The sequence below is a fragment of the Helianthus annuus genome, chromosome 12 (assembly GCF_002127325.2).
Source record: "Helianthus annuus cultivar XRQ/B chromosome 12, HanXRQr2.0-SUNRISE, whole genome shotgun sequence".
In the NCBI taxonomy this organism is placed as follows: Eukaryota; Viridiplantae; Streptophyta; class Magnoliopsida; order Asterales; family Asteraceae; genus Helianthus; species Helianthus annuus.
The window spans coordinates 66,522,105-66,594,193 of record NC_035444.2 but is presented as its reverse complement, the minus strand read 5'-3'; the positions used below and the strand labels follow the sequence as shown (position 1 = coordinate 66,594,193).

The following is a 72,089-nucleotide window of genomic DNA, read 5'->3' as shown; positions in this document are numbered from 1 at the left end:
GGACGATACAAACACTGGAGGATATGCTTAGAGCATGTGTGATAGACTTTGGTGGTAATTGGGATTCGCATCTACCGTTGATCGATCTCTTACAACAATAGTTATCATGCTAGCATCAATATGGCATCGTTCGAAGCATTATACGGTCGAAAATGTCGTTCACATATCTGTTGGAATGAGATCGGTGAAGCTCAGCTTACTGGACCTAAACTTATTCTGGAAACAACGGACAAAGTCAAGAAAATTCACGATAATCTTCTAACAGCTAGAAGCCGTCAAAAGAGTTATGCGGATATACGACGCAAGCCCTTGGAATTTCAGGTCGGAGACCATGTCTTACTCAAGGTATCCCCTTGGAAGGGAGTGGTGAGATTTGGAAAGAAAGGAAAACTTGCACCATGATACGTTGGACCTAGGGCTGGCAATTTTACACGAATACATGACACAAACCTACAGGAAGTTAACAGGTATCGTGTATGGCCTTAATAGGAATCGTGTACCAAGCAGGTAGACACGGGATTACCTTTTAATTTTTGTGTATAAACAGGTTAAATACCTGTTTACCTGTTAATACCCGTTAGTACACGATAAGAAATTAAATTAGATAAAACTCATCCGCCATGTGCGTGTGGGTTCCTTAATTCCTTTCTATTTTCATTCCACATTCAATTAAAAAAAAATAAAACCCTAAACTCCCTCTGTAACTCTCAGATAACATGTCATATTCGTGTTAACAGGTATTAACAGGTAATTTTCATGTATAACAGTTGAATAGTCGTGTTAACAGGTATTAACAGATAATTTTCGTGTATATCGTGTCGTGTTCGTGTTTGAAAAAAGGACACGATAAGTTATCGTGTCGTGTTTGTGTATGGGTTTTCGTGTCTTATCGTGTCATGTCTTATCGTGTACGGGTATACACGATATGCCAGCCCTAGTTGGACCATTTAAGATTGTTGAAAGAATCGGAAAGGTTGCCTATCGACTAAAGCTACCTCCAGAACTTGAGAATATTCACCCAACATTCCACGTGTCCAATCTATGAAAGTGTTTAGCCGATACTGATCTTCACATTCCACTAGACGAAATCCAAGTTGATGACACAATGCACTTTGTCGAGAAACCCGTGGAGATAATGGACCGTGAAGTCAAGCGACTAAAGAACAAACGAATACCAATAGTCAAAGTTCGCTAGGAATCCAAACGTGGCCCAGTGTTTACTTGGGAACGTGAGGACCAAATGAAGGCGAAATATCCACATTTGTTTTCACAAGTTTCCTCTAGTTAAAATTTCGGGATGAAATTTCCTAAAGTAGGGGAGAATGTGACATTTTTGCTCTGTAAACATTGTACGATGTAGAACAATATCAATTATCAATGAAACAATGTGTTTTGGTCTCAATATTTGTGTATTTATGTTTAACAATTTCACGTTTTGATTCTAGTTCGATTTCAAGCTTTTAATCGCTTTCTAGAGAGTTATACGCAAACTATTACGTAAACGTAACCAGTTTAACGCGACAAACACTCCAGAATAGTGACATAAGCTTAACATACCTAAAATAACCTTTACATAACTTAGAAATAAGTTTTGAAGGGTTTGGTATGGCAAAAACAAGTTTATTCGATCGTAGGGACTATTTGCGACAAATTGCACAAGTCTGCCAATTCGTATAGAAACGTATATTCCGGAACAAGATCATAAGCTAAACATACCCTAAATACCCTTAACATAGCTTAGAAATAAGTTTTGAGGGGTTCGGTATGCGAAAATGCGCTTATTTGATCACAGGGACTAAAAGCGTCAAAAACTGTGACAGTTTGCATATGCATGCATATCTCGCATTCTGACCATATCTGGACATCCATATTCGGAGCTGCAGGGACCTGTTTTGACAATTTTGAAAAGTCTGATCTGCAGACTGGTAGGCTGGCCGCGAAAACAGACCCCGTCTAGGTCGCGGGGCGCGAGAACAGGTGCTGGGCAGATTCATTGAATTCTCAAAACAGCCTGCTGAACCTTTTTTTAACCTTAGTTATTGCATATTGTGGGCTGGTTTATGTGTTCTCCAAGTCCCCCAATCAATGCATAACAAGTGTAAGGTCAAGATCATGCTTTGATCAACTAAAAACACATGGCAATGATCCAATGGCACTTGATTTCCTATATAAACTCAAGTTCACCAACATTTCAACTTGCTTATTTGGTTCTTCTTCTTACATCTGCTCTCTTGAGGCTACCACACTTGGTTGGAGGCCTCAAATCTGAGTTTTCTTAGTCCCATTGCCAAGCTTGGACTCTTATAAGTGTTCTTTCATGCTTGGTTATTTATTTCAAGCAAGAAAGTCAGCTTTTACCATAATTTGGTCAAGACAAAGTTCGTTTGAAGTTTAGAACGTGAGCGTAATCACGATGGTTATAGTCCCTTGTGACTATACCTACTGATTACCACGTTGACTAGTCGAAGTGACGAGTGAAAGTTTCGGTCAAAATGCACGATTATGTGCATTTCGTGACGAAACTATTTTCGGGTATCAAAACACTTTGTTTTGATATCAAATCAGTTTTCCAACTTAGTTAAACATGTTTTAACATGTTTAACTCGTCACTTTTAGTTTAGTGCTTGTTTAGGGTCGTAAGTCAAGCGGTCTAAACAACAGCTTACACTTTCGAACCCGACCCGTTTGGTCGATCATTAGGATTGACCAAACACATTTTGTGACCATAGTTGTATAGGGAATAACCTTACGAGGTTATACCTTATGGTCACTTAGTTTAATTATGTCACTGCCCCCGATCCCAAATCCCCGGGAACGGGCGGCCGCGAGCCAGTTTCGGTGGTATCACGTTATTTATTCAATTTGGCAGCGGAAATTTTCATCAGGACCGTAGTTAGGAAATATGTTATCAGAGTAAACCACCATATTTAATAACATTAAACACATGGGTAAAACCCAAGTTTTCAGTACATATAATTTCATCGGGGTACACCCTATTTTATTTAAGAAAAACATCTATTTCTTTTTAGGTAACTTTATTGCCACTTTTCCAAGCCTTCAGTGCTGTACAGCTGGCTTCTATTTGGCTTTCACATTTTGTTACCTGAAACGCGTTTTAAAAACATTTTGTCAGTGGGAAATACTGGTGAGTGAATCCCAGTTTAATCAAGTTGAAATACCAATCATTTTACAGTATTGGGGGCACATCCGCAATTACATTTGTTTTCAAGAAATAACAATTAACATCAGTGGTACTGTCATACTCAACTTGTGGAATGTTACCACGCCAGTAACAAATTTTGTATACAAAACCCCAACATACCCACTATAATTGTATTCTTTACAAATACTCAATAACTGCTTTGTATATATTTAATTTAGTGAGGTTTTGTAAAAATAGTAACAAAAAGGTTTACAAAAGGTGGATCAACTCACATTGCTGGTTTAGGGTTTTCAGTAAGGATTCCCTGGTAATAATCAAAAAATTACACAAATGCACGTGTGTTACTATAATAACCCATTTTAACATTAGTAATACCCTCCACGAGACGGCATTCCAACGACTACGTCGGGCAGAACCACGACAACCGTTACGGAACCCTAGATCAATCGGGCAGAACCACGACAACCGTTACGGAACCCTAGATCAATCGGGCAGAGTATCTAATACGTCTCCAGGGGTTATAATACTTACATCGTAGCAGAACCTCGCTATTTTAGGGGTATAATACCCAACTATAATGCCTCTAATTCAGAAAGTGAGATTTGAGATTGAATTGTGAGCGAACGGAAATGAAATCTGATGCGTTCTATTTATAGGGTCTGATCTTGACTCTCTCGCGGCCCGCGTAAGATAAGGTGAAGCCTTACGCGGCCCGCGTCAATGTTGGGTCAACGTGTAGCTTAGCTGGGTCATCACATAGGTCTGCCGAGTGTTGGGCCACGTGGCCGCACCGAGCTGTGCCATCTATCTGGTCTCACGCGGCCCGTGTGAACTAATCAGGGGTCTTACGCAGCCCGCCTGAACTTAAGAAATCAATGAAATCAAGTCTGACCTTGATACCGCCCACGTACGTGTTGAGGTGGGTCTACGCGAACCGCCTTAACTTAATATTTATTGTTTTTATTTTATTTTTAATGTTATATTGCATTTTGGGCTCGGTTTTCACATACGGGGTGTAATATAAGACATATTGGGACATTTTAAGATATACTAGGGTGTCAGAACTTATTATGAGGGTGTTGGTTTTACCGAGGGTTGTTACATCCTCCCCACCTTGTTTTAGAGCTCGTCCTCGAGATTTACTGGAACAAGTGTGGATATTTTCGTTGTATTTCTGATTCAAGTTCCCATGTGTACTCAGGTCCTCTTTTGGAGTCCCACTTCACTTTGACTAGAATTAATCTTTTATCCTTAAGATTTTTAATCTTCATGTCTTCAATCTGTAGAGGCCTCTCTACAAATTTAAGTTGTTCATTTACCTCTATATCCTTAAGAGGTACTATCAGTGATTCGTCGGATAAGAATTTCTTGAGATTAGATACATGAAATACATCATGTATCCCTGCCATTTCCTCTGGCAGTTGTAGCTGATAGGCTACAGGTCCTATTTTTCTAACAATTTCAAAAGGTCCAATATACCTGGGACTTAGCTTTCCTCTTTTGATGAATCTTACCACTCCTTTCCAAGGAGAGACTTTTAACAATACTTTATCACCTACCTGGAATTCTAACGGCTTACGTCTGTTGTTAGCGTAGCTCTTTTGTCGATCACGTGCTGCTTTCAGTCGTTCCTTGACTTGAATGATCTTATCAGTTGTTTCTTGTAGTATCTCAGGTCCAGATAGTTGCTTTTCCCCAATTTCTGCCCAACAAACTGGGGTTCTGCACTTTCGTCCATAAAGTGCTTCGAATGGTGCATCATTGATACTTGTGTGATAACTGTTATTATAAGAAAATTATATTAAAGGTAAGTGATCGTCCCAATTACCTCCGAAATCAATTACACAAGCTCTAAGCATGTTCTCCATTGTCTGAATTGTCCTTTCACTTTGCCCGTCTGTTTGAGGATGATAAGTGGTGCTTAGATTCAGCTTGGTTCCCATTGCTTTTTGGAAACTTGTCCAAAAATGAGAGGTAAAACGGCTATCCCTATCAGAACTAATTGATAAAGGAATCCAATGTAATGAAACAATTTCATTTACATACAATTTGGCTAATTGTTCCATACTAAAAGTTTCCTTCATTGGTAGGAAATGAGCTGACTTAGTTAGCCTATCTACAATCACCCAGATTGTATCATTACCTTTTCTTGTTTCGGGTAACTTGGTAACAAAATCCATTGTTATCAATTCCCATTTCCACACTAGTATTTCTAATTGCTGTAACAAACCTGAGGGTTTCTGGTGTTCAGCTTTAACTTGTGAACAAGTTAAACACTTAGAAACATAAGCTGCTATATCCTTTTTCATTCCTATCCACCAGAAATTTTTCCTTAAATCCTGGTACATCTTATCACTTCCTGGGTGCATCGTATATTTAGATTTATGAGCTTCTTCTAATATACGGTGACGTAAATTTCCTAATTTAGGTATCTACATTCTCTTTTTATGGAATCTCCAAATTCCATCTGTTCCTTGTTCTAAATCCTTAATCATTCCTTTTAATTTTTCAGTATCTTCCTTGATTACTGGTTCTTGTGTTTTTCTAATCTGATCGTTTAAATCTACTTGTAGATTTAATTTAAGGGAACGTACCCTTTTTGGCTTTTCGTGATACTTTCGACTTAAAGCATCAGCCACTACATTTGCTTTCCCTGCATGATACCGGATATCACAATCATAATCACTAAGCATTTCCATCCAGCGTCTTTGTCTCATATTTAACTCTTTTTGCCCGAAAACATACCTTAAACTCTTATGGTCGGTGAATATGGTAAATTTACTACCATAAAGATAATGTCTCCAAATCTTAAGGGCAAAAATTATGGCTCCTAATTCCAAATCATGGGTTGAATAATTCTCTTCATGAGTCTTAAGCTGTCTAGAGGCATATGCTATAACCTTTTGACGTTGCACCAACACACATCCGTATCCTAGCTTAGAAGCGTCACAATAGACTACAAAGTCTTCAGTTCCTTCTGGTAACGCTAATATAGGTGTGTGGGTTAGTCTTTGCTTAAGGATTCTAAATACTTCTTCTTGTTTTGGTCCCCATTCAAACTTAACAGATTTACAGGTTAACTTGGTTAAGGGAATGGCTATTCTAGAAAAATCTCGAATAAATCTTCTATAATAACCGGCCAGTCCTAAGAAACTTCTAACCTCGGTTGGTGACTCAGGGGTTTTCCATTTGGTAATTGCCTCGATCTTTGTCAGATCCACATGGATTCCTTCATGGTTAACTAAATGTCCAAGAAATTGTACCTGTTCTAACCAAAGTACAACTTTTCTTTTCTCAATAAACTTAAAAGTAAGTGCAAATGCTTTGCATGCTCCTTTTTACTTTTCGAGTAAATTAGAATATCATCTATGAAGACAATTATGAATTTATCCAAATATGGCTTACATATTCGGTTCATCATGTCCATAAATGCGGTTGGGGCATTGGTTAAACCAAATGGCATGACAATAAATTCATAATGACCATACCTTGTTCTGAATGCGGTTTTAGGAATATCCTCTTCCTGTACCTTTAATTGATGATATCCTGATCTTAAATCGATTTTAGAGAAAAATCGAGCTCCTTGAAGTTGATCGAACAGATCATCTATTCTTGGTAATGGATACCGATTCTTAATCGTGACCTTGTTCAATTCACGGTAGTCAATACACATACGCATTGATCCGTCCTTCTTTTTAACGAATAGTATCGGCGCTCCCCATGGCAATGAACTGGGCTGTATGAATCCCTTTTCTAGCAATTCATCTAATTGTTTCTTCAGTTCCTGCATTTCGGCAGGTGCCAAACGGTAAGGTGCTTTGGCAATCGGTGCTGTCCCTGGTAGCAGATGGATTCTGAATTCGACTTCCCTGTCTGGCGGCAGTCCTTGCAATTCCTCTGGAAAGACATCTGAAAACTGGGACACTACTTGAATATCTTTTAATTCTTTTCCTTTAGTGTTAGTGATTATAGAAATCAAATACACCAAAGATCCTTTTCTTATATAACTTGCAGTTTTCATTACAAAGATGAATTTAGTGGATCTAGATGGCTTATCTCCTTTAATTGTGATCTTTTCACCCCTTGGTGATTTTACTTGAATTGACTTTTGATCACATAAAATATTGGCTTTATTGGCTATTAACCAATCCATTCCTAACACGACATCGAATCCAGCCAGATTCATTGGGTAAAGGTTTGCAATAAACTTTTGATTAAAATTTTCTATTCTTGCTCCCTGCAAGATTTCAGAAATCCTAACGGTTTCTCCATTTGATGTCTCTACTAGACATTCTTGTGGTAGTTTAGTTAATGATTGATTTAGAAGTTTGCAAAATGAAGTATTAATAAAACTTTGGTTTGCACCAGAGGCAAATAATACTTTAGCAAAAATATCATTAACTAAAAACGTACCAGCTATGACGTCCGGAATCATCCTGGCTTCATCTGCAGTTAGAATGAATGCTCTAGCATTTTTAGGATTCTTGTTGTTTGCAGCTAGAGCCAATTTGGGACAATTTGTCCTGATGTGACCTTTTTCTCCACAATTGAAACACATTCCATTACTGGATTTCTTCTTGCAATTCTCTTCCTTGTGTCCTGGGGCCTTGCAAAAATTACAGTAAGTAGAGCCTTTTCCAGAATGCTTCTTTCTGCAGGCTTTGCAGTATGGTGCCGAGGTAGAACCTACATTCCTACGGTTAAAATTCCCCAAACGGAATTCTTGGGTAAGCCTTTGGGATAGGTTTCTCCTCTGGTCTTCTTCTCTAGTTCGCACTAGTTCATCAGTCAAGGTATTGGCTAGTTCTACAGCTTCTTCTATGGTTTGAGGTCTAGCTGCCTTGACTACATGTCTAATTTATCCAATTAATCCCGAGATGTAACGGGAGATTAACACTGGTTCAGGTGATGCAAGGGTTGGTACTATTCTAGCATATTTAAAGAATGTGGTAGTATATCCCTTACTATCTACCCCGGTCATTCTAAGGTTCAGGAACTATTTGCTATCTGTTCCTTTTCATTGGGAGAGCAGAATTTCCTTTCTACCATATTTTTGAACTCCTCCCATTCCATGTTATATATCCTATCACTTCCTTTTGACTGGAGGATAGTGTTCCACCATTCTAGAGCTGCATTCTTAAATAAATTAGAAGCAAACATTATCCTATCCTCTTCAGCACACTTGCTTATTTTCAGAACAGCTTCAGTTTTCTCTATCCAGCGTAGAGCTGCAATGGGTCCTTCATTGCCCGAGAATTCTATTGGTTTGCAGGACCAGAATTCTTTGTAAGAACAACCATATGGCATGGTTCTTCTTCTTTTGGGAATGGGCGCTTGAAGTACGGGTCCATTGTTCACGCTGTGTTCCAGTTCACTTGGTCGCTTACTGCTATGCTTACTTTTATTATTCGCTTCTTGAACCGTTTGAATAATAAATGGCATTGCATCTATAATTCCTTGTGCCACTATATGTTGAACGGCACTATTATCCATTTGGTTTCCGTTGTTATTGTTGTTCGGATTCTCATTATTCAGATTATCATTATTTGAGTGGGTGTCGTTCTGAATATTATCATTCTAGTTTTCCTGATTCACTTCGTTGTCCATCTGAATTTTAAACATTTACCAAATATTAATATCACGAATAATATTTGAATATAGCCAATCACATGACACGCACTTTTGGTCAAAAGCGTCGAGCATTGCGACTTTTACTCTATTCATATAGTATGCATCTATTACACACCAGTACTGAAATTAAAATTACAATACCGACTGAAATGTAAAGCTACAACACTAGTAGTATGCATCCGTAGTTTTTTTTTTCTAACACATACACACACATATTATTATATTATTGTTATTATTATTATTACTACTACCGTTCCTGCCATCACATTCACTGGTATGGATTCATCCAAAAATCCATATTGCGCTCGTCGTATTTCCATACGAGACGCTCTCCCACCTGTCGCATTCTCTCACTGCTTTCTAAAATTTTCTCACCGAAAGTCCTAAGTTCTTGTACGTTTTCTGCACTCATTGGGGGTGCAGGTTCTAGGACCGGTTTCGGAATCTGGGGTGCGGGTTCCTGGTATAGGGGGATAGGGGCCTGGTATGGGTAGGGATTCTCTAAGATCTCCCTAATGTATGCATCACTAACGTTATAGGGATCTTGAGGATCTAACCCTGGGTAGGCTCCTAAGTTGGGTATTGACACATTTTCCTGTATCGGGTTTTGTTGCACATAGTCCCTAACATCGTCCCACCAGGGGTCGTAGTCGTTTGGGTCTAGGGGATTTGGTGCAGGTACCCTAGGTATCTCCTCCGGGTTGAAATCGTGCATTTCTACTTGATTTCCAAAGTTTTCTATCTCCATGGGTTGATCAGGAATTGGTGGTTGTGGTTGGGGTGCTAGCATTTGTTCCAGGTTTGGGTCAGCTGCAGTGGTTGCTAAAATATGGATATAGGCTATACCCCTATTAAGCATATCCTGGGCATATGCATCAGTTTCTCTTTTAGCTGCGGCTAACACTCGCTGTTCCTGCAACTTTTTCATACGTTTCCTATGCTCATGTGCTCCCCTACTGAACCATCCCCTCTTTTTCTGAGGAAATGGCTCTTTAGACTGAGCCTTAAACATAAAGATTCCTTCTTCCGTATCAGCAGAGTACCCTGAGAGGGCAGGCTGAGAAGAGGATGTGCCTTCGCTCCTAGGTGAACCAGACAATTGACGATACGCGTCAGATGGTCCTTGGTCGCTCATACTGTAAACTAACAGATAGTCAGATAACACATAACAAGAAAATACAATTATGCATGTATTCCCATAATTTATTTCCTAACACTTTGAATTTTGATGTCAGCAGAACACTTCTGTGGCTGAATCAGTGGCATAGCTCTGATACCACCTTCTGTCACAGCCCCCGATCCCAAATCCCCGGGAACGGGCGGCCGCGAGCCAGTTTCGGTGGTATCACGTTATTTATTCAATTTGGCAGCGGAAATTTTCATCAGGACCGTAGTTAGGAAATAGGTTATCAGAGTAAACCACCACATTTTATAACATTAAACACATGGGTAAAACCCAAGTTTTTAGTACATATAATTTCATCGGGGTACACCCTATTTTATTTAAGAAAAACATCTATTTCTTTTTAGGTAACTTTATTGCCACTTTTCCAAGCCTTCAGTGCTGTCCAGCTGGCTTCTATTTGGCTTTCACATTTTGTTACCTGAAACGCGTTTTAAAAACATTTTGCCAGTGGGAAATACTGGTGAGTGAATCCCAGTTTAATCAAGTTGAAATACCAATCATTTTACAGTATTGAGGGCACATCCGCAATTACATTTGTTTTCAAGAAATAACAATTAACATCAGTGGTACTGTCATACTCAACTTATGGAATGTTACCACGCCAGTAACAAATTTTGTATACAAAACCCCAACATACCCACTATAATTGTATTCTTTACAAATACTCAATAACTGCTTTGTATATATTTAATTTAGTGAGGTTTTGTAAAAATAGTAACAAAAAGGTTTACAAAAGGTGGATCAACTCACATTGCTGGTTTAGGTTTTTCAGTAAGGATTCCCTGGGAATAATCTAAAAATTACACAAATGCACGTGTGTTAGTATAATAACCCATTTAAACATTAGTAATACCCTCCCCGAGACGGCATTCCAACGACTACGTCGGGCAGAACCACGACGGCCGTTACGGAACTATAGATCAATCGGGCAGAGTATCTAATACGTCTCCAGGGGTTATAATACTTACATCGTAGCAGAACCTCGCTATTTTAGGGGTATAATACCCGACTATAATGCCTCTAATTCAGAAAGTGAGATTTGAGATTGAATTGTGAGCGAACGGAAATGAAATCTGATGCGTTCTATTTATAGGGTCTGATCTTGACTCTCTCGCGGCCCGCGTAAGATAAGGCGAAGCCTTATGCGGCCCGCGTCAATGTTGGGTCAACGTGTAGCTTAGCTGGGTCATCACATAGGTCTGCCGGGTGTTGGGCCACGTGGCCGCACCGGGCTGTGCATCTTTCTGGTCTCACGCGGCCCGTGTGAACTATTCAGGGGTCTTACGCGGCCCGCCTGAACTTAAGAAATCAACGAAATCAAGTCTGACCTTGATACCGCCCGCGTACGTGTTGAGGTGGGTCTACGCGGCCCGCCTTAACTTAATATTTATTGTTTTTATTTTCTTTTTAATGTTATATTGCATTTTGGGCTCGGTTTTCACATACGGGGTGTAATATAAGACATATTGGGACATTTTAAGATATACTAGGGTGTCGGAACTTATTATGAGGGTGTTGGTTTTACCGAGGGTTGTTACAAATTAGTTGTATGATAGGTAGTTTATATACCTTAGGAAAATGACCAAAATACCCTTTTCATGCATAATTTGAATTTAAGCATATGTAACTTAATTTTTGACACTTAAAGTGATTATGCAACATAATTAAACACGTTTAGGCATATAATACTTATCATAGGACTAGTTAAGCTATTCAAACGCGCTTTTGCGCAAATGACGCGTTAAAGTAGCATGAACTACCTTAACGGGTCATAACGGGTCATAAGCACTTAGGATAGGTTTCAATTCAGAATGTAGGCTTGTTTAAACCATATCATATGAGTTCCAACACTCATTTGGATTACGAGACCTCATTCTACCCGATCTTCCAATTTAGGTGCCGATTTATTAACATAGTGATCCGATACTAGGTGCCACTTGATTCCTTAATTTCCCGATACTTTGCAATCTCAAGTGAGTACATAGTTCCCCTATTTTACTGCTTTCAATTGTTTTGGGGTGATTCATATGTGCTAAACGATTTCAATGTTTTGAAAAACAAAACACTTTTCAAAACACGGTTTTCAATTTATCGACTCTTGTAGTCATACGAGGTATTGCAACATGTATTCAAGCCATGAATTTGACACACTCACAAAACCTATGTGCTCGCCGGCATTTTATGCTGACTTTATTTTCACATATGTTTCAAGTGCTGTTGTTTGATGATGTTGATGATGACTAGGAAGCATGCTCACATAGGAATGGACGAGGCCTTAGTGACTTAATAACAATGATAGACAATATGTTTGTGTTTTGCTTTTAATTTCAAGACAATGTAAATAACTTAATTCAATAAAATGAAACTTCAATCCATGTGTTGTGAAACAATGATTCTGTTACGACACTCCCCGACGTTTTCACTGTTTTTTTGTTGTTTTAACGCACTCGGGGTGTGACAGTAACCATTTTACAAATTTTACAAACTGTTCAAAATACTTTGTGGCTGGATCCTGGGCAGTCGCACACCTCACGTTAATACTCCGCATGTGGAATTTGAGGGTGTGACATTCCATAACCGAACGTTTACCGAACCGAGCTGAAATGAATTAAGGCATGCCTTCAAATTATATCTATATTTAAAATATATATGTTAAAGGAATCAAACTCTATATACATAAAAACATATCAGAAAGTTTTTTATGTTATATAATTAGTTTTAAAATGTTTAAAAAATAATAATTGTATAAAATTTGACTCATTTTATGCATGTGTATGCTATTTTTTTCTTTTTCTTTTTTATTTATAAAAACGGTTGTAACTGAGACAATAGTTGTCTAATGTATTCATTTAGTTTAAATTTTAGTTCAAACTTAGATCGGTTAATTAACCAAAACCGAACCATAATAGAGTCTCATAACTTATTAACTAAGTCGAACTTCAGTTATGATTAAGGAAATTCCATAACAGAAGCTAGCGATTACGGATATGGTTAAAAAATTAAAGGTAATAATCAAACCGAACCACCATTTGCACATCATTACACTGTTATTAATAGTTGTTTTTGTGTTTTTCGATTGAGGTAAAACATGTGTCAATATCCTTTTGAAGATATCACGACTATATCTTTTGGGTTTTATCTTTCACTTGTGATAACAAGTGTTGGTACCGTGCCAATACTATACCGATATCAATTGAAAACCAAAGTTTGTTAACAACATTCGTGAATAGTTGTTAGGATTAGAAATTGGACAACAATTTTTTTAATATTTTATACGTCCCAGTTCTTAGTACTTAGAGTATCCACAATAAGATATTTTTCTTGATTTTAGCCTCCATAAACACTACATCATCGGATTTTACTATTGTGGAACTTGTTTTTGGGTTGAAATTCTTGGCCAAGAACAAGAAAAAAACAAATTGGGCGGGGACCACTGTTATTTTTAATTATTAAGTGATTGTGTAGAGAGAGCAACAAGTGGTTAAAAACAAAAAGGTGATGATATGTCAATGTGAACATCAACATCTTGAAAAAAATATTAACATCTTCAAATGAACAATATGAACATCTTCAAACAATGAACATCTGCAATTGAAAATATCAACATAAGATCTTCAAAATAAAGAAAATAAATTCTGGAATAAATTCGAACTTAAACACCATCTTCAAATTCCATCTTCATAACCACCACCAACATCATCTAATCATTTGTTTCAGATTTATACAACCACCAAAAATTGAAGAACTTAAATCAACCTAAATCATCTCATCCAGCAACATCATCTCATCCAACTTCAATGTAAATCTCAGATTCAAGAACAACACCAAACATCAACTCACCTAAATCTCTGATTCAAGAACACCACCAAACACCAACTCACCTAAATCTCATATTCAAGAAAACCGCCTACATCAACTCATCCACCACCCTAACACCGTTGTTACCACCATAAACACCGCTGCCCCGCCCCTAACTCTATCGCCCCTAGCTGCGCCGCCACCCCTTTGCTCAGATTCAAGAACAACCACCACCAACATCATCTCGCGGCTTTCTCTCTCTCTCTGGAATTTTTCTCTCTCTAGAATCTAAAGGTGTAAGGGTGGCTAGGGGTTAGAGATTGGATGAAGGTTGTTGTTTGAAGATGATGATTGATGATGGTTGTTGTGAGAGAGAGAGAGAGAGAAAGAGAGAAACTGATGGTTATATAGATCTTTTAAATAATAAATCAGATTTTTATGTTTAGTAAGGATAATTTAGTAATTTCACACCAACTTAACTGACCAAACTAACTGACATTTACTCAGGGAACTATCCGAGTAACAAAATAACAAACCATAGGGAGCATAACTGCTATTTCCAAAAGACAGGGACTAAACGTGAAAAAACGCGAAACCACATAGACTATCTGGGCAATTAACTCATAAGTTTTATTATTGGGTGGGTTTTAGGTGTTTTTCAAGAATGAGTGTTTTTTTTTTTTTAATATGAGAGCTGACTTGACACTTTTTTTGAGTGCTTTTAAGTCTCCTTACTCTGGATTCTGGATGGTCTTAGAATCATGCTACCAAAGGGTCAAGTTCTATAAAACTCATCAGCCATCAGAATAATTTTTGAACAAGATGCTATTTGGTCGTGTCAGGATAGGGAGATAGATAGATGAGCTGCCAAGAAATATGCCAACAACCTCCTCCATTGTTGGCCTATCTGTAGCTTCTCTTTGAATGCACCACAACCCCATATGGATAAATCTTGCGATGGATCTTGAATCAACAGAAAGTCTGGTATCAATTATATTTGAATATGTTCCTTCCACCCAATTTCTCCATATCTACGTTAATTAGTTCAACAAACATATCAGTAGCCATAGTCCCACAATTCCACTAAAATACAATGGTATGTCTTAACAAAAAGGTCATTTTTTAAAGTTTGGCGCCTTATATTCATAAAGATAGGAACTTCTTTTTGTTAATATAATAAAAGCTAAAGAAATTAATAGATAACTTTTCTGTTAAAAAGTAAAGCCCAATAACCTCTTTGTTGAGTTTTCCAATTTAAGAAGTCAAATAATGCAAAAATGTAGTCAAAATATTTTTGTTTAAATTCAGTGAAAATCCATAGATTGAAATTAAAATCCATGTCACTTAATTATTTGTTTAGAACGTACTGGCTTCTGATTTGAAGAAGTAGGATATCATCTATTGATTGGAAGATAACTTACTCAAGCACAAGTCTATTATGATCCAATCTAATCATACTTACATACTGAGTAAAACTCTCCTTGGAATCGTCTATGTAGGAAGCTGGTTTACGCCCTGCTATAGTTTCCAAAACTAACACGCCGAAACTAAAGACATCAGCCTTAGTTGACAAATGAACATGCGTTAGAAATTCTGGTGCGATATATCCGCTGTCACATATAAAATGAAGGTTTTAAACATCACTCGTAGTTGATGGTTACTTAACTTCACTAGAGATGGTATGTGCTTACCTGGTCCCACGAATCGAGTTCATTTCAATGCAATCGGTCTCGTTGTTTGGTGCAGACACTGCATAGTAAAAACCATGTAGTTCCGGTTCCAAGCCTTCATCTAACAGAATGTTCCAAGGTTGGACATCACAATGTATGACCCTAATTGGAGCATGCTTATGAAGGTAAAGAAGTGCCCGGGCAACACCTAGTAATATTCGGTACCGCTCATCCCAGTTGAAGGGAGCACCGTTGTGATCTACAAAGAGGAATCACAGAACACTTGTTTGACTCGATTTAGTCCATCAAGTTTAATATAATCTTAAGAGAAGAATCATAGTTAGTTTAACTTAAAAATAAAATAAGGTTAACATAAAGCCATTTGCTTGTTCTTGAACAATTCTTTATTATTTCTAGGTGGTCTGGAAGGATCATAAGCGCTTCTCGGAGATTTTTGAACTATTTCTGGTTTCTTAGAAGTTCGCTAGTGAAAGAAGCAGACTCATTCGTTGAGTTTTGCCATGTCAACATATTCAAGGAGTTCGCTTGCAAATGAATATTTGGTGTCAGTTTTTTTAGAGTCAGCACACTTTCAAAAACCTCCTAGAAACACTCATCATTTTTTCTGTAACACCTAGGTGTAAAAAAATCGTTCTTGAACTCCATCATGAGTACAATTCAAATTGAAGTTTTACCAGATAAATATAACAGATGTCCCAGAGTTGTGTAATAATTTTGTGAGATATCATAGAGAAGGTAGACGTTTGTTCCTTCAATGCACCATCCAAGCAACTGAGCCAAATTCGGATGTTCAATTTTTACAAGTATAGACACTTGATTCATACAAAATTCTAATAGTCTATCAGAATAAGGCATCCCAACAGTTGCTATATCTTGGCCATTTTGCAGTTTTCCCTTAATTAAGAAAAATCAAGTTAACATTCCAGCAAAGTAAATTAAGGGCAAACCCAGATCCAATCTACTGATATATGTGATCATATGGATACCTTGTACATGGCAATTCCATAAAAGCCTTTTCAAAGCAAATTAGATCTAGAGAAGTTTTCAGTTGCAACATTGATAGTTTCAAAATCAAACCGGCGTAATATATGGTTTTCACCTCCAATAGTATAAAGGTACGACTCAATGGATGTTAAACTTATACCTACAACTAAAAGTTCAACAAATAACTTGTTAGAAGTGGATACATCAGAGAAAAGTTAAGATAATAGAATCAGACAATATTACTTGTAGGCTGTAGCTAAGCATATGTTATAGTTTGTGTTGCTTTTAGATAATATCATTCCACACGAAAAAGGCAATTACATATGTAATGTGACAAAATAAAGGAACTTCATACCTGAGTTTTCATGAATAGATGGAAAGCCAAAAGCAGGTAACCTTAAACCAAATATTTTTCTGTCCAATGGGTTGTTGGTTTTCTCGTGTATGGCTAAAATCAACTCAAGGCCCACCACAACCTCGCTCATTGTTGGTCGTTTCTTTGGGTTACTATGCAAACACCGGCTGGCTAGCTGTGCAAACTCCTTAACACATTTAAACGATATTCTCCCCCTTAAATCAGAATCCACAATTTGCTTTAGCCTACCTTCTTTAATGGAGTCTTGAGCCCATGTTGCCAAACCCATTTGCTCCTCATCAAAACTTGTATCTAATGCTTTTCTCCCACATAAGAGTTCAAATAGTATCACCCCAAAGGCATAAACATCAGATTTTCGGGTCAGCCTGCCGGTTTGAAAGTAATTTGGATCTAGATATCCAAATGTACCTTTCACCAACGTGTTGACATAAGTAGAAGGCTGATTTGTTGGAACTATTTTGGATAACCCAAAGTCTGAAACTTTTGATGACCAACTATGATCTAACAATATATTCGAGCTCTTTACATCGCGATGTACAACTCCTTGCCTAATACCCACATCAGTGTGAAGGTACTCTAGCCCACGAGCAGCCCCTATGGATATTTTGAGTCTTCACACCCATGTTAGAGGAAATCGACATTTATGGAGATGATCTGAAAAAGTTCCATTGGGCATATACTCGTAAACAAGGATCATCTCCTTCCCAAGACTGCAGTAGCCAAGTAAAGATACCAAGTTAGAGTGCCTTAACTTCGAAAGCAATTCAACTTCAGCCCAAAACTCCGCAGCTCCTTGATCAGAAGTTGACTCCAGGCGCTTTATGGCAACATCCAAAATACTTTCTCCATTAGTGATGGTTCCTCTGTAAACTTTGCCAAAACCACCATGTCCGACCACCGATGACTCATCAAAGTTATTGGTTGCTGCTAGAATTTCGAAAAGCGTAAGCTGACGACACTGTGGTAGACAGTCTAAAGATTGGGACGATTGAGCTTCTTGGCCAGTCTGAAACGACATGCTTACTGAAATGATTTACGAAGAGTGCCTAGATATATCATCTCAAAATATATGGTCACAGTTGTTGATCATCAGATGTACATACAACGGGGGTCAGGGTGAGAGGGGCACTCCCCTCTTAGGGGAGTCCCCTCTCTTACGCACACCCAATCAGGTTATGCCACGTCAACTCCCCTCTTAAACTCCCCTCACACCCTCAATTTGATGGCGGCACTCCCCTCTTAGGGGACTTGCTTTTTTTATTCAAAAAGAAAAAAAAATGTTTTGATTGGTTGAAAAGAGGGTGGCCCACCATCTCCCTCCCTCCTTCATGCGGTAACCCCTCCCCGATCCACCTCCCCGCGGTGATGGCGGCGGTGTTCACGCTCGGGGACTTGGGTCACCGCAGCCATCCCCGCATAGTGCTGCCGACACCCTCATCGGATGAAAAGCTAAAGTAGGTTATTCATTAAATGGTCCCATATTGGTAGGTAGTAGGAAAATGCAACACGCTTTCTTGGAAACTAAGATGAATGTTAGAATTATACATATTAAACTAGAGTCTTCATGAACAGTGAGTTTGATTTATTAAATAATTGTTTTAATTTTTTTTAATAATATTTTATTTATAATCTATTTTTATTATTTTTCTAATAATTTATGTTTTATGTTTGTTTTTTCAACATTACGTTATAAATTTATTCAAAACGTTTGTTGTGTCGCTATAGCACTAAACCGAACCGAAACCGATTGTATTTTTCAACATTGCAATATAAATGTTATTGAAAATGGATATTGTGCCGCTATCATACCAAATAAGAACTGAAACCGACCGAATAATATATGTATCGGTCCACTATTTATTTATAATGTTTTTCATTTTTGATAAAATGACACTATGCCGTACCGAACAACATTGGTATATGTACTCATTTCTATGGTTTTTGTTTGTTAATGAATTTTGTGTCGCTATCGTAGTCAACCAAATCGAAACCGACCGAACAACATCGGTATCTGTACCGGTACTTATCTTTACCCTTTTTGCTTTCGATAACTGACGTGTCCGACCGAACAACATTGGTACATGTACTTGTATTCATTTTTATGGTTTCTGGTTTCGATAATTTTCATTATACAACTCTATCTGCGAAGATAAACCAATATCATTACCAGTACCATGACGATCTGAACTGGTCGATACCGCTAGGACAACATCATTGTCGGTACCGATGTTCGTTTTTTTCGTTTTTGGTCGATGTAAAATATGTGTTAATTTCTATACCGAGTGCATGTATCGTACCAATACTATAGCGAACCTAACCGTAAAATATGTGTTAATTTCTATACCGAGTGCATAACCGTAAAATATGTGTTAATTTCTATACCGAGTGCATGTATCGTACCAATGCTACAACGAACCTAACCGATATTGATCGAATGCCCATGATAACGTACCGCCGCAATGTGCGGGGGAAACAACCTCGTTATAACAATTAACAACAAACCGTATACACATCCGAGTAAACCTTTCAGTTTTTTTAATTAAAAACATAATTACGAGGGTATACCTACGCTTATTAGAATCACATGTAGTTTTTCTGTTTTTCAAAATAGGTTATATAAAAAAAGAATAGATTATTTTTAAGATTCTTAAAAAAAAAGTTAGGTGAAAGACATAATACCATGATATAATCATTAGTTATTTAATATATTAGATTTATCCAATAAGATTAGGAGTGAGAAGCAAATAAATTTTTAAAAACACTATTTTGATAAATACTTTTTCAACAACACTATTTTGATAAATATTTTTTCCACTAACACCATTGGGAAAAAAACTCTTAATTCTCAAATGTGAAATTATACATGTATAGGAAGGTTAACGTACATTACGGCTTAACGTACATCACGTACGACAGGTAATTACGCACGTTCATTTTAAAATCACGCACGTTATAACTCAAAAATCCAAAATCACGCATGTTGAAACACAATAATCACGCATATTGAAAACATTAATCACGCATGTTATAGAACAAATCACGGACGTTGTTGTACGTGAAGTACGTTAAGCCGTAATGTACGATATACTTTTACTATATATATATATATATATATATATATTAAAAATAGAAGCTAATTGATAGTACTTTTAATATTATAATAATATATAGTTTTCTTAATACTTTTGTTATTTTAATTTTATAATAATAGTTATTTTCTTTACTTTTTAACATTAATCATTTTTTTAGTATCACGGGTTGGGATAAGCTTGGTGTCAATCGGTTTCTAGCCAGTACTAATATCGAAAATACTGGTACAGTTCTGTTCGGTATCGGTAAATAAAAGGTAAAACCCGACACTAATACAGAAAACACCAAAAGTTCATGTCGAATTGATATTGGAAATCTTTTGGTTCGGGAAATCCAGTGCTGCTAGCCGGTACCATTTGCTCATCCCTGATCACGGGTACCGTACGAACAACAACGGTATCGTACAACTTTTTTTTGTTGATTTTCTTCAACTTTTAATTTTTCCTTTTTATAGTTTCAGGGGCAGGGATGAGCTCGGTTCCAACCGATACAGAATCGATACTGATACTGAAAATACCGGTTACGGTACCGGTATATGAAGGTAAAAAACGGTAGTGAACCGGTACCAGGAACTCCAAAAGTCGGTACCGAATTGGTAGTTAAGATCTTTCGGTTCGGAAAATTTGGTACCGATACCCAGAACCATTTGGTCATCTCTGACCACGGGTTTCATACGAACAACATTGTTACCAAACAACTTTTTTGGTTGATTTTCTTTCGGTTATCTTTTAGTGTTTTTTTTCTACATTTTCTTTTTATTCTTGTTAGCAGTTCCATTCGCAACGTGCTCGTAATGATTTCTAAAACACATGTAAACACATACTAAATAACAAAAGAAATTCACCGCAATGCGGAGAACTTCTTTAAACCTAGTTTTGTTAAAATTAATGGTATAGTTCACCAAACGTCATGCACATATACACCATAACAAAATTGGGATGCTGGAAAGAAAACATAAGCATCTACTTATTGTTTAATGACGGATTTAGAAGAAAAATTCATAGGTATCCTAAAAAACTTTTACCTAGACTTGTCGATGATAATTCATGCCCAAAAAAAGCCTTGTGCCGCTAGTAAAAACGAACCCTTGAAATTTTCTTTCACCTAGGGTCATCCATGAGAAATCGAGAGCTCTTAGGGGCCTGTGCGGCTAGTATATGTGTGTGTCTGTGTGTGTGTGTATATATATATATATATATAGGGTGGGGTTCTAGAGTGAACACTAGTGTATTTGCGAACTGAGTGAACAAATCCTTGCCATTGATCTACACACGTGTATGGCCAGGATCTCATCATCAAATCGTAAAATACACTAGTGTATTTCAACATCAAATCCTGGCCATTGATCTACACACGTGTATGGCCAGGATTAGTTCACTCAGTTCGCAAGCTACACTAGTGTTCACTTTTGAACCTAATCCTATATAGGTATATATATATATATATATATATATATATATAGGGTAGGGTTCGAGCATGAACAACCTCCCAATAGTGAACTGCGTGAACAGATATGGACCCTTGATTTCCTATTTAGTTGTTAAGGGTAGGATTGGAATTATATAAAAATTTAGATTCAAATCATTATTTTAATAATTGAATTAAGTTACATCTTTCCTAATTTAAATTCATTATCCACATTATGCTTATTTATTAATAAGATAATTATCAAAACATACAACAAATCACCAGATTTAAATTTTAATTTTTATTTCAGATTTCATCACCAGAATTCAAATTTTGATTTTTAACATCCACATAACCTTCATATTTCAACGGTATCCACATGTGTACTTGGATATAAATAGAACAGTACACATGTGTACTCAGCATCGTACATATGTGTACAGTAATTCACAGGTGTACATCAATATTCAATACAAAAAAAAAATTCTTAGATGTCACAAAAACAGACGATATACACATGTGTGCATCACATTAAAAAGAGGGCAAAATCAGAATACACATGTGTACATCGCATTTAAACAAATAATTATTTTAATAATTAAATTAAGTTACATCTTTCCTAATCCTTGATTTGATTTGTGAGAGATTTATGTAATCAATTTAAGAGGATAATTGATTACTTGATTTGTGAGAGATTTATGCAATCAATTTAATATTGAAATTACACATATACCCTTTTTGTATTTAATTAAATGGAAAAAATTAACCAAATAATTATCATCATGCCACTCACTTTAATCTCAAGATCATAAAAATCAAGGGCCCAAATTAGTTCACGCAGTTCACACTAGGTTACAAACTCATATTGTGAAACTATTTTAAAAAGGTAAAATAGTTAATCAACATTTCTTACTCCATACTTTATAATACATTGTCACTCTCTAATAAAGTAAGTGAGAGAATGAAAACAATTTAATTAGAGGATCCAAATATATTTTTATTTTTACATTCTAAAGCATATGTTGATTATCTTTTTTCATGAATGGGTGTACCACACACATGAAAACGTTATCAAATATTTTTTTTATTAAAGTTGTAAATGTTATTTAGAAGTTTTATAAATAATATTTAGTTTGTAATAAAAATATCTTCAACAATAAAAAGAATCGAAAACTCATTGTCCTTCAATATTTGGTAAAGCATGTAGTCTTATATGACTTTTTAATATTAGAAATTCTGAGCTTTAGAATGAATCGTAACTAAGATCTATCTTTAATTTTATATAACTAAAGTTTAAGAACCTTTTCATTTGTATATCCCTAAAATCGTATAGATAAAACATTCATGTTTTCTTCATATATATATATATAATACTAGGTTTTTACCCGGGATTGCTTCCCGGGCTCGGGAAACTTAGTTATATTAATTACTATTTGTTACTAATACGACCACATTACATCAACCATCTCATTAGATTCAACAAAAATTGTCTTCAAATCACCGGATTAGATCATGAACGCATATTAGAGGTCAAACACAAGCACAACAGGACCACATGAATAATATCATTTCCACTTTTACTTCAATGCACTTACATGTTAGGTTGATTTGGGATTTTGTAAAAATGTTTGTTTTTGTACTTCTTTACAAAATAAGATGTTGACCAAAATTCAAACAGATGTTGACCAAAAGTAAATCAGATGTTGAACATAAACACTGAATCTATAACAACAGACACTACAGACACTGATTATATTCAAACTACTGATACATAAACACTGATTCTTCATTCCACTGTTGTAATCTAAGCACTGATGTTGAGCATCAGTGCTATCTTCAAAGGGTGATCAGACCTTGAATGGACAATGCTTTGATCTTCAACAATGCTTGGATCCCATCAGTAGTTTGAGCTTCAATTTTTATGCTTAATCAGTGCTTGGATTCCAATGTATGTTGAAGCTTTGCTGAGCTGTCTTCTTCAAATGCCATTCTCTTAATAGCCTCTTTAAAATATACAGCTTCTTGCTCTTTCTCTACTGCATCAGTCAGCTTTTGCCTCTTTCTTTGGTTTAACATAATGACAGAGGTATCTGATGATGTGAACAGTGGTACAGAATTGTGGACCTGCTTCTTTGACATGTCAATAGTTTTGTAATCAAGCTTCTTTGGAAGGCTAGGATCTGTTTCTCTCCTTTTTCTCAGCCTTTCATAAGCTTCATCAGTGTACTGCTTTGTCCATTTTGCTATAGCCTTGGCAGTTCCAACCTTTGCATCAACCAACTCTTGTTTCTTTCTTTTATACTCCAAGGTAAGATCATCAATAGCCTTTTTGTATTTACGCCAGTTTGGTGCTGACCTTTTCATGCTTGGATCTCTTTTTACTCTTTCAATTCTATTGAGTTCTGTCTTGAGACCAACAAGTGGCCAATCTTGGAATTGTTCTTCCTTGGCAGGGTAGAACTTTTCACTCATGATTAGTGCCAGAAAGTCTTTTCTCAGATCTTTTTGCAGGCTAGGTTCTGGTGGTAAATTTGACATTTCTTTACTCAAATCTCTAGCATAGTCTTCCATGAGCTTTACTTTAGTGAGTAAAAACTGATAATGACTTGAAACCACATTGTCATTTTCTCCTTGGCATTCAAGCCTAGCTCTTATTTCAGCTTGTCTAGCTTTTAGTTTTAGATATCCATCCATGTTTTTTGGATTTCTAAAACCAAGCAGAGAAGGGAATTTCCTTTTTGAAGGATCATCCACTGTGTAGAACTGCCTCATTTCATTCTTTACTGCATGGAGTTCCAGTGGATAACTGGCAGCTTGGGGTAGTATCTGCAGAGTCATATCCTTGAAGAGCTATTGGATCTTTGATTGGATTGACCAATTTTGTAGCAATGAAAGATTCAGGTTTGGTTATTTTGTAAGGTACAGATGAAACAGGATCAGGTGTTGGTATGTCATAATCATGCACTTGAAACTTTTTTCTTATAGTATACACATTTTTAGGAGGAGGTGTTTCTGTTTGAGGTTTTGGAGCAAAAAGAATTATGGCTTGGGAAGGATTGTTAGAAGTGGTAGATAATTGACAAACAGTTGTCGAAACAGCTGATGTCTCAACCACTGTTGTCACTACAACTGTTGATGTATCAACAGTTGTCTTTTGCTTTAAGGCAGGTGGTGACTTTTGTGATGATGGTTTTGTTTGTGGTGTTTGAGTAGTGATGGTGTGTGTGTGACAAACAGCTGTTGAAACAACTGGTGTTTCAACCACAGATGATGTGTCAACTGTTGTCTTCTGCCTTTTGGCATGTGGTATTGGTGGTGGTGAAGTGATTTTTGGTAATGGTGATAAGGCAGTGGATGTAGTGTGTGTTGAAGTGGTAGTGGTGGCAGTTGTTTGGATAACAGATGTTGAAACCACTGAAGTAGCAACAACTGTTGATACAAAAGGTGTTTTAACATCTATTGGTTTGGAAGATTGATGTGTGGAGCTTTTGGAAGGTTTAGGAGTTTGTTTTGTGGATTTGGGAGGTGTGGTTTTGGGTTGTATGACTTTTCTAGTAGACTTTCTTATAGGCTGAGGATTTTCTTGATCCTTTGGCTCAGAAATACCCTGCTTATTCATCTCCATAAAAACTCTCTTCTCCTGTTCAAACCTTCCTTTATCCTTTGCCTCCATATCCTTTTTCACCCTTGCTTTTGCATCAGCAATGGCATTTAAGGTTACATCAACCTTTTTGGAACCATCTGGCAAAGGGATGTGTGCAAGCATACTTGAATTATCTGGTGCAATGTACAGACCATCTACATATCCCTTTTTCTTCAATTGCCTCATTTTCTCCGCCTTTTTGGCATCATTTGGTGGTGGGTTGTCCACAAAGATGATAGAGGGAGGAGCAGTGCCAGTGGTGTTCAGCAAGTGAGCCTTCATGGCTTTTATATCTGCCTGGGTGTCTTTGAACCTGGCTTCCATGATATTTCTGATCTTTTGAAGCTGAATTTCATGTTGCTGATCAGCATTTGCACTTTGTTGGTGAAGCAGAGGTTGAAATAATGCCCAAAGGTCAGTGGGAGCAGGTGGTGCCTGTTGTATTTGTAACAACTGTTGCAGTATGGTTTTAATTTCTGCAACAGATGTATCCAGTTTGTTAACCCTCTCCGTCAATTCTCGGTAAATTAAACCATCACCCAATTTAATGGGATCATCTGATTTCCCACCAGAGGTGGTTGTAACAGTGGTTGACTGAGGGAGACTTTCCCAAAAGTCATCCCCTGTTGCCCTTTTTTCTTGGAACTGGGGACTTCTTTCCTAAGCAGAGGTTACCAATCTAAGCTCACCAGTCAATACAGGATACACACCAGTGTTTCCCATAGAAGAAATTACCTTCAAGGAAGTCTGATTAATGAAACTACTGTCCAAGTGTAAACTAATGGGTTTAACATTTGTAGTAGCTGCTTCACTTGAACTACTGACAGGAAGTACTTGTACATCCTGCAGTGTAACTTCCTCAGGTGTTATTAGTGGGTTAGCAATGATAGGGAGCTCAGACTCAGTCACTTTCTGTGGGATGCTCTCAGTGATAGATGGTTGAGAGGAACTGATTTCTATCTGAGTTATATCAAGTGCATCCAACAAAAGTTTTGTTTGTGGTGGAATTGTGGCAGTGAGTATGGGAGTGGAAAGAGAATTTGCCTCGGGCAGTGGGCTGGGGATGATGGATTCAAGTGAGTCCAGAGCAACATAATTTGATGTCCCTATTCTTACAACCTGTTCTTTTTGAAAAGAAGCAGGAGGAGTTTGAGGCTCAGGTTGAGATATTTCTACCATCTGCTGTGAGGAAGCAGCAGTAGTGGTTTCTGGTGACTTTTGTGTTTTCACTGGCAGTTGCTCCGGGATCTCATCTTCCAGAGTTGCCTTTGTTTTAGGTTTGAGGGGCTTTTGTGTTTTCTTTTGTCTTGGTCCTTTGGTGGATTTAGGTGTGGGTTTCACAGCAGTTGTTTTGCTGCTGTCATCACCTTGAGCAGTGGGCTCAGCAGCAGGTGCCTGAGGATCAGTGGTAGCTGCTAAAGTCTGCTCAGGAGCCTCTGCTTTTGTTTTGGACACTTTTGATAGCCTTGTAAATGTTTCAGGTGTAAGGCCATTTATTTGAAAAGGTTCACCTTGGATGAGTACATGAGCATCATCCTTTCCAAATTTCTTTTGAAATTAAAAGCTTAGGAACCTTGAAAATAGTAAAAATGATTTGCTATTAACATTTTTTACCAAGTCATCAAAGATCTCCTGTGAATAGTTCAAGTTTTCCCCATGCAAGATAGCATATGCCAGGTATTGGATCTTTAATGGAATTTCATTGAAAGCAGTTGTCTTATTAGAAACACACATTAAGAGGGTATGAAACAAAAACCTTGGGGCAGGGGGAAAACTGCCTTTTTGCAAAGTGTCTTTTTTCATTTGCTTTGCATACCCTCTTTCTAAAAAATCTGTTTGATACTCTATTTTAGGGAAAGAAGTTTTACCTTGAAGATCATTGAGTTCAAACACTTCAGAGATGGTTTGTGGTGTGATTTTAACATCAACACCCTTTATCGAGGAATTGATGGCTATGGGTGTTTCATCTTGAGATTCAAGTTTTGCATTTTTCCAAAATTCCCTCTGGGTTGCCAAGTAAATCGGAGCATCAGAAGTCAACAAAGTTTTGTACTTTGAAGACGAAAGGGCATCTATGACGGAATTGAACGTTTCAGTGTTACTTGGTTTTGTCAACAGACCCAAGTAGTTATGGGGAGCTTTGTATCGAATTTCTATGGCCTTTTGACTGGATTTCCTTTTAACTGATGAAGATTGTGATTTTGCCATTTGAGGAAGCAGGACGATGAGGAATTTTGAGAGAAATGGAGGATAACTGCTTTCAAAAAGGAATTTTGAATTCGATTCGACAGTTAAAACCCTGTTTGGGGGTTTTGATCAGGGTTTTATAGGGGAAAAAGTGAATGCTGACGTGGCAGCGGTTACAAAAGATCTGACGGCTATGAACTGTCCACGAGCCAACCCCTGATGAGTAATGCAACACAGTTGTTTTATGAAGCCACTGATGGAATAATATCAGTGGTTGCAATGATTACATTGAAGACGGTGGGAGACTTTAAGTTATCAGCGGATAGCCTGAAAACATTTTAATGCTCATAATTCATGAAAAAATTTCATTTTAACTATTTTAATGCTTATAATGCTTATAGCCTGAAGCACTGCTGCTACTGAGCAGTGGCTTTCCTTTCGTTGATCAGCCTTTAGGTACGTAAGTGCTTGTCTTTAACAGGGCTTTGTCCTCAACAGTGGATCGCCCTCATCAGTCTTTAAGTAGATCAGTCTTTATAAGGAGCAGTGGGGTGATGTGATAAATACCGTTACGTATAAACATCTCAGTGATACGAAATCTAACAATCTAACATAGTATAAAACACTGATGTGATAAATACTGTTACATATAAATACTGTTAACATAAACAAAGATAGAATATCTGTTGTTGATGCTGAACCACTGTTGTTGTTGGGCAGTTGTTTTTCTTTGAGTTTGTATAGGGTTTGTCTCGAGAGATAAAATATAGCGAACCACTGCTACACTAAACACTGTTACAAAAGAAACATTGATACATAAATACTAAAGTTGAATCCGCTGTAGATGCTGAAGCACTGCTGCTACTGAGCAGTGGTTTTCCTTTCGTTGATCAGGCTTTACGTACATAAGTGCTTGTCTTTAACATGGCTTTGTCTTCAACAGTGGTTCGGCCTCAACAGTCTTTAAGAACATCAGTCTTTATAAGGAGCAGTGGTTAATTATAACAGTCCTTAGCATGATCAGCTGTTATAACCACAACATAACCCTTTGAGAGGAAGCAAGTATCCGTCTATTCATTTGAGAGGACTCATTGACACTCTTAAACCTCTGTTAACTTACCAAACAGATGTTCAGATACAATTCAACATCAACATAATCTAAATGATTCTCAAACACTAAATAAAAAATAAAAATAAAATACAACATAGATTCATAAAATTAAATTTATTCATTTATACATGACCTTAAAACTGAAAGTCCAATAATTACATGACATACTTAACAATATTAAAGTTCAAATCTAAGAATAACAGCAAGAATTAAGAAACTTAAGTTTCAACTCCATCGATTACTAAACCTCTGGATGTATGTCCTTCAGCATCGCCATGAACTGCTGATGTGCGTGAAGTGTAATATATTTTAGGTGTATATTTTTAAGCCTTTTTACACTTTTTAGCCAAGTTTTAAATTTATAAAACACGATATTTACTAACACTAAACACACATATGGGCAAGTGCACCCATCGTGGACGTAGTATAGTGTTGGTAAGATACCGAGGTCGTCCAAGGACACAAGTGCTTTTAGTACCGGTTTATCCTCAACGTCTAATCAAATCAAAAGTTAGAAAAAGGTTTTTAAACTAGAAAAATAAAACTAACTAAAATGCTGAAAAATAAAATAAAAATAAAAACAAATAGACAAGATGAATTACTTGGATCCGACTCGTGTGTAATGTAGGCCCCTCTTTTGAAGGTGACGTTACCCTCAAAAGTAACCTTTGATTATTTCCGCACTTTTGCACTTTTTAAGAGATTATCTTAGTTATTGTAGTAGGCCCCTCTTTTGAAGGTGACGTTACCCTCAACCCAGTAGTTTGAGTCAGCAAGGATACAATCCTAAAGGGTCGGATTATTGAAAGATAATTAATTAAGTTATTAATGCATAATATGGTAGGCCCCTCTTTTGAAGGTGACGTTACCCTCGGCTAAGTAGTCTGAGTCAGCAGGGATACAGTCCTAAGTAGCCGGGTTAAAGTTTTAATAGTAGCTTACATATGAGGGGATCAAAGAGTTTGGACCCCCGCCATCCAATACATGTGGGTATTGAAGGAGGTCCTACTAAATTTGACCCAGGTCCTTTGCAGGATCTATACACTGAGCAATGGCAAGACTCTTACCAAACCGTTCCCTAAACCCCCGACCAGGTAGCCAACATATCTCCATATAGACCGTGGAGATATGAATGGTGAAAATCTTTTATTTTATATAGACAATAAAATAATTGCCAAGACACCACGGACAAACGATAAGGAAGAATCACCTTCAACATAAGACACTAGTTATTAAAGTCATTAATACATTACCAAATAAAAAGTGCGAAAAGATTAAAAATAAAAAGTATTACACTAAACACTTGTCTTCACCAAGTGATGTAAGAGACTTAGGCAAACATGGCCTTTGATTGTCAAGAACTCTTACGATCAATCTTGGAACCCGAGACGACTTACACACTCTATGATGGACAATGGAGGATGGTGGTGGATGATGGTGTTGTGATGGTGGTGGGTGGTGGGTGAAGTGTGAGAGAGGTGGTGTGCCAAGGGATGGTTTGCAAATGAGCCAAGCACCCCTATTTACAGCCTGAACAGTAGCTCGGGCACGGCCCCGTGTCCATTGGGCACGGCCCCGTGTCCATCCTCCTTCTCTTTCTTCATTAACGGCAGTTTGTCTGCATTAGTTGACCACACCCCCGTGTCCGCTGGGCACGACCCCGTGTGCATAAGCGTATCTGTACTAACAAGATTTCCTTAGATTCTCCGAATCTTAGAGTTGACCACGGCCCCGTGTCCAGTGGGCACGCCCCCGTGGTGGGTGATAGAAGCTTCTACAGCTTTGTCTTTTCTGCTGACACTTGGGCACGCCCCCGTGCTCACTGAGCACGGGGCGTGTTCAGCCTTCTGTTCTCTTGTTTCGCTTGGGAAGATGTTGTTGGGAGGTCGGGCATGCCACGTTTGTTCCTTTTCTTGTATTTATGTTAGATTTAGCTGCCTTTTGCTTCTTTTGTTCATTTGAGCTCATTTAATCCTAAAAATACAAAAGGAAGACAAAAACACACTTTTTCCAACATTAGTACTAAAAAAGGGTTAGTTTTATGCCACAATTGATATAATTTATATGTTGCATTTTGTGCACATCAACTGCACGTCTCTATCACCGCACTCTATATTACTGACAACACAGTTAAGAAACAAACCTAAAATGCAAAGGTCTCTTCTCAACTGTTGTAGCACATCTGAGTTTTCACGATATTGCACGAATCTATCCATACTTTCTATAAATGAAGAAATCCCAATGACAAACCTGATGCAAGAAAACCTGACGTTCGATTTAACGAAAATCGAACAACGCAACTTTTCACGATGTTGCAACAAAGATACTGCAACATCGATATTGAAAGGTTGATGTGTGATGGGAAGCTTCAATGAAACTACGATGTTGGAACAATGATACTGGAACGATAACATGTAAACATAATCAACAAACATTCGAACAAAGAAGTGTAATCGGAGATTAGCGTCTGAATCACGAGAAAGATGCATTTGAGAGAGAGATACGCTCACATATATGAGCGAGCGAGATTTGAATGTTGATGTGCACAAAATGCAACATATAAATTACATCAATTGTGGTTTAAAACTAACCCTTTTTTAGTACTAATGTTGGAAAAAGTATGCTTTTGTCTTGCTTTTGTATTTTCAGGATTAAATGAGCTCAAAATAACAAAAGAAGCAAAAAGACAGCAAAATCTAACATAAATACAAGAAAAGGAGCAAAAGTGATATGCCCGACCCCCCGACAACATCTTCCCAAGCAAAACAAAGAAGACAGAAGAATGAACACGCCCCGTGCTCAGTGAGCACGGGGCCGTGCCCAAGTACCAGCAGAAAAGACAAACCCATAGAAGCTTCTACTGCCCACCATGGGGCCGTGCCCAGCGGACACGGGGGCGTGGTCAACTTCCTGCAGGTGCATTTATTGTAATTGCGAAATACAATTAATAAAGAGAGAGAGTCAGATGGACACGGAGCCGTGCCCAGCGGGCACGGGGCCGTGCCCGAGCTTCTGTTCAGCCTATAAATAGGAGTGTTTGGAGCTCTTACAACTCATCCCTTGGCACACCACCTCTCTCACACTTCACCCACCACCACCATTACACCATCATCCACCACGATCATCCATTATCCATCATAGAGTGTGTGAGTCGTCTCGGGATCCAAGATTGATCGTAAGAGTTCTTGACAATCAAAGGCCATGTCTGCCTAAGTCTCTTACATCACTTGGTGAAGACAAGTGTTTAGTGTAATACTTTTTATTTTTAATCTTTTGCACCTTTTAATTGGTTTTGTATTAATGAATTTAATTACTAGTTTCTTATGTTGAAGGTGATTCTTCCTTATCGTTTGTCTGTGGTGTCTTGGCATTATTTTACTGTCTATATAAAATAAAAGATTTTCACCATTCATATCTCCACGGTCTATATGGAGGTATGTTGGCTACCTGGTCGGGGGTTAAGGGAACAGTTTGGTAAGAGTCTTGCCATTGTTCAGTGTATAGATCCTGCAAAGGACCTGGATCAAATTTAGTAGGACCTCCTTCAATTCCCAAAGGTATTGGATGGCGGGGGTCCAAACTCTTTGATCCCCTGATAAGTTAAACTACTATTAAAACTTTAACCCAGCTACTTAGGACTGTATCCCAGCTGACTCAGACTACTTAGCTGAGGGTAACGTCGCCTTCAAAAGAGGGGCCTACCACATTATGCATTAATAACTTAATTAATTATCTTTCAATAATCCGACCCTTTAGGATTGTATCCTTGCTGACTCAAACTACTGGGTTGAGGGTAACGTCACCTTCAAAAGAGGGGCCTACTACAATAACTAAGATAATCTCTTAAACAAGTGCAAAAGTGCGAAAATAATCAAAGGTTACACTACACGCGAGTCGGATCCAAGTGATTCATCTTGTCTATTTGTTTTTATTTTTATTTTATTTTTCAGCATTTTAGTTAGTTTTATTTTCTTAGTTTAAAACCTTTTTCTAACATTTTGATTTGGTTAGACATTGAAGATAAACCAGTACTAAAAGCTCTTGTGTCCTTGGACGACCTCGGTATCTTACCAACACTATACTACGTCCACGATGGGTGCACTTGCCCATATGTGTGTTTAGTGTTAGTAAATATCGTGTTTTATAAATTTAAAACTTGGCTAAAAAGTGTAAAAAGAGCTTAAAATATATACCTAAATTGTATTACACCTAACGCACATCAAGTTTTTGGCGTCGTTGCCGGGGACACAAGGATTTTAAGAAAGTTAGGAATCAACGGCCTAATCATTTTTTTTATTTTTTTTTCTTTTTATTTTTTTTTTTTAGATTTTCTTAATTTTTCAGCTTCTGCAGAACTCAACACGGGCCGTGCCTGGTCGGACACGGGCCGTGCCCAGCATTATAATTGGCAGTTTTTATTTTCCGAGTTACAGAGGGCTGAGCACGGGGCCGTGTCGGTGCAACACGGGGCCGTGTCCAACTTTCCAGTAACAGGGATCCGGAAAACAATCGTTGTATCTCCGACCACGGGTCGTGTTCAGTGAGCACGGGGCCGTGGTAAACTTTCTGACCAACATTCTTTTCTGTTTTTATTGTAGGATTTGGAACCAGACGCCACCCTCTACGTAGTGTATGAGCTCCAATTCCAATAAAGACATAAAAGAACCTCTAGAAGAACCCGAACGCTTTCTCAGAAAAAGACTTAAAGCTAAAAACCAAGAGAAGGTTTCGGGGGACCCACTTCCAATGGCGGACCAACGTACCCTCATGGATTACCTACGACCCACCGTAGGTTATCTCGGCGCCGCTATCAATGCACCGAATGTCGAAGCCAACAACTTCGAACTTCGGCCACATTTGATACAAATGCTTCAAAACTCCGCAACCTTTCATGGGCTTGCGGACGAGGATCCCCATCTACATATTACTAATTTCTTAGAAATATGTGATACCTTTCGGATCAATGGAGCATCAAATGATGTCATCCGCCTCCGAATGTTTCCATTTTCATTAAAAGACCGAGCAAAAGCTTGGCTCAACGCCCTCCCAGTTGGTTCGGTAAACACCTGGGATGAACTAGCCCAAAAATTTCTATATAAGTATTTCCCTCCCGCTAAAATGGCTAAATTAATGACTGAAATTAATACATATTCACAAGAGGATGGGGAATCCTTTTATGAAATTTGGGAAAAGTTCAAGGAGCTATTGCGCAAGTATCCCCATCATGGTCTTGCGGTATGGCAACAAGTGTCCACTTTCTATAATGGGTTATTGCCACACACGAGACAAACACTTGACTCTAGCTCCGGGGGACTTTTAGGTAATCGCCGCCCACATGAGATATACAATCAAATCGAGGAAATTGCTCAAACCAATTTTCAGTGGCACACTCCCTGAGGCAATAAATCTATTGCCCCGGGCACCCATAAGGTTGATGAAAGCACTTCTTTACAAGCCCAAATCGAGGCTCTTTCTTCAAAAATTAAAAAGCTAGAAATGACAAAAACGGTCTCGGTAATGGCTTGCGAAGGGTGTGGTAGGCCACATGAAAATTGGAGTTGTATAAAAGAAACAGATGATCAAACAGAGTCGGTAAACTACATTGATAATAGACCTAGGCCGTCGGGTCCCCCAACGGGTACCTACAACCAAGGATGGCGTAACCACCCTAACCTTGGTTGGAGAGAACCCGCCAATAGTAGTAACCAACAAAGTCTAAATCAACGAACAAACTTTCAACAACCAAGAAATGAGTCACAAAATTTCCCTCAACAACAAGGTGGACGAGAAAGGCTTGAAGATACTATATCTCGCCTCATCTCCGACACTGAAAAGAAAAACTCGGATCGGTTTCAACAATTGGAATCAAATTTTAGAAATCAACAGGCTAGTATACAAAACATTGAAAAACAAATAAATCAACTAGCTCAAAATTTCTCTGAGAGGCCACAAGGCGCGTTACCAAGTAATACCGAAACAAACCCAAAAGCTCAAATTCATCTCATAACATTAAGAAACCGTACCGTGGGTCCCGTGGAAGCTCCGGCGCCACCAACCGAGGAAAGCACAACACCGCCCCAACAAGATAAGGCTTCTCCTCTATTTCAAGAGCCCACCAATGCTCCTCCGGTTCCGTACCCCGGTAGGTTAATTCGTCAAAAGACCAATGAGAAATTCGCAAAATTCGAAAGTCTACTAAAACAATTGCATGTTAATATTCCTTTCATAGAAGTCCTAACTCAAATGCCTAAATACTCAAAATTCATGAGGGACTTCCTCACTCATAAAAGGAAAATTGAATCATTGCAATTAGTTAACCTAGGCGAAGAATGCTCCGCCCTCGTACTCAACAAACTTCCCCAAAAGAAGATTGATCCCGGAAGCTTCATAATTCCTTGCTCGATCGGGGAATCCCCCATTCGTAATGCACTAGCCGACCTTGGGGCTAGCATTAACCTCATGCCCGCATCAATGTTCAAACGACTCGACCTAGGAAAAACGAGCCCTACCAAGATGAGTGTACAACTTGCCGATAGATCCGTCAAATACCCGCAAGGTGTCGCTGAAAATCTATTGGTCAAAGTCGACAATTTCGTCTACCCGGCCGACTTTGTCATACTAGATATGGAAGAAGACACCGAAGTCCCCCTCATAATAGGGAGGCCATTTCTAGCCACCGCACAAGCAGTGGTAGACATGAATGACGGAACACTCACTTTAAAATATGGGGATAAGGAAGTGAAGTTCGGGGTTGGGAAGAGAATAGAGGACGATGACCCGGTCAATTACATGAAGGTTATTGATTCGAGTTTGGATGATGCTCTCCGACGGTGCAACATGGGATGCAAAACATCCCGCTCGGAAAATATATAACCTCACTTTGGGTCTAGCCAAGGACCCTTATAAACGTGGCGCACCACGGAGGCATTCCGCGGAACTATCCTTAGTTAGTTTAATCTTTTAGTTTAATTTTAATTTGCAGGAATAAAACACACTCGTGATGGTGAAGGATAACAAGGGAAACGAGAAACATAGCCCCATGCACGAAAACAGGGCCATCCGACAACAATTTCTTCATTACAGTAAGCTCAGCACGGGCCGTGTCCGCCCAACACGGCCCCGTCCTGCACACTCTGCAGAGAATTGCCCAATTCAGGTAACTGGACACGGGCCGTGTTCGCTGAACACGCCCCCGTGTCCAAGCTTCTGTTTCTTTTCTTTAATTTTTGTCGCTGGCACCTGAACACGGGTCCGTGCCCGGTCCCCACGGGGCCGTGTCCAGGATGCCAGTGACATAAAATTTTGCTTTCAACACCATTTTACACATTCAATCAACCTAAAAACTTATTTTTGGAACACATTGAGGACAATGTGTAATTTAAGTGTGGGAGGGATGCTAAAACCTTGAATTTTGCAAGTCCTAATAACAAGCCTTACGCAAAACTCTATTGGAACCGCTAATCACCCCAAATTTTTTCAAAAAAAAAAATTCATTTTTTTACTTGTCTAAGTTTAATTTGGAAATTCAAGTTCTAACAAGGTTATATTTTTTTAAGTTTACAACCGATAGCGTCGTGATAAAAAGAACCAACATAAGAAAATTACGAAAAGGCATGACAAACTTAGTTAAAATTTGATTATATATACTTGATCACATAAAAAAAAAACCCTTTCCCACAAAAGTGAGTTTTGAGCCATTATCTAGCATACAAATATATATCTTTACACTAAATGCTCATTTTTCGTTTCTTGTGTGAATAGCCGCTTGGTTCGTACGACTCTAGAACTTGCCACAACAATACATTCCCAGTCCTTACCAACTTAAACCCGAGTAAGTAAATGATGGAGGCATTAGGACTAACCCTTTTTTCTTTCTACACCATAATTTTTCATTTTTTTTACCACCTACCCAAAATCCCCCTAGTTAACCCCTTTGAGCCTAAACCTTTTCATTTCTTAACCCAAAATAATCACCCTTTTTACCCACCTAAACCTTTTTATTTATAACCCTTTTCTTTTAGTAACAACGTCCGGTTTTCTTGTGACTTATGTTGAAAAAAAAATTTATTATATTTTGATGAAACCAAACAAACAAGAAAGTTCATCAAAAATAACTTTGTTTGAACAATTCATCAAAATAAAATAAAGATGTGAAAAATAAAAAGTCTTTCAAAAACCGACGTTTGTTACGCTTTTCGCCCTTTTACTAACCACTAACCCAACCACCCACCTTTAGCCCAAGCTTAACCCTTCACCCAAAAAGTCCTCTTGATATTTACAAAGGTATATAGTTAAAAAGGAGGAGGATTGATTGCTTGGCAAGCTTATGGTAGAAGTAAGTTCCATGCCGCTCTCGAGTGATTCACTAAAAATACACATTCGGCCGAGTGTTCCCCCGTGAGGTATGTGAACTTGTATAAAAATGGAATTTTAAAAAGGTATGTTATGCCCTAATAAATAATTTATCTTATGAAACGTTTTTAATAAATCATGACGAATAGGATTGTAAATAAATAAAAATAAAACCTAAATAATCTTGGAAATCCCGACACTCTATGACAAGCCCAAAAAACCTTCTCTTCTACCCATTCCATTTGGGAGTGAATAAAGCCACATTATAAAGAGTTTTGCTTGAGGACAAGCAAAGATTTAAGTATGGGGGTATTTGATGTGCACAAAATGCAACATATAAATTACATCAATTGTGGCTTAAAACTAACCCTTTTTTAGTACTAATGTTGGAAAAGTATGCTTTTGTCTTCCTTTTGTATTTTCAGGATTAAATGAGCTCAAAATAACAAAAGAAGCAAAAAGACAGCAAAATCTAACATAAATACAAGAAAAGGAGCAAAAGTGATATGCCCGACCCCCCGACAGCATCTTCCCAAGCAAAACAAAGAAGACAGAAGACTGAACACGCCCCGTGCTCAGTGAGCACGGGGCCGTGCCCAAGTACCAGCAGAAAAGACAAACCCATAGAAGCTTCTACTGCCCACCCCGGGGCCGTGCCCAGCGGACATGGGGGCGTGGTCAACTTCCTGCAGGCGCATTTATTGTAATTGCGAATTACAATTAATGAAGAGAGAGAGTCAGATGGACACGGAGTCGTGCCCAGCGGGCACGGGGACGTGCCCGAGCTTCTGTTCAGCCTATAAATAGGAGTGTTTGGAGCTCTTGCAACTCATCCCTTGGCACACCACCTCTCTCACACTTCACCCACCACCCACCACCACCATTACACCATCATCCACCACCATCATCCATTATCCATCATAGAGTGTGTGAGTCGTCTCGGGATCCAAGATTGATCGTAAGAGTTCTTGATAATCAAAGGCCATGTTTGCCTAAGTCTCTTACAACACTTGGTGAAGACAAGTGTTTAGTGTAATACTTTTTATTTTTAATCTTTTGCACTTTTTAATTGGTTTTGTATTAATGACTTTAATTACTAGTTTCTTATGTTGACGGTGATTCTTCCTTATCGTTTGTCCGTGGTGTCTTGGCATTATTTTACTGTCTATATAAAATAAAAGTTTTTCACCATTCATATCTCCACGGTCTATATGGAGGTATGTTGGCTACCTGGTCGGGGGTTAAGGGAACGGTTTGGTTAGAGTGTTGCCATTGTTCAGTGTATAGATCCTGCAAAGGACCTGGATCAAATTTAGTAGGACCTCCTTCAATACCCAAAGGTATTGGATGGCGGGGGTCCAAACTCTTTGATCCCCTCATAAGTTAAACTACTATTAAAACTTTAACCCATCTACTTAGGACTGTATCCCTGCTGACTCAGACTACTGAGCTGAGGGTAACGCCGCCTTCAAAAGAGGGGCCTACCACATTATGCATTAATAACTTAATTAATTATCTTTCAATAATCCGACCCTTTAGGATTGTATCCTTGCTGACTCAAACTACTGGGTTGAGGGTAACGTCACCTTCAAAAGAGGGGCCTACTACAATAACTAAGATAATCTCTTAAACAAGTGCAAAAATGCGAAAATAATCAAAGGTTACACTACACGCGAGTTGGATCCAAGTGATTCATCTTGTCTATTTTTTTTATTTTTATTTTATTTTTCAGCATTTTAGTTAGTTTTATTTTCTTAGTTTAAAACCTTTTTCTAACATTTTGATTTGGTTAGACGTTGAGGATAAACCGGTACTAAAAGCTCTTGTGTCCTTGGACGACCCCGGTATCTTACCAACACTATACTACGTCCACGATGGGTACACTTGGCCATATGTGTGTTTAGTGTTAGTAAAAGTCTTGTTTTATAAATTTAAAACTTGGCTAAAAAGTGTAAAAAGGGCTTAAAATATATACCTAAATTATATTACACCTAACGCACATCAATGTGATAGCAGATAATTATATCTTATTTATAGGATTAAAATATACGGTTTGAATTTTGAATTTTGAATGTGGGAACTGATAATTATATCTTATTTATTGGGAACTGATGTTTATTGGGAACAGATGTTTATTGGGAATCGACAGTAGTGTATATCCTTATATCCTGCTTTATTAAACTATTAAATATTAAATATTAGAATTGATAAGCAAGGTAGGAAAAAAAAAGAGAGAGAAGGTCAATTTTAAATTATCATTTTGCGTATTTTGAATTTCAAAATTACTGATATTATCAGTAGTTACTGATCTGATTTGAAAGCAATTGTTATGATGACTTTTCTAATTTTTATTTTAACTTTAATTAAGAGATAATAACCGTCAGTTTGAAATTCACATTTTGCACATTTTAAATGTCCAAATCTCAAGAAATTAGCATTGATTAATTACTGATTTGATCTGCAACAAATAGTCATAAAGATTTTTTTTTTATTTTTTAATTTATCTTTAAATTTTATGATGAAAACAATGTTGGAGGAAATCTTACCTCATTGGAATGTAACGATTAGCTAAAATGGTAATTTCATTGTAGTTATAGTTTTTATTTGATAATTTCAATCTATCACTAACTCAATAGATGTCAACAATAAAAAAGTGAGCAATGGCTTTTTTTAAGAAAACTGCTAATGGTCAATATCAACAGATGTTAACAATAAAAAGGTGAGCAGTGGCTATGTTTTCCTATTAGTGGATACCCAACAATTTTTTAAACACTGATGTTTGGTCAGTCAGTGGTCAACACAAAGATTGAAGAAACATATGTTTCAGGTCAAACATCTGTTTAAGTAAAAATATCTGATGTAGAAGGCGAAACATCTGTTTCAGGTCAAACATCTGTTTAAGTAAAAATATCTGATATAGAAGGCGAAACATCTATTTAAGAAAAAACATATGTTTAAGGTCAAACATCTGTTTGTGGGCAAACATCTGTTTAAGGTTAAACAACTGTTTAAGACCAAACCTCTGATATAAAAGGCCAAACATCTGTTAAAGGACAAACATCTGTTTAACCCTGAACAGATGTTTAAGTTAATAAGATGTACTGTCTTTTCACACTGTTTTCCTCTTAAAAACACTGTTCAACCTAACATGGGTTTCCATTAACTATTGACCAAAATGCAAACAGATGTTAATGTTTGTTATTGTACTTCTTTACAAAATTACATAGAATTCAAGAAAACGAAACAATGACTTAAAGAACTATAATTTAACACATAATCTAATCGGGCAAAGCAATCTATTATAGAACAATTCCCTGGTTTTTACAACATGAAACACAACATCATCATCTGCAATAATCAGATGATATTAAATATACATAATAATACCTATTCAGCTTAAAATTACAACGAAATTTAAAATCTAAGAACAACACCAAGAAATTTACGAAACTAACAGCAAAAATTTAGTGCTTTTAGCTCAAAATTTAGTGCTTTTAGCTTTAAACTCCATCAATGTATATCTCCGACAATCGCCATGAACTCCACGGAAGTACTCAATGCATCAACATCAGGATTTATAGAAACCTGATCTCTCGTGAACAAACCAAGATGTAGTACATGAAAACACTTCTTCAGCTGTTGAAGAGTAGCCCTGTCCTCATATACTTAATCCTTAACTTTGTTCATAAAGAGCTGCTTTAAACCAAACTTTATGCGTCTTTTAATAAAAAAAAGGCAGGAAAGACCATTGCTCTAGTAAGATAAAATCTTATCTCACAACAGTAGCAGATCCTTTCTTCCGTTTAGTAGGAACTACTGTGGGTTCTACATCATCATCTTCTGCCCAAGTCAATTATAATCATCATTTAGTAATAATCTTTCTTTACAAACCTATAATAACCCGCAGCAGATTGTATGAATAATAATCAGCTGTGATTAGACTGAAATATAAAGCGAGAATTAGAGTATATCACTTCAAAATTAAAAACTCAAAATTTCAAAATTGGAGTAGCAAAAAACACATACTTTAAACGATGTTGGAACAATGATACTGGAAACAACCGTAGAACAATCATCATCATCATCTGCACCAGATCATTAACAATCATCATTTAGTCATAACTCAGATAACAAAACTTTAGTAAAAATCAAAAACAAAAACACATACCATGATCATGGCAAACCACATATCACCAAAAATTAACCAAACAATCGGAAGATTCAAATCTCAAGCAAATGAAACCCTAATTTCATAAAGAATAATCGGTCAACATATTCACAGATCAATAATCAACAGATGTTGTACTCATATCATAACCGTTATGAAAAATCCACACAGATCTATAAACATACAAATCAAACCTCAAGATGAAAGAATCTTGTAAGAGAAACACCGCAGAACCATTAGCTGGCGCCCCATCTCTTGATCTAACTCTCGAATGAAACCCTAGCAATGGTTACATGAAAAGACCCAAAACACAAAGGATTAGTATAAATAAGAGGAAATCATGAAAGTATTTCAATAAAAAAAGAAGAACAAACCTTTTGAATGAAGATAATCGATGAACAAAAGAAGATTTTATGGTGGCGTCTGGAAGAAGATTAGGGTTTGGATGGAGTTTGAATCGCCTGAATATAGAGAGAGAATGAACCCTAGGCATTTCTAAACAAAGATGAGAAGAGAGATTATAAAAGGTAAAGGGGATGGCACTGTTGGGCGGGAAAAGAAGCCCTAATTTACTGACACGTGGCCCAAATAACTTTCATTTATTATATATAATAGATTATACCCTTATACAATTAGCAACTTGGGTTATGTCCCATTTGTTTAAAAGTCACATGATGTGTGTCGGTGTGTATATAATTTAGATATATTTTTAAGCCCTTTTTACACTTTTAGCCAAGTTTTAAATTTATAAAACACGATATTTACTAACACTAAACACACATATGGGCAAGTGCACCCATCGTGGACGTAGTATAGTGTTGGTAAGATACCGAGGTCGTCCAAGGACACAAGAGCTTTTAATACCGGTTTATCCTCAACGTCTAATCAAATCAAAAAGTTAGAAAAATGTTTTAAACTAAGAAAAATAAAAACTAACTAAATGCTGAAAAATAAAATAAAATAAAAACAGATAGACAAGATGAATCACTTGGATCCGACAAGTGTATTAGTATAACCTTTGATTATTTTCGCACTTTTGCACTTGTTTAAGAGATTATCTTAGTTATTGTAGTAGGCCCCTTTTTCGGAGGTGACGTTACCCTCAACCCAGTAGTTTGAGTCAGCAAGGATACAATCCTAAAGGGTTGGATTATTGAAAGATAATGAATTAAGTTATTAATGCAAATTATGGTAGGCCCCGCTTTTGGCGGTGACGTTACCCTCGGCTAAGTAGTCTGAGTCAGCAGGGATACAGTCCTAAATAGCCGGGTTATAGTATTAATAGTAGTTAGCTTATGAGGGGGTCAAAGAGTTTGGATCCCCGCCATCCAATACCTATGGGCATTGAAGGAGATCCTACTAAATTTGACCCAGGTCCCAAGCAGGACCTCTAAACGCTGAACAAGGGCAAGACCTTTACCAAACCGTTCCCTTAACCCCCGACCAGGTAGCCAACATACCTCCATATAGACCGTGGAGATATGAATGGTGAAAATCTTTTATTTTATATAGACAGTAAAATAATGCCAAGACACCACGGACAAACGATAAGGAAAGATCACCTTCAACATAAGTAACTAGTTATTAAAGTCATTAATACAAAACCAAATAAAAAGTGCAAAAGATTAAAAATAAAAAGTATTATACTAAACACTTGTCTTCACCAAGTGATGTAAGAGACTTAGGCAAACATGGCCTTGATTGTCAAGAACTCTTACGATCAATCTTGGATCCCGAGACGACTCACACACTCTATGATGGACAATGGATGATGGTGGTGGATGATGGTGTTATGGTGGTGGTGGGTGGTGGATGAAGTGTGAGAGAGGTGGTGTGCCAAGGGATGAGAGAGAATGAAGCCAAGCTCCTCTATTTATAGGCTGAACAGAACGCTGGACACGGCCCCGTGTTCGCTGAACACGGCCCCGTGCCCGTCTGACATTCTCTCTCTTCATTAATTGTAATTGCGAATTACAATTAATGCGCCTGCTGTACTTTCAACACGCCCCCGTGTCCGCTGGGCACGGCCCCGTGGTGAGCAATGGAAGCTTCTACTGGTTTGTCTTTTCTGCTGCTTCCTGGGCACGCCCCCGTGTTCACTGGACACGGGGCGTGTTCAGGCTCTGTTTCTCTTCTCTTTGTCTTGGGAGGTGCCGTTGAGGGTCCGGGCAGTTCACTTTTGTTTCTTTTCTTGTATTTATGGTAGATTTAGTAGTCTTTTTGCTTCTTTTGTGATTTTGAGCTCATTTCATCCTGAAAATACAAAAGGAAGACAAAAACACTCTTTTTCCAACATTAGTACTTAAAAAGGGTTAGTTTTATGCCTTAATTGATGTGTTTTATATGTTTCATTTTACACACATCAAATACCCCCACACTTGAACTTTTGCTTGTCCTCAAGCAAAACTCTTTTAATGTGGCTTACACTCCCAAATGGAATAGGTAGAAGAGAAGTTTTTTAACTTGTCCTAGAGTGTCGGGAATCCAAGGTTTGTATAGGTTCTATTTTTATTTTATTTACAATCTTATTCGTCATGGTTTATTTTGAACTTTACATAAGATAAATTACTTAATTTGGCATAGCATGCCTTATTAAAATTCCATTTATATACAAGTTCACATACCTCACGGGAGATCACTCAATCACTCGGCCGAAGGTGTATATTTAAGTGAATCGCTCGAGAGCGGCACGGATTTACATTTTCCATATGCTTGCCAAGCGATCAATCCTCCTCCTTTTTAACTTTTTACCTTTGTAAATATCAAGAGGTCTTTTGGGGTGAAGGCTTGGGTTTAAAGGTGGGTGGTTGGTTAGTGGTTAGTAAAAAGGGCGAAAATCGTAACAAGTGTCGGTTTTCGTAAAATACCTTATTTTTGGTGACATTTATTTTTGAAGTATTTCTCCAAACAAGCTTTTTGTAGCTTATGTTTGTTTTTGACTTCATCATATATATATATATATATATATTTTTTTTTTTTCGTCACGTAAAGGGTATGTTTATGAAAAACCGAGTTTGTCACTAAAATAAAGGTGAAAAAATAAAAAAAAGTTTTTTTTGGTGGGTAGAAAATTGTTTTGGGGGTAATGAAATGAAAGGTTTAGGCTCAAAGGGGTTTTCTAGGGGGATTTTGGGTAGGTAAAATGAAAAATAATGGTTTTGAAAGAAAAATAGTTAGTCCTAATGCCTCCATCATTTACTTACTTGGGTTTAAGTTGGTAAGGACCGGGAATGTATCGTCGTGGCAAGTTCTAGATTTGTAAAGACCGAGCGGCTATTCACACAAGAAACGAAAAATGAGCATTCAATCTAAATATGTGTATTTTTATGCTCAATAAAGGCTCAAAACTCACTTTTTGTGGGAATGGGTTTTTAATGTGACCAAGCATATATAATCGAATTTTAGCTAGACTTGTTATACCGTTTCATAATTTTCTTATGTTAGTTCTTTTTATCACGACGCTATCGGTTGTAAGTTTGTAAAAATATAACCCTTTTATAACTTGTTATTCCCAACTTAAACTAAGACAAGTAAATAAATAAAAAAAATGAAAAAGTTGTTGAAAAAAAATTTGGGGTGTTTAGCGGTTCCAATAGAGTTTTGTGTAAGGCTTGTTTTAGGATTTTGCAAAATTCCAAGGTTTTAGCATCCCCCCCACACTTAAATTACACATTGTCCTCAATGTGTCCAAAAATAGAGTTTTTTGTTGATTAGAATATGTAAAAGTGTGTTTAAAAACAAAGATTTGTGTTACTGGCACTCTGGACACGGCCCCGTGTCCATTGAACACGGCCCCGTGGAGAACTGCCAGTAACGAAGAACTTACAGAGGGTGAACACGGGGGCGTGTTGGGTGAACACGGCCACGTGTCCGACAAAAATCTGCAGGTCAGTAGCCAAACAGCAGAACTGGGAGATGGACACGGGGGCGTGTCGGCTGAACACGTCCCCGTGTGGACAGTCTGTTAGCCAGAAAAATATGGTTTTCTCCCGGTTTCTTCCTCCTAGGGCTGCGAGTGCTAATGTTTAGCATTCTAACCCTTGCATTGCACCTGTTCAAGCATTCAATACCATCCAACCAAGCACCAAACATCCTAATCTTACCATAGTTAAACATTATCCAACACAAAGTAAAAACAAAGTAAAAATAAAAAGAAAAGAGTTAAGGAAAGTAAATTGTCTTGACAAATGGCACGCAGGCCATGAATTGTTCGATAGGAAGGGTAATCAAACATGTGGGCTCATAACCAGCTAGCCCTTTGCTCCTCCCGGCCTCCTACTCCATATCTTCATCACTGTCTTCACCTCCGCCTCCCTGCCTCGCCATGTACTCCCGGATGCTACCGATGTCATCTTGTATGTCGTTGACGCTGCGTTCGATAGCTCCTACCCGGAGGTGTGTGTTGTTGGCGAGGTTGTAGGTGTTCCGGGTGCACATGAGGTTTTCCTGCAAAAGATCATGCAAACTTTGGAAATTAGGAAAACCGCCTCCTTGAGAGGAGGATTGACCCTGTTCGCCTTGGGGAGGGTATTGGTACTGTGGAGGTGGTGCATGAAGAACTAGAGCCTCTTGCGGGTTCCATGCGTAGCCTTGCGTCCTTTGAAAGCTCACCGTCCCGTCCTCCGCTTCATAGAGCAAGTTCATGGCCCGGCAGATATGGTAATCAACCCGTCCCGACCATGGATATTCTTCGGGCCTTGTTTGTAGGACCTCATAGCGAGCCCTGGCGTCAAGTTCGCTGGCATTGAACCGTGTGAATTTGGACATCTGAAAAGAATACAACAAAAGTTAGTGCGAAACATGGAAATTCGGGTTGAAAACTGCAAACAGTGGGCTGGACACGGCCCCGTGTTCAGCGAACACGGCCCCGTGTTCAGGCGTCTGTAACACCTAATTTTCATTTTTTCGTCCCGGTTTCGAAAACCTGAAAATTTTTAGCCTAATAGCAGCGGTTTCCCCCGAAAATGAAACCCTAAGTGTCATTTTTCCAAAATCAAACCATTTACCCTTTCAATTTTGAGTTTTTCGGTTCAAGAACAAGGGTTTGTGTTTTTAGTTGGAAATCGGACAAATCTATCAACAATACATGGCTATTTACTTCCTATTACTCTACTCTAAACTACTACTAACAATTTTCATCAAAAATTTTGAGTTCGATCCGGATGAACATGAAGAACCCTAGATTTCCCCCAATTTTTGATGTTTTAACTACATGCAAGTAACTAATCTAACTACTAAGAAGGATAGAATCATACCTTGACGTTGTTAGGCTTGGTGGTAACGTTCGAAATTGGCAGAAAATCGCTCTAAACCAGAGAGTTCTCGGCGAAACGGGGCGTGTGGAATGGTGTAACTGATAGAAAAAGAGGGTTTTATCCCGACAGTCGCCTCGACACGGCCCCGTGTTCAGCGAACACGGCCCCGTGCCGGGTGAAAATTTAAATTTTTTTTTTTTTTTTTTTTTTTTTACGTGCTTGTGTGCATGCCCCTTATCTCCGAATAATGGTTAGATGATTTTACCAGTTTCGAATGTATACTTACCTGTAACATGTCGGGTATGAGTTTATTCGTTGACCGTTTGAAGTGCGATTTCCTCTTCCTCATCCTCAATGGATCCTCTGTAGAGTTTCAGCCGTTGGCCATTGACTTTGAATGGTGTTCCATTTCGAGTTTTAATTTCTACTGCACCGTGTGAAAAAACATGGGTGACTGAAAAAGGTCCCGACCACCTTGATTTTAACTTACCAGGAAACAATCGAAGTCGCGAATTGAACAGTAGAACTTGATCTCCAATCCGAAATTCATTAGATTTAATATATTTATCATGCAAATTTTTCATTCTTTCCTTATAAATTTCGGAGTTAGAATATGCATAATTCCTAAGTTCTTCTAATTCATTTATTTGACAAAATCGATTCTTACCGGCAACTTCTAAATCTAAGTTTACGTTTTTTATTGCCCAGTAGGCTTTGTGAGCGATTTCTACTGGCAAGTGACAACTTTTTCCATAGACTAGTTTATATGGGGTTGTGCCTATAGTGGTTTTATAAGCGGTTCGAAAAGCCCATAAAGCGTCGTCTAGTTTGTCAGCCCATTCTTTTCTATTTATCCCTACGGTTTTCTCAAGTATTCGTTTTAAACCTCGATTAGTCACTTCGGCTTGCCCATTTGTTTGAGGATGATATGCTGTTGAGACCCGGTGATAGACCCCATATCTTGTTAAGATTTTTTCGAGTTGATGATTACAAAAATGGGTACCTCTATCACTTATTAATGCCTTTGGTGTGCCGAAACGTGAGAACAATTTTTTTAGGAATTTTACTACTACTCTTCCATCATTTGTTGGAAGAGCTTCGGCCTCTGCCCATTTAGACAAGTAATCGACCGCCACAAGTATATATTTGTTTCCTTTTGAAGGTGGGAAAGGTCCCATGAAATCGAGTCCCCACACATCAAAGATTTCACAAACGAGAATGCCATTTTGAGGCATTTCGTTTTTGGAAGAAATATTACCCGATCTTTGGCAGGCATCACATGTCTTTACAAGGTTTTGTGCATCCTTGTAAATGGTTGGCCAGTAAAATCCAGAATCAAATACCTTTCTCGCGGTACTTGAGGCACCATGATGTCCTCCGTATGGACCTTCATGACAATGACGGAGTATTCTTCGTGCTTCATTACCATGGACACACCTTCGGATGAGTTGATCAGCACACATTTTGAAAAGATAGGGGTCTTCCCAAAAGTAATGCTTTACATCAGCAAAGAATTTCTTTCTTTGATGATGTGGCCATCCTTTGGTGACTATACCGCTGGCTAAGAAATTAGCGTAGTCGGCATACCATGGTTCTTGTCTGCTTTCCATCATTTCCAGGGACTCCGTGGGAAATTTTTCGTTGATTTGCTCGTCCCTGGTTGTCTTCAAAGCTGGGTCTTCTAAGCGTGAGAGGTGATCTGCAGCAGTGTTTTCTGCTCCTCTTTTGTCCTTGATTTCGATGTCGAATTCTTGGAGGAGTAGAATCCACCTTATCAAACGGGGTTTTGCGTCTTGCTTCTTGAAGAGGTACCTGATGGCTGCATGGTCTGTATAAACTATTGTTTTAGAAAGAACAAGATAAGAACGAAATTTATCAAAAGCAAACACCACCGCTAGTAACTCTTTCTCTGTAGTTGTATAATTTTCTTGTGCATCATTTAGAGTTTTACTAGCATAATAGATTGGGTGGAAATGTTTTTCTTTTCTTTGTCCCAAGACTGCTCCAACAGCAAAGTCGCTTGCATCGCACATGATTTCGAAAGGAAATTTCCAATCTGGTGCTATCATGATAGGTGCATTGACTAGCATTTCCTTGAGGGTCAGAAATGCTTGATTGCATTCCTTGTCAAAGATGAAGGGTGCATCTTTTTCAAGCAATTTTGTTAGAGGTCTTGAAATTTTCGAAAAGTCTTTGATAAACCTTCTATAGAATCCGGCATGCCCTAGGAAACTTCTGATTGCTCGCACGGAGGATGGAGGAGGTAATCGAGATATGGTCTCGATTTTTGCTCGATCAACTTCCATTCCCTCGCTTGAGATTTTATGTCCGAGTACTATTCCCTCTGTTACCATGAAATGGCATTTTTCCCAGTTAAGGGCGAGGTTAGTTTCCTCACATCGGGATAGCATTCGTTCAAGATTATCGAGGCATTGATCATATGAGTCTCCAAAGATGGAAAAGTCATCCATGAAGACTTCCATGGTTTTTTCAATCATATCATGGAAAATGGCGACCATACAACGTTGGAATGTTGCAGGCGCATTACATAGACCGAATGGCATGCGTCGATATGCAAAAGTTCCGTAGGGGCATGTGAAAGTTGTTTTCTCTTGGTCTTCTGGTGCTATCGGTATTTGAAAGTAACCTGAAAAACCATCTAAGAAACAATAAAATTTATGACCGGATAATCTTTCTAACATTTGATCAATGAAGGGCAAAGGAAAGTGGTCTTTCCTTGTTGCTTCATTTAATCTCCTATAGTCTATACAGACTCTCCATCCTGTGACGGTTCTTGTGGGTATTAATTCATTTTTCTCGTTAGTTATTACCGTCATACCTCCTTTCTTTGGGACTACTTGGACGGGACTTACCCACGGGCTATCGGAGATAGGGTAGATTAGTCCGGCGTCGAGCAGTTTGATGACTTCATTTTTAACCACTTCTTGAACATTGGGGTTCACTCTTCGTTGTGGTTGAATCACCGTTTTGTAGTCATCATTCATTAAAATTTTGTGCGTGCACATGGAAGGACTTATTCCCTTAATATCTACAAGCTTCCAAGCGATCGCATTTTTGTGTTTTTTAAGTAGGTTAACTAATTTTTCTTTTTCTGAGCTAGTTAATTTAGACGAAATAATTACAGGTAGACTACCATCTTTGCCTAGAAAAGCATATTCCAAACCCTTAGGGAGTTCTTTGAGCTCGATGGGTGGGTCTTTAGGAGACACCTTATTTTGTGGTTTATCTAGATCAAGAACTTTAAAAGTTTGTTCTATGGCTACCTCTTCGTCGACAAAGTGGTCTTCCTCGTGGTTTGTATCAGGTGGTTCAGCTTCATCTTCAATTAGGGGGTCATTGTTGCCAAAAGGATATTTCATTGAGCGCTCAAGATCTATGCTCCTTTTGAATGCCCCTAATTGAAGAGTTAGAGTGTTGAATTTCCGGTTTTTCAAAGCTTTGTGAGTTTGTACAAAAGGTTTTCCCAAGACTAGGGGGGCATCATCTAAGATGACGAAGTCGGTTGGGATTACCATTTGATTTGTTTGAACCAAAATATCTTCGACTACACCGATTGATTTCATTACTTTTCGGTCGGATAGAAAAATGGGTATTTGAAGTGGAGTAAAATCACTAATACTTAACTTTTCAAAAATGTAGTTGGGCATTATGTTAACACAAAGATCTTTATCAATAGTGACATTACTAATAAACGAATTTTGAAAGAAACATGGAACCGGTGTGATGTTAATTTCAAAAGGATCTTCTTTTATTAGCGAGGTTTGATCATTAGTTAACTTAACACTTACCATTTCTTTGATTTTAGCACTAGTGTTTAACTCTTTTAAAAACTTGGCATGAGGGGTTATTAAACAATGGTTCTCGAAAGTAGGTGATAAGAGAATAATTTCCTCTAAATTAGACTCTTCTTGAATTTTAACATTATTGGACTCACCATTTTCGTTGTTTAACTCATGTGTCTGTTTTTCACTTTCTTGTTCTTCCATTTTTACATTTTTAACTACCTCTACGTTATTATTACTTTTTAACTCTTCTCTCGCGCGGGATTCCTCTTCCCTTGCGCGAGATTCTTTTATGCAACGTTCGATAGTTTTAATGTGTTCTAATATCCTATTGGTCACTTCGGTGAGATTGAAAGAATTTGGATCCTCAAAGCTTGAATCCGGTTGTTCGATCCTTGGTTCCTCATAGTACTCATATGAAGTAGATGGTTCACACCATTGTTCTTCATTGTAAGTATATGATGGATAAGGGTCGAAACTTTGTTCTTCATAGTACTCATATGAGGTGGGTTGTTCACGCCATGGTTCCTCATAATAAGAGTATGAAGGTGGTGGCTCATATGTTGAATCTTCAAAGTATGAGTATGAAGGCTCATACCTTGGTTCATCAAAATACGAGTATGAGGGAGGAGGTTCATACCTTTGGTCTTCATAGGATGTGTATGAAGTTGATGGCTCGTACCTGGGCTCCTCATAAAGGTTGTATGAATTGGTTGGTTGATATGAAGTATTATATTGAACCGAGTGTGCATTACGACAATTAGTGCAATAATTACCTCTATAATCATTCTCATCATAGGTGTAGTTGTAATCTCTTGAGTATTGATCCATAGGAATCACTCAACAGACTACAACTGAGTCTCGGGACCAGAAAACAAAAATAAGACGGAAACAGAAGCTGAACACGGCCCCGTGTTGGGTGAACACGGCCCCGTGTTCAGGGACTGTATCTGGGCGTTTTAATTAAATTAACTGGTCACGTTGAGCACGGGGGCGTGTTCAGCGAGCACGGCCCCGTGTTCAGACTCTGTATCTGGGTATCTACTCTAAAATATGCAGCACGGGGGCGTGTTCAGCGAGCACGGCCCCGTGTTCAAGCTACTGTAAATGCAAAACTAAACTAAAATGCAGAAAAATGCGCGCGTTTTAAAAATGTTTTGAAAAACTGATTAGGCCATCGATTTTAAGCTTTCTTAAAATCCTTGTGTCCCCGGCAACGGCGCCAAAAACTTGATGTGTGTCGGTGTGTATATAATTTAGATATATTTTTAAGCCCTTTTTACACTTTTAGCCAAGTTTTAAATTTATAAAACACGATATTTACTAACACTAAACACACATATGGGCAAGTGCACCCATCGTGGACGTAGTATAGTGTTGGTAAGATACCGAGGTCGTCCAAGGACACAAGAGCTTTTAATACCGGTTTATCCTCAACGTCTAATCAAATCAAAAAGTTAGAAAAATGTTTTAAACTAAGAAAAATAAAAACTAACTAAATGCTGAAAAATAAAATAAAATAAAAACAGATAGACAAGATGAATCACTTGGATCCGACAAGTGTATTAGTATAACCTTTGATTATTTTCGCACTTTTGCACTTGTTTAAGAGATTATCTTAGTTATTGTAGTAGGCCCCTTTTTCGGAGGTGACGTTACCCTCAACCCAGTAGTTTGAGTCAGCAAGGATACAATCCTAAAGGGTTGGATTATTGAAAGATAATGAATTAAGTTATTAATGCAAATTATGGTAGGCCCCGCTTTTGGCGGTGACGTTACCCTCGGCTAAGTAGTCTGAGTCAGCAGGGATACAGTCCTAAATAGCCGGGTTATAGTATTAATAGTAGTTAGCTTATGAGGGGGTCAAAGAGTTTGGATCCCCGCCATCCAATACCTATGGGCATTGAAGGAGATCCTACTAAATTTGACCCAGGTCCCAAGCAGGACCTCTAAACGCTGAACAAGGGCAAGACCTTTACCAAACCGTTCCCTTAACCCCCGACCAGGTAGCCAACATACCTCCATATAGACCGTGGAGATATGAATGGTGAAAATCTTTTATTTTATATAGACAGTAAAATAATGCCAAGACACCACGGACAAACGATAAGGAAAGATCACCTTCAACATAAGTAACTAGTTATTAAAGTCATTAATACAAAACCAAATAAAAAGTGCAAAAGATTAAAAATAAAAAGTATTATACTAAACACTTGTCTTCACCAAGTGATGTAAGAGACTTAGGCAAACATGGCCTTGATTGTCAAGAACTCTTACGATCAATCTTGGATCCCGAGACGACTCACACACTCTATGATGGACAATGGATGATGGTGGTGGATGATGGTGTTATGGTGGTGGTGGGTGGTGGATGAAGTGTGAGAGAGGTGGTGTGCCAAGGGATGAGAGAGAATGAAGCCAAGCTCCTCTATTTATAGGCTGAACAGAACGCTGGACACGGCCCCGTGTTCGCTGAACACGGCCCCGTGCCCGTCTGACATTCTCTCTCTTCATTAATTGTAATTGCGAATTACAATTAATGCGCCTGCTGTACTTTCAACACGCCCCCGTGTCCGCTGGGCACGGCCCCGTGGTGAGCAATGGAAGCTTCTACTGGTTTGTCTTTTCTGCTGCTTCCTGGGCACGCCCCCGTGTTCACTGGACACGGGGCGTGTTCAGGCTCTGTTTCTCTTCTCTTTGTCTTGGGAGGTGCCGTTGAGGGTCCGGGCAGTTCACTTTTGTTTCTTTTCTTGTATTTATGGTAGATTTAGTAGTCTTTTTGCTTCTTTTGTGATTTTGAGCTCATTTCATCCTGAAAATACAAAAGGAAGACAAAAACACTCTTTTTCCAACATTAGTACTTAAAAAGGGTTAGTTTTATGCCTTAATTGATGTGTTTTATATGTTGCATTTTACACACATCATCACACCCTTTAGTCATTTTACACCCTTTCATTTTATATTACAATGATTTGCATCACACCTCTTTAAAAAGTCACAACCCTTCAAACTACTTTTAAATGTATCATACCTCTTAAAAAAATTCACAACTTTTAAATACATCACATATCTTCAAAAAGTCACAACCCCTTCAAACTACATTTAAATATCACATCCCATTAAACTGCTTATAAATATATTACACCCTTACAAAAAGTCACAACCCTTCAGTATATCATCTTATAATACAAAAACCAACTTGGTTACATCCCTTTTCTAAATATCACGTCGACATAGTATATAGTTTTCCACCACTTTGACCGACATGTCTTTCCCCCACCAATCTGCACCCTTTTAAATAATTAACTAAATGAATTACACTTGAGATCATAAACAACCAACTTTTCCACCACGTTGACCGACATGTCTTTAATGATTCACGTCGATAAATTAACATATGTACGTTATTATAAATACCGTATTACAATTCTGATTCACTGATTCAAAAAGATCGCTGATTCCTTCTGCAATTCTTGAAAGAAAAGTTCATTAGAAATGGAGGCCGATGCGCTATAGATCAGAATTGAGAAGCTAGATTCCTCTTTGGTTTGATTTTGAAGAATGGTTCGTTTATATCATAAAATCGCTGTTAATTTTTATCATGGTAAAATTTTGATAATATTGTCACCAGGACGGACCTAGCATAGAACAAGGGGCAACCCCCATTGCCCCTTGATGCTCCGACAGTTGTGTAAAATTGGTGTAAATTTTGGAAAAATTTGACCTATTTTCGATTTCGCTGCCTCTCTTCTTATAGAAACGTTGCCCCTTTAGGTTTTTTCTCGATCCGCCACTGATTGTCACAATCGAAACCGGTGTTTTGACTTTTGTGTTGGCATCGCTATTGAAGAAAGAGACTAAACTCGGTGATCGTGTTTTTCATCTCTGTCCGTGAACAAGAAAGAACACAAAAATTCAAAGGACTGTTAATCAAGAACCGCTTCAACCGAAATTAAACCCCTAAATCCGGATCTCCCTACTTCAGATTCCATTCATAAATAAAAACCAATTCATCAGTCACGTTCAACATCAAATCTTACATTTTCAAACATTCTTCAATAGATTTCAAGCATAAGCCTTTTCCAATTTAGTCGTTTTCTCCCTTTTTTGAATCGCGATTGGGGCAACAATCCACACATCGCACTTAGTATTATGTTTTGAAACTTTAACTGAAACCCGCGCCAGTCCATATAATTATACGCCATCACCATGTTTATCGTTATTTTTCTTTTTAAATACAGAGTGATAATGTGTTTGACTTCTGCACTAAGCAAATCGTTTTTCTTATTTTGCATCAGTTCCTTTTGGAGAAAAAAGGCTTATAAAAAACTGAAAACAAAGCCATCCACGATTTTGGAAAACAACAATCTGCCAATTATCTTATAAACAAATTCCATTCAAATATCTCTCTATTTTTATTCTTCACTTTAGATATCATTCCACACGAAAAAGGGCAATTACAAAGCAATGGCAGGTAGTCGGGCAACAAGTTGCGCCGCCACCCCCTTTTGAATAGAAAAACCAATTCTACTAAATACAAAGTTTGAAACCTTTAGCGAGGAAGAATTACTGTTAACGACTTTTTGAACCCGATTCAAGAGTCGCACAGCGTCAGGAGCGAGACCACCAAAGGTATCAAACGCAAACGGGACAAACACATGTTGATTCTCCCGGCAGGCTTTTTCATGTTTTGCCACTTTGCTCGTCTCTGCCTTGAGCACCGCTTGCCCTACAACAAAGCCCTTGTCCTTGAGCCTGACAAGGGGGGAGACTCCAGTTAGATCTACACAAGCATTTTTTCCCCCCTTCCCATCCAAACACAAGGATGTCCGCCGTGCGTAAAATGGACCTCCCCTCTAAGGGGTCAGTCAGGAAATTTACTGGAGCCTCCTTTTTGGCAGAGATCTCGGCCCGCTTAAGAACATCACATAACACATCTCTCACCCAATCATACCGATATTTAAACCCTGGTAGCTTTTTACAGTGGATCGCGTGCTCGCCGAAAGAATCCAAACACGCTTTGCGGCATACCGGACATGACTCGTCAACTGGGAACAAAGGAATCATCAGTCGGTATCTAAGGATAGCACGGTATTCCACAGCCGACATGTGTTGCCCCAAGCCTTCAATAGGTGCGACAGACAGAAAATCCCGAGCATGTGGGGCACGTAGACATTCAAACACAGCTCTTTGCCGAAGGCTGGAGTACGTCGTAGGGCATGCAAATCTCAAATATAATATCATGTAAGTGTAATGATATAACCACCGTAATAAATTAGATTAGATTTTTAAACATAAATTATTAAACCTCAACATATATTAGCAAGGATTGTAATTATATTCATTCTGGGTTGTAAAAATTGATCTGCCTACAAACCTGAACCGCCAATGCATAAAAAGGACCGTTTTTGGTTTTGAAATTGGTAGGAATTCGGTCCGGTCCCAGTTCAGTGCTTGCCGAGTTGCCGGGTTGGAACCGATGCTCATCCCTGGCCCGTTGACTTACCTATTAAGGTTCAAAACATTGAAGTTAAGATCTTGACAAAAAGATTCTAATATTGTATTTAACTAGAAATATCACCATGCATAGGATCTGTACAAGCATAGGATATTTCCAAACTATAAATTTCCAACAAAATTGTGCTATATGATGTTGTAATATAGACTTTGGGAGTTTTTCAAAAAAACTTTTGCAATTTTTCACTTTTAACCCTAAGATTTTAATCTCTTGCATTTTACCCCTTTGACTTTTTTACTTTTACCAAAAAGCTTTTCATCTTTTACAATTCAACCCCCAACACTTTTTTGTTTTCAACTTTGGTCCCCCCATACTTTTCGTCTTTCATAAGTTTTTCGTTTTAAGTATCGTTATAAATTTTTCGAGTCAACACGCCACATGTGTCTAGGATTCAACGTTTTTTGTTTGTTTTTTCCCATTTGACAGACAGTCGCAACACGTCTATTTTTCTTCATTTGACAAGTTTGTCGCAATACGCATGTCCTGGATCGACTTAGTTATTTTTTTTCTACGTTTTACATTTATGTCTAATTTTTTGAATTAACACGCTGCAACGGGCGTACGTAATTCAACGATTTTACGCCTGTTTTTCGTTCGGTTTTATTTTTTACTTTTTTTTATTTATTTTATTTTTACAAGCTCCTCTGATGTTGGTGGTTGTTGGCAGTGCTGCTTGGCACGATTTTACGAACATATTTAACCTATGAAGTTTTTTACTAAGAGTTTACAACTATAATTATTTTACTTAAGAAAAACTAATTTTTATGTGCATATTTTTATGTGCGTGTCGATATAAATTCGATTTGCTCTACGTTTCGACGTAAACTTTTTGTGGCAACAATTAAACAGTATGAGGTCTGAACTATTAAGAGACAGTATAATGCTTAACCGTTTAGAGACAAATGTCTGAACAATTCAGATTAGAGGTCTTAACCATTGAGACTCGGTATAATAATTAATCATTCAGATGTAAATGTCGGAACCATTCAGATGTAAATATCTGAACCATTCAGATGCAAATGTCTGTTCAGACAATTACTCACGAAACAAACAGTATGAATCATTAAGTGTTGAACTAGTAAGAGGTCTGAACCATTCAGACCCTCATTAAGAGGTAAATAAGCAGCCCCTTAATTATTAACTAGCCCATGCCGGCTGAATTTGTAAGCCTCGGCCGCAACGCGGCGGGTCTTACATCTAGTTACATATCATTTTGATCTTCACCATGTGAATATTTGATTTTGTTTTTTTTTTTCCTAATTGGTAAATTAATATTACCTAATTGATAAATTAAGATTACTTATTTGCCAACATATAATAATTGAAGGAAATGGAATTAACGTTCAAACACAAAATTAAGATTATTTATTGCCATTTTTTAACCATTATGCCCCCTTGAGCACTTAGCAGTTTCATTCACTAATTTCTTTGACCCGTTCAATCATATCGATCCTTCTACTTTTGATACATGCAATGTGATTGTCATATTGGTAATATTTAATGTTGTGTTATTTTTACTACTAACGCATTCGTAAACAACATTCTGCCGCAACGTGCGGGTTAATGATTGGAACCAAGAACAAGTCGATCAATATTGACCAATTCGAAACCACCATGTCACCGTTTCAAGTAAACCTCTGTATTACTCAATCAATTTCAAAAATATAATTAGAAGCAAATCGATAAAACATAACGTGATCATTGATTTAGAAAGACGCCAAATATGAAACAGCAAAATGGAAAAAACATGTAAACTATTGAAGGAAAATGGCTATTTTTAAAGGTTTGAGACAAAACTGTTAAAGTGACCAAACCACAGGGAGCAAAACGAAAGTTTACTCTTTTTTATATTTTTAAGAAACCATTTGATATCCTTTTTTTCAAAATATGACTCTGTTGTTAAATTTAACTTTTTATTTAAATCACGATCGAATATTAGGTCGTGATTATAAAAAAATAATAAAACATAATCAAATATAAAATTTTGATTTTCACTTTTTTTTTAATTAGAAGTAAAAATTAATTAAGAAGAAAACATTTTTGATTATTTTGATTTTTTTCAACAATCAAAATGTATTTATTTTTATTTTAAATAAAAAATGGAAAAAATACCATTGTGCGAAACGTAGACGTAAAATCATTGAACTACACACGCCTATTGTGGCGTGTTAATACGAAGAAATTAGACCGAAACGTAAAACATGGAAAAGAATAACTAAGTTGATAAAGGACATGCGAGTTGCGACGAACCTATCATATGGGAAAAATAGACGTAAAACATTGAACCACATACGCACCTTACGTCGTGTATGGACACGAATAAAATTTAAAAAACAAATTAATGTGTATTACAAAAATAATTACATGATTTAAATAAGTAATAAAAGTAAAACAAAGAAATCATAAAATAAATAATAATAAAAATAAAGATAACCCATGTACCTACAACCAAACTTTTTTGAAAAACTGATAAAACATAATGTACAATACATTTAAGCCCACAAAACATGCTAATTGATAGTATGGAAATAACACTCAAATATTAAGTTTTGATTAAAGGAAAATAAAAAATATAAATTAATATTTTACTTTTTAAGTTAATTGTAAAAAGTGGGTTAGGATCAAATACATATGATAAAATAAATAAGAAGAGTAAGAAGGATTCTAGTCCACTGATCTTAGATTTGGAGGGTTGAGATTAGTTCTAGAGAAAAGAAAATAATAGAAGGACATAAAGGGAATCTTATATGTATGGATTTTCTCTCTGCACATGCAAGGCACATGCCAATTCCCCCATCGATTTAAAACGTCCATAACTTTTTCATACGACATTTTTTAAAAAAAAAAAAACTCACCATAATAACGAACGTTTTTTTATATTTAATATGAGTACCATATTATCATATAAAAATAAAATAAAAAATTTCATTTTTACTGGGTTTTTTTTTTGCATTGTGTTAAAGGTTCGGGTCATTGTGTCTTTTAACTGGGTTTTGGTCAGTAGAGTTTCTATACATTGTGTTATTATCAAAACCTATAACACAATGTTAATTTGGGTTCTATCCATTGCGTTTTTATAAGAACCTATAACACAATAAATGACACAATGAAGATGGTGCTTGATGCGTGTGTAGTGTAATATATTTTAGATGTATATTTTAAGCCCTCTTTTTTTCTTATACTTTTAGCCAAGTTTTAAATTTATAAAACACGATATTTACTAACACTAAACACACATATGGGCAAGTGCACCCATCGTGGACGTAGTATAGTGTTGGTAAGATACCGAGGTCGTCCAAGGACACAAGAGCTTTTAGTACCGGTTTATCCTCAACGTCTAACCAAATCAAAATGTTAAAAAAGATTTTTAAACTAAGAAAATAAAACTAACTAAATGCTGAAAAATAAAAATAAAAATAAAAACAGATAGACAAGATGAATCACTTGGATCCGACTCGTGTATTAGTATAACCTTTGATTATTTTCGCACTTTTGCACTTGTTTAAGAGATTATCTTAGTTATTGTAGTAGGCCCCTCTTTTGAAGGCGACGTTACCCTCAACCCAGTAATTTGAGTCAGCAAGGATACAATCCTAAAGGGTCGGATTATTGAAAGATAATTAATTAAGTTATTAATGCAAATTATGGTAGGCCCCTCTTTTGGAGGTGACGTTACCCTCGACTAAGTAGTCTGAGTCAGCAGGGATACAGTCCTAAATAGCCGGGTTATAGTATTAATAGTAGTTAACTTATGAGGGGGTCAAAGAGTTTGGATCCCCGCCATCCAATACCTTTGGGTATTGAAGGAGATCCTACTAAATTTGACCCAGGTCCCTTGCAGGACCTCTAAACGCTGAACAAGGGCAAGACCCTTAACAAACCGTTCCCTTAACCCCCGACCAGGTAGCCAACATACCTACATATAGACCGTGGAGATATGAATGGTGAAAATCTTTTATTTTATATAGACAGTAAAATAATGCCAAGACACCACGGACAAACGATAAGGAAGAATCACCTTCAACATAAGTAACTAGTTATTAAAGTCATTAATACAAAACCAAATAAAAAGTGCAAAAGATTAAAAATAAAAAGTATTATACTAAACACTTGTCTTCACCAAGTGATGTAAGAGTCTTAGGCAAACATGGCCTTGTTGGGATTGAACCCTACCAGAGGAACAAATAATGTAAAGCCAAAACCGGATCACATCAGTGGACTATCAATAAGCAGTTGTTTACTCTTTGCTTTCCCCTTGAATGTGGCTCAAACATCTGATATGCTCCAAAGTACTGCTTATATAAACATCTGCTGACCTACAACTGCTGATTCTACTCAAGGACTGCTGAAGACTACAAGCTCTGCTGTTCAATTTGCTGCCTTGAGTCAAGCACTGCTGATCATGACAAGTACTACTGGGTTCACAGCAGTAGAATGCTGCAGCAGCAGTTTTATTCCTTTTATGTAATATAATGTAAAAATCAGTAGTTAGCAAAGCAGTAGTTGTATAGATCAGTAGTTAGAGTTTGTTAGGTTGTTAGATGTCACTTTCATGGTGACGTCAGCTGAGATGCTTCATTGGTTTGGACTGCCTATAAATGGAACAGTACTCTGTACTGTTACATTTGATTGACTGAGTGGATTCTTCTTCTTCAGTCCAATCCTTTCATCTTGTGCAACCAACCTTGGGGTATCAGGCTGAGGGGGAGCATAGTATTGTAAGCATGCTTGTAATCTTTTGATTTTCATTGTAATCATCCGACTCAAAGTAGAACAAGTGTTCAAACATACTATTCTCTTCTTTGTTTGTGTTTACAAAGTTTGTATCCATTTCCGCTGCACATCTCACTGTTTAATATTCTCTGAATGATCAATTTATACAAACAAGAACAATCATGACAGCCTCCGATCCTAACAATTGGTATCAGAGCTTGGACAGTCAAATTCGATCTAACAATCAATTTGACATAACAGTTCAGCTCACAATTCATTGATACTAAGGTTGGTCGCATTTTAGTTGAAAAACAGAGTAACGAGAAATCATGTTCAAAGTGACAACTCAAAAGCTCTGTAAAACAACCAAGATGTCATAAAATTCACAAATCTCATACAACTGGTGATGTCATGCACAAATCACTCATAATTTCCAGATCTAGAAACTTATCTGGTAACTATGGTGTGTTCATCTTCATTCAAAATTGATTTCAACTGTTGTTATGAAATTTGTGATGTTTTCATATTTTACACTAAAGTATGCACCTCAGATCAGCAAAATCTATGTTCATTCAGACACTAGTGTTCTGCTGACATAGAAAGAGGGAAATAAAGCTTTAATCAAAACTTCTCATGTGCTCAAAGGCAGGTTGAGAATCCTCAAAAGGACCAAATCAACCTTGTCAAAACACATTAAGAAAATAAGGTGTCAAAACAGTCCAAATCATACGTAATGTAAGATCTGGTAATAAAACATGCACAAATGTGGCCAGATCTCTCAAAACATTACCTCAAAATGATTCTGGACTAAACATCTTCAAAATAACATTTCTCAGTGAGTATTTCTATACTTGTGAATGGGAAGGGTAAAAAGGGAAAATGAACAAATCTCAAAGTGTGGTTATCTCAAAACTTTTGATTCCAAAAGAAAAAGAGATAAGCATAAAACACTTATGAGGTCAAAGTTTGGGTAAACAGTGGAATCATGCAACTGTGTGCTTTCATCAAATACAGCAATCGTTCAGGTAACTACGGCATCTCTAGTGATTGTCCTTAAAAGAAGGATTTACAATCAATTGTCAAGAAAATGACCCCAAACAAGGGTCAAAATAACTTGAGAATGATATGATCATGAACTTATTGAAAAGCTGTCAGATTCTTTTGATAATTTTCAAAACTTCCTTTAATTTTTTTAAGGTGTTCTTCTCTAAATAAAACCAGATATATATTACTTTTTATAAAATATATTTTGTACTTTTACTCATTTTTTATAGTAAAAGTTCATCTCTGGTCAGGATGTAATTTCCTTATTTTTGTGTGAAATTACTATCCTAAATCTGATCAAAAGGAAATGGCACACAAATCAAGGTCATGTTAAGCTCAAGTTTGGTTATCACAGATCATAAATTGATTGCAAATTGATTTTGAACTACTGAGAAACTCATGTTCTAGTTCAAGTAATTAGACACAAAATGAGTAGCTCTAGTATAAATGTCTTCATCATCTGGGATGCTAAACTACTGTCTGGAATAATGGACATTTGGCAAAACCTTGAACAAAATTTCTGTAGATAACTGCTGGCAATTTAATCTTGATAATATACATCTAAAATGTATTTTTTTAAGAATAGCATCTCTGGTGCTCAACAAATGTTAGATAAGATAATGTGCTTTCACAAGACAAAATCAATTTCTACAATCTGAACAAGCAGATGCTAACATTATTTGTCAAAAGTTAAAACACTGCTGCACTATCAGTTGTTGCAATAAAAGTCTTCATTTTATTTCTACCACTGTTGTACCTTAAATGCTGTTGTGCCTCAACATCTGCTCTCTAAAGTCTGTCCACTGCTGAAAGTCAACCTCTGTTCTTATAAAAACACTGATGTTAAAATCATTGTTCCATCCACTGATACACCCACTGCTTCATTTCATTGCCGTTGTAACTACTGATGATTGATCCATCAGTGGTCGTCAAAACAAATGTCCTCCATTATTTACCATTCCATCAGGGGTTGGCACGTGGTCAGTTTTTAGCCGTCAGATCATTATAACCGCTCCCACATCAGCATTCACCTTTTCCCTAAAATAAAACCCTGATTAAACCCAAACAGAGGCTTACACTGTCGAATTGAATTCCAAGCATTCTCTTCACAAAGCAATTTCCCTCTCATAACTCCAAAAAACCTTCTTCGATCTTCTTCATCAAAAATGACGAAACCAAAATCGAAGTCAAAATCAAAACCATCTTCTTCCTCCACCCCATCAGACGCCACTTAAATGGCCGCTGAAACTACGGAGATTCGCTACAAATCTCCTCACAACTATGTGGGTATACTCACAAAACCCCCAACCGACAACACCTTCGACTCCATCCTGGATACCCTATCTGCATCAAAGAACAAAACTTTGATAACAGCAGACGCTCCCATTTATCTTCAAACCCAGAGAGAGTTCTGGAAGAATGCCACCCTTGAAAAACAAAGTGACATCATCACAGCCATCAACTCCTCAATACAGGGTAAGAAGGTTCAAATCTCTCCACAATCCATTTCTGAAATCTTTAAACTCGATGATTTGAAAGGAAAAACCTCATTTTCTAAAGACGAGTTGAAAAAGGATTCATAAACAGGGGCTATGTAGAGCAACCAAAAAGGGATACCTTACAAAAAGGTTATTTTCCTTCTGCACCCAGATTTTTGTTTCACACACTGTTAATGTGTGTTTCTAATAAAACAACGTCTTCTAATGAAATACCAACAAAAATTCAATGCCTGGGGTATGCAATTTTAAACAATGAAAACTTTAATTACTCCCAGGAAATATTTGACGATTTGGTAAAAAAACGTTGATAATAAAGCATTTCTGCTCTTTCCACGATTTCTAAGCTATTATTTTGAACAAAAATTTGTAAAGGAAGACGCAGAATTGCCTAAACAAGGTGCCTCTTTTAAAATAAACTGTTTAACACCTGAAACATTCTCAAGAATGTTGGCACCAATAAAAACAAAAGCAAAGGTGCCTGAGCAGAATTTAGCAGATGAAACTGCTCCTCAGGGATCTGCTGCTGAGCCCACTGCTCCAGGTGATCAAAGCAGCACACCCACTGTTTTGAAACCCACACCTGCCACCAAAAAGACAAAAAGAAAAACATCCAGAAAACCCACCAAACCCACACCAAAGGCAACTCTGGAAGATGAGATCCCAGAGACAATGCCAGTGACAACACAAAAGTCACCAATAACCACTGCTGCTACTTCCTCACAGCAGTTGGAAGAAAGATCTCAACCCCAGCCTCAAACTCCTCTTGCATCCTCACAAAAGGATCAAGTTGTAAGCACAGAGACACCACAATATGAAGCTCTGGACCCACTCGGATCCATCTTCCACAGTCCTGATCCCAAGGACATGTCTCTTTCAACCCCTTTACCCTCACCTCAAATAATACCACCATCCACCATAACCTTGTTGCATGCAGCTAATGTTACTCAGACACAAACCAGTTCCTCTCAACCACCTATCACTGAGAGCATACTTCAACAGGTGACTGGGTCTGTTGTTGACACTTCTGCTATCCCAGGAACAATTGAGGAGGTTACACTGCAGGAATTACAAGTAATTCCTGTCAGTAGTTCAAGTGGAGCAGCCACTACAAGTATTGAATCTACAGGTTTACACTTGGACAGTGGTTTCATTAGTAAGACTCCCTTGAAGGCAATTTCTTCTATAGCACCACTGAGAACCACCAGTGAGTTTGTTTTGACCATTGGCAACATCAAACGATTATCAAGTGCTGAAGAAAGAAGTCCCCAGTACCAAGAACAAGGGGCATCAATGGCTGACTTTTGGGATTCTGTTCCTAAGTCATTCATTGGTAAAACCACTGTTGGTGGGGATTCAGATTGTTGGTGCAGTTGTCTGTCGACTACATCTTAGTTCGAGTCTTAGGACAGGGTTGTTCGTATTGTATATGTGTTTAGAGATTTAGGACCGCTTATAGGATAAACAAGTCGGACCGCTTTTGTGACATTTAAGTGGACCGCCCATATGTCAACTGGTAGGTTCGCTCATATGGACATGTCCATATGAGTGGTTCCTGACTCCTATATATAGGTGTCATATGGGTGGTTCCAGTAGATAGAGAAGTTAGTGTGTGAAAAGGCGAAGCCCTGTCCATTTGTCTCCACGAGCTTGTAATCTGTCAATTAATCAATAAAGGAGACGTTAAAGTGTGAAATCAAGCTTTACGAAGACTAATTCAATGAATTCCGCCTCTGAACTAGTCTAAGTTCTCTTCTGAACGACTCATCGGGTCAGCAAACGATCCTACATGTGGTATCAGAGCTCAGGAGGAAGAGTTCTTGCTGTTTAGCTCGATTTTCGCTCGAAATTCTCACTTCTACACCTTCTTTTTCTGATTCGGAAAGATTTCACGGTCGGAATTTGATCAAAATCTCAGGGATTGTGCGAAATAGTACCGTGACAAACCCTGGAAAGTTTCAGATCAAAATTCAAAGTTTTTAGGGGTCAAAATGATGTTTGAAAGTGGACCGTGTTTTTGAACATTGTTGGAACCGCTCGAAAATTTGGTCTGGAACCGCTCGAAATTTTGGTCTGGAACCGCTCGAACGGACATTGCTTGAACCGCTTTTTCGATCAATTGACTTGAACCGCTCATCCGGACGAATTGAGAACCGCTCATTCGGTCGGATTACTCTTGAATCGCTCCAAAATCAACTGTTGGAACCGCTCGTTCGAACAGGAGTTGAACCGCTCTTTCGGACACTGCTGGACCGCTTATTCGTACAAATCAGGGACAAGGTCTTGGATCGTTAATCCGAACGGATAATCTTTGACTCGCTCGAACGAATAGTAGCTGGACCGCTGATTTGGTTTAGTAGTTTGAATCGCTTATTCAGATAGATATTCTGGACCGCTTATTTGACAAATTTGTTGGACCACTTATTTGTTTGTTGTCTGGTTCGCTCGAAAGGTTTGTGGTTTTGCCAGGTCCTTGAAAAGGTCATTCAGTCCGCACAGAAAAATCATCAGTATTTCCCGAAGTATTATCGGATTTTTGAAACATGGAAGGGAACTTTTACAATGCTCTTGCTACACCGGATGATACAGTTTCAGCTGCGTTATTGAAGAAATTATTTGATACGTTTGTGGCTTTTGAAGATGAAACAACAACGCAGACAATTGATCGATATTGTCATCTGGTATTGAAAATGGATAAACTGAACATTAAGAAAGAGGATGATGAGTGGATTGATAAACTAGCTGAGGCTTTACCCCAACAGAAGTGGGGAACTTATCTGTTGATTGTAAAACAAATGAGGAAGTCTCAAGTTATGAATCTAGCACAGTTTATTCAGAAAATTGAAAAGCATGAGTTGGATATCCAGGAAAAAGCAAAAGTTGAAGAAAGTTCAACAAAGGAAGCTGAAGGACAGAAAACTGAAAAAGAATCTGTGGAGAATGAATCTTCAAGTTCTGCATCAGTGTGTTTCAAATGTGACGACCTGAAGATCGACAATGACAAACTTGTCAAAGATGCGGAAAGTTCGGCATTGGAGATCAAGAAGTTGAGAAATGAGAAACAGACTGATGATAAACAGATTCGTATTTTGAAGGAAAATTGTGAGAAGTTGAAAACGGAAAATGACAAACTGTTGGATGGTTTGAACAGTTTGACATTTGAAAACAAGAAATTAAAAGAAAATGTAAAGGTTTTTGAAAGCAAACAGAAATCATCAGAAAATGAAGATTTCTGGATAAAATTGGAGAACAAAAATCTGAAAGCTAATGAAGTGAAACTTCAAGAACAGATAAATGTTTTGGAAAATGAAAAATCTGTTCTTGAAAATTTGAAAAATGAGAATGAAAAATCAATTAAGTCTCATCTTGAAAAAATCTCTCGGCTTGAAAGTGAAGCTGAGAATTCAAGAGTCAAGATCGAAGAACTTGAAAAGAAGTTGATCGGTTTTGTGACTTCATCTGACAAGTTGAATATTCCTTGTCCAAAACCAATTAACTCTGTTCCAATAAGTGACGATGTCACAAACTTTGACTCTGTCAAAGTTGAAGATTGTGATGAGACACCTGATGATGAAAATGTTAAAAAAGAAAAACAAAAATTGTTTTTAAATTTAAAAGAAAAATTTCAGAAAACTGTTCTACAATCGACTGAAAAAGGTGAATGTTCTAAACAGAAACCTTTGAAGAAGAAAGTGGAACAGAAACAAAAAGATAATAAAAGTTCATCAGATCGATCATCCAATCAAAAGAAAAAACCACAAAAATTGAAAAATGAAAACTCAAAAAATGTTGGTAATAAGTGGTGCAGGTCGGACCACAGTGCTCAAAAGACAAAATCAGCAAACTTGAGGAAGGAATATCACCAAGCCAGACAATGCTATGATTTGAGCGTTTGGTGTGAAGGTGGTATACGGTACGATAACATAGTGTGTTACCGATGCGGTTATCAAGGACACATTGCTGTTAACTGCCGGAATTGGAGTTATGAGACCAGAAGATGCTACGATTGTCAGATCAAAGGTCACATTGCCAGAGAATGCCCAAGGAAATCGAATGACAGATTGAGGGTTAATTCTCAGAAATTGGCAAAGATTCCAGTCAAAGTCAAGCCCCAGGAACAGAAGGTTCTAAAACCTAAAGTTCAAGAACAGAAAATTCAAGAAAAGAAAGTCAAGCTTTCACAGGGGCAGAAAGACAGACTGAGGAAGAAAAGAAAGAAAGCGAGAGAGTATCTCGAGAAGATTTTGTCCTCGGGTTCATCTGTTGGAAAGAATAAGAGTTCTGATGAATCAACTTCCTCAGTTGCAAAGACAAGCAAAAAGAATTCATCAGATACAAATCTGGGGACAAAAGAGGAGAAGAAAAAGAAGAAAGTGAAGTTTTCACTTCCTGGCGATGAATCTGTTTCTTCGGAAACAAAGGAGCCACATGTCGGCGATGAATCTGATAGGTTAAAATCAGACAAGCCACCTGTAGGCAATGATTCTGGTACGGTAAAACCAGAGGAGCCATTGGTTGAGGTAAAAAAGGAGAATTCAGGTTTAGCAATGGATGATGCAAATTTTCCATCATTGTTGAACAAGAATTCGAAATCACCCAAGGACCGTCAGGCTTGGGTGAAATTGTTTAAATAGAAAAACCTGACTTGCCGGAGATCCCAAGATGGTATCGTGGATCATGAATCGGCACATTTCTTGAGAAATTTCACTTTGGTGATTTTTCGCCTCATAAGTGGTAAATCAGGGACATTAATTTGTACTTGATTTTCTACTGATGGTTTATGATCAAACTGGAAATAATAAATCTTTAAAAGGTTTGAAGAAAACAAGATGATGAGATAACCCCAAATCTACAAATGGTTGGAACACAAACTAATTTTTCCGGAAAAACCATTTTGATTGAAACAAACTTGAGTGTTTTGAAATCATTATGGGAAAATAGTTTGTTGTGAGGGGGAGTTCTGATTGTTTTGCATAAGAATGGTGAATTGAGGTAATTCACATAATGTTGTCAAGTTTTTTGTATAGTTTGTTTTTCAATTTTTCCTCAGAAAATCAAAATTGAAACATATTTTGATTTTAGGGGGAGTAAGAAAATTTTGAAAAATTTGAAAAAATTGAAAAATGAAAATGAGTTTTGTTGCAAAAAGAGGAGATGATAGTACATCGGTGGACTATCACAGCATGCTAGAGATTTGTAAAGACAAAATTGTTTTTAAACAAGTCTTACTGATGATGTGTCAGTAGGCTTCACACAGTTAGTAAATTGTATTCGAGATATAAACATAAAATCAAAACTTACTTATTTTGTGGGGAACACTACTTGGATATATAGGTAACCCCTGAAATCTCGTTTGAAAGGTTTCTTATTCTGGAATACTAGGTTCTTGTACTCAATTGATGTCTGGGGTATTATTCCGGGACTTCTGCTGAACGGTAGTTCTGACCTAGTCCCTGGCTAATACTTTCTTCATATGCTTGAAACATAGCATAAAGCCCTCAGCTGATTAGACAATAAAATTGATGATCAGTTGTTGTAGCTGAAAAGATCCTCTAAAGGGGACCCACTGCTAAGTCGAAGCTGATATCTCTCTGCTGAACGGAAGTTCTGACCTGAGATCCCTCAGTTCTCGCATTTTTCCCCTAATTTATATACAGATATCATTTGTAGTTATACTTACCTGTAAATCAGAATATTGGGATCTGGATACGGGAGTATATTCAAGAGGTGGGATACTCAAATAAGTCTAAATTCTAAAACATTAAATACGTATCTTGAATCAATTGAAAATTTGTGTAGAGGTTTAAGTGGACAACAATACTGACAATCAGAAGTAAATTTGTTTTTAACATTTGCTGATTAATCAAGATCAACGGTGTTGGTGATATGTCTCAAAAACCGATATGATCCTCTTGCACAATCTCTCAAAAATAGTGTTCATTTCTGTATTGTTCAAAATTCAAAAATCCAAAAACATTGTATTTTTGTTTGATATTTGAAAACTACAAAAAGATTTTCGACAACAGAGTGTGAAGAACTGATTTTTGTCATTTCAAGTGTAAAACATGTTGAACTTGTGGTTTGGGAGAGAGTGTGAAATTGTGAAGATTTGAAATGCAAAATTGGTTCATTAACTTGATAACTAAGTTGAATGGTAACCTACAGTTTGATCTTCATAATTTTTCTTATATGATTTGCTGATTCATTAAGTTGAACTTCAAATTAAATTAGTTTGTGATAGTGTGTTTGAGTTTTGCAGGTTTCTGATCCTGTTGCTACGGATAGCCAGGAGACACATCAGAACCAGAGAAGAGCTTAAACAGAGAAAGCCAGGAGTTGATTTCAATGGTGATAACGATTTCCAGACAGAGATCTCAGCATGATGATAGGGGGAGTCTGATGAAAGTTAGAGCCAGAGAAAGATCCAGGCATGTGATTCCAAGAAGAAATTCTTGAAGAAAATTTGATTCCAGGCAGAGTTCCTGAAGAAGACCGAACAAGAGTGAAGAGCTGGAAATGCTTGAAGACTCTCACTGAAGATTCCGTCAACATTCAAGGGGGAGTCTGTTGGTGCAGTTGTCTGTCGACTACATCTTAGTTCGAGTCTTAGGACAGGGTTGTTCGTATTGTATATGTGTTTAGAGATTTAGGACCGCTTATAGGATAAACAAGTCGGACCGCTTTTGTGACATTTAAGTGGACCGCCCATATGTCAACTGGTAGGTTCGCTCATATGGACATGTCCATATGAGTGGTTCCTGACTCCTATATATAGGTGTCATATGGGTGGTTCCAGTAGATAGAGAAGTTAGTGTGTGAAAAGGCGAAGCCCTGTCCATTTGTCTCCACGAGCTTGTAATCTGTCAATTAATCAATAAAGGAGACGTTAAAGTGTGAAATCAAGCTTTACGAAGACTAATTCAATGAATTCCGCCTCTGAACTAGTCTAAGTTCTCTTCTGAACGACTCATCGGGTCAGCAAACGATCCTACACAGATGATCCTGTTAACTCAGGTGATGATTCAAGATATCAGGAATTGACGGGCAGGGTCGAAAACCTTGAAACCTCAGTTGCTGAAATAAAAGATATGGTGCAGCAGCTGTTAAAAGCTCAGAAAGCCCAAACAACTGCTCTTCTTGCTCAAGCATCTGCTCAACAAGCACCTGCTGCAAATGAGTTATGGAACTTATTCCAACCACTGTTGGAAAGACAAAAGCAGATGGCAGATCAGCAGCATGCCATACATGTTCAAAAGCTGACTAACATGGTGGAATCAAGATTCAAAGATACTCAGGCGGATATAAAAGCTATAAAGGCTCACATTCAAAGTGCCTCTGGAAAAGTTCCCTCCACTGTTCTCTTCATGAACGAACCCTTCTCGGATAATGCCAAAAAGGGGGAGAAGATTAAGTGGAAGAAAAAGGGAATTGATGATGGTATGTATGTTGAGCCAGAAAATAGTCAAACCAAAACTGCAGTATCAACACACACCACATCACCACACACCACCACAACTACTGTTCCACCACCATCTGTGTCTACAGCACAAAAACCACCATCACCACCAAAAACAGCCAAACCATCATCACCCCCTGCCAAAAAGCAGAAGACAACAGATGTTACAACATCTGTTGTAATGGCAACAGAGGTTGAAGCACCAGTTGTTTCAACTACTGTTAGTCAGCCACTTATCACCACTCCAACAACTGCCATCATAACCCCTGCTCAAAAGCAGAAGACATCTGCTGATACATCAGTAGTTGTAATGACAACAGCGGTTGAGACACCAGTTGTTTCAACAGCTGTTAGTCAACCATCCACCACTGCTCTCACCCTTCCTACATCACAACCAAAGCTCTTCAGTAGAAAAAGAAAGCCAATCTCTGCCGATGAGGGTATACATGATCCTAATGCTGCACAATATCCACTGGAACTTGAAGCTATAAAAAATGAGATAAGGAAATTCTATACAGAAGAAGATCCTTCAAAAAGAAGATTCTCCTCACTCATAGGCTACATGCCACCAGAGGATATGGATGATTACCTCAAGATCAAGGCAAGGCAAGGCAAGCTAAACTAAGAGCTAAAGTTGAGAGTGAACGTGAAGGTCTAAGCGAAGAAGGCATTGCTAAAAGACTGGATTTCTTCCTCACTAAAGTAAAGCAGATAGAAGAGTTTGCACAAGAACTGAACAAAGAAAAGGCTGAACAACGAAGAAGGTTAAGAAAACAATACCTAGCCTACATCATGAAAGAAAAATTCTATCCTGCTGAAGAAAAACAGTTTGAAGAATGGCCACTAATCGCTTTAAAGCATGAGGCTGATAGGATTAACAGGATCAAGAATGATCCTACAAAGAAGAAGAATGCTCCAAACTGGAGCAAATTCAAAAAGCTCATTGCTGACCTCACTGCTGAATACAAAAGAAAGAAAAAGGAGCTGGTGGATGCAAAAATGGATACTGCTAAAGCCATATCAAAATGGTCCAGGCAGCAGACTGATGAAGCCTATGAAAAGCTGAAGAAAAGAAAGATAACGGCTTCAAATGCTTCAAAGAAACGTGAACAAATGATGAAGCTTGAACAGCAGTTTGAAAACCTCAGAACAATGTTCAAATCAGCAGACAATCCTACCCTTGTGATAAACCAAGAGAAAGGAAAACAGCTGTCTGAAGAAGAGGTCAAAGAAAAAGAAGCAGAGTACTTTAATGATACCATCACAAAAATGGGTCTAAAAGAAGAAACTTCAACAAAGCTTCAAAACCTTTTTAAGAAGGTATTAAACAAACCTGCATCACCAAACACTGCAACAGACATGTCAGAAATTGAAAGGCAAGAGCAGATTGAGAAAGAAACTGCAGAAGACATAGCTGCAGCAAACAATGTCATTGAAGAGGCCTTCAAGAGAATGTCTGAAAGTCTGCAAGTGTTCACAAGGCCATCATCCCCCAACTCATCAAAGAATAAATCTCTCCCAAGAAACCCATTTGGTTTAAAAATACTAAAGTGGATGTCTGATCAAAAGACCCACGTATTGACTCTTGTCAGAACCAATGGTGAAGTGAAGTACATATCAAGGAAAGAAGCACTTGGCCTGAGTGTTGAAGATTTGCAGGATCTCCTTGAACTTACACTGTGTAGGGATGAAGATGACCAGAGTGCCAAGGAATTTGAAGCTGAATTTAGGAAACATGCTAAGGAACTCTTGATGAGAAATAAAAGTCCTGAATAATGAAGGGTTTTCGCATTATCTGTTCCAGGGGGAGATTATTGGGATTGAACCCTACCAGAGGAACAGATAATGTAAAGCCAAAACCGGATCACATCAGTGGACTATCAATAAGCAGCTGTTTACTCTTTGCTTTCCCCTTGAATGTGGCTCAAACATCTGATGTGCTCCAAAGTACTGCTTATATAAACATTTGCTGACCTACAACTACTGATTCTACTCAAGGACTGATGAAGACTACAAG

At 37.7% G+C, this 72,089-nt stretch overlaps 2 protein-coding genes and 1 non-coding gene across 4 annotated transcripts; all 3 read right to left on the bottom strand.

Moving 5' to 3' along the window:
* Positions 1–13,492: 13,492 nt before the first annotated feature.
* On the bottom strand, positions 13,493–18,051 carry LOC110895236 (cysteine-rich receptor-like protein kinase 40). 2 transcript variants are annotated; one of them, XM_022142513.2, is made up of 6 exons: positions 16,809–18,051; positions 16,456–16,619; positions 16,144–16,363; positions 15,470–15,707; positions 15,241–15,388; positions 13,493–14,809 (listed from the first exon to the last, which is right to left on the bottom strand). In XM_022142513.2, the coding sequence occupies exons 2-6, from the start codon at positions 16,462–16,464 to the stop codon at positions 14,573–14,575; spliced, it is 852 nt and encodes a 283-aa protein (XP_021998205.1). In that variant the 5' UTR covers positions 16,465–16,619; positions 16,809–18,051; the 3' UTR covers positions 13,493–14,572. The 2 variants fall into 2 exon arrangements, with proteins under 2 accessions (XP_021998205.1, XP_021998204.1); XM_022142512.2 differs by lacking the exons at positions 16,144–16,363; positions 16,456–16,619 and having other exon boundaries at positions 16,809–18,046.
* LOC110893047 (probable receptor-like protein kinase At5g38990) lies at positions 17,443–17,847 on the bottom strand. Its single transcript, XM_022140169.1, has one exon. It carries the CDS (start codon positions 17,845–17,847, stop codon positions 17,443–17,445), a length of 405 nt encoding a protein of 134 aa, XP_021995861.1.
* A 15,340-nt stretch (positions 18,052–33,391) lies between the features above and the next one.
* LOC118485225 lies at positions 33,392–33,498 on the bottom strand. The gene has a single exon (XR_004875530.1). It is a non-coding gene; the product is annotated as a small nucleolar RNA R71 (small nucleolar RNA).
* Between the last annotated feature and the right edge of the window lie 38,591 nt (positions 33,499–72,089).

Bases quoted from the DNA above. Each gene is read 5' to 3' on its own strand.
- LOC110895236 (XM_022142512.2), bottom strand. From the start codon at position 17,097: ATGGGTTTGGCAACATGGGCTCAAGACTCCATTAAAGAAGGTAGGCTA. The intron at 15,708-16,808 runs GTATGAAGTTCC...TCCTCTTTGTAG, and splicing joins ATCTATTCATGAAAACTCAG to ATCACAACGGTGCTCCCTTC. The intron at 14,810-15,240 runs GTAAGTATGATT...TAATTAACGTAG, and splicing joins AGGAGAGTTTTACTCAGTAT to ATATGGAGAAATTGGGTGGA.
- LOC110893047 (XM_022140169.1), bottom strand. From the start codon at position 17,847: ATGTCGTTTCAGACTGGCCAAGAAGCTCAATCGTCCCAATCTTTAGAC.